General features: G+C 47.8%; 1 protein-coding gene across 1 annotated transcript; it reads right to left on the bottom strand.

Annotated features, from left to right (window-relative positions):
- Nucleotides 1-22,170: 22,170 nt before the first annotated feature.
- On the bottom strand, nt 22,171-40,267 carry NCF4 (neutrophil cytosolic factor 4). The gene is made up of 10 exons (XM_055396087.2): nt 40,068-40,267; nt 33,885-33,969; nt 33,330-33,483; nt 31,075-31,145; nt 27,986-28,113; nt 26,894-26,951; nt 26,120-26,218; nt 24,033-24,163; nt 23,717-23,782; nt 22,171-22,544 (listed from the first exon to the last, which is right to left on the bottom strand). The coding sequence occupies exons 1-10, from the start codon at nt 40,097-40,099 to the stop codon at nt 22,349-22,351; spliced, it is 1,020 nt and encodes a 339-aa protein (XP_055252062.2). The 5' UTR covers nt 40,100-40,267; the 3' UTR covers nt 22,171-22,348.
- Nucleotides 40,268-67,146: the final 26,879 nt, after the last annotated feature.

The raw sequence follows: 67,146 nt of genomic DNA, 5'->3' as shown, positions 1-67,146 counted from the left end.
AATGAGGAGACAGTGGCTAGCCATGGGGAAAGGAGGACCTAGGAACGTCACTGAGAATGCTCTCCTGTGAGACTGAAGACCGTGCTCCAGGCAAGAATTCAGAGACTCCTGGAAGGCATCTTGGGGAGAGGCCTCGACAAACAAACCCTGTGATTGTGACTCTGATCGAAGGAATCTGAAGGCAGATGTCTGATGGAGTAATCAGGAGAAGGGGGTGTGGAGAGCGGGGCTCAGAGAGAGCAGCCTAGTCTGGGATCCTGCACAGTCTTTGGGAACCAGAATCACTAGGTCTGGTTGGGAGATCTGACAGAGAGATGGGAGGGAGCTTAAGACCCTCATGGCCCCTTTTCCCATCCAAAGGATCACCACCTCACCCCACCATTGGCAGGGACCTGCTCAAGACTCAGGGAGTGCTCAGCGTCTGTTCCTAGGTTCAGATGCATTTTCTCAGGGGTACTGCATAAGACCCTGCTTCTCTCTGGACTGTGGTTTTGGTGCTATCTCTAGACTGAGCTCTCTGTTACATAATCTGACTCTTTTCAATTGATAATTTCTTGAGTACAACAGAGGAAGTGTTAAGCATGTGTCTTTAGGGTGACTAGCATGGGAATAGGGAAACTGACTGGACAGGTGTGGTTTCTCACACGAGATGGTCAGGCAATGAGGCCAGGTGGGGGTTGGAATTTGGTGGGAAGGCAGATGAGGAGAGCGGAGTATATTCAGACGCATGGGGTAGTCAGCCCTGGCTAGGGTCCAAGGCTATCAGGGCCTCTCCCATCTGAGTGCTGCCCGAGGACCTGAACCCCAGCACTGCTCTCTCCTCCTAGCCTGGCTGATGGGGTGGCTTTTCCTGCAGCTAGTTCTCCTGTGGGCTTCAGAAATTCTCTGTATCACTATCTCTCTTCAAGGGACCACCCCCTCTGTAGCCTCAATACCTACTAAGGCAAGAGGCCTCAAAAGTGCCATAAGGCATTCCACATTCTTGGGACTTTGTTTCCCTGATGATTACAAGATAAAACTTGACAGAGGTAATAAATCTGGTTAACTGAGGGAAGTCACAAATGTTCTCCCCTTCACGAATCACTGCAGCCATCAAATCAGAAGACGATTGCTTCTTGGCAGGAAAGCTATGACAAACCTAGGCAGTGTATTGAAAATCAGAGACATCACTCTGCCAGCAAAGGTCCATATAGTCACAGCTAAGGTCTTCCCAGTGGTCACATACTGTTGTAAGAGCTGGACCATAAAGAAGGCAGGATTCCAAAGAATTGATGCCTTTGAACTGTGGTGATGGAAAAGACTCCTGAGAGTCCTTGGACAGCAAGGAGATCAAACCAGTCAATGTTAAAGGAAATCAACCCTGAATATTCATTGGAAGGACTGATGTGGAAGCTGAAGCTGATTCGGGGCAACTGACACAAACAGCCAACTCCTCTTGGAAAGTCCCCTTTGCTGGGAAAGATTGAGGACAGAAGGAGAAGAGAGTGTCAGAGGATGAGATGGCTGGATGGCATCACCGATGCAATTGGCATGAACTTGGGCAAGCTCCAGGACATGGTGAGGGACAGGGAGGCCTGGTGTGCAGCAGCCCGTGGGTTCACAAAGAGTCGGATATGACTGAGCAACTGAGCAACAACAATAAAAGTTCTGGAATTTCCATGGACCTTCCTCTGCACAGAATGGGTCAGTGGTGCTCAGTGATGTTATCTTGGCTTCAGTGACCTTGGGGAAGATCACCTGTCCTTTTGTTTCTAGAAGGAAGAACCCCACTAATCCTCAATGCTGCCTGAGGGAGAGGAAGCATTCATTTATGCCTTGGCCCTGAATTATCACGAATGGAAAAGAGGTCAGCTGTCCAATGGCCCCAGGCCAGCTGGACCCGGAAGGGCCATCAGGGCCAAGCCCAGCACATTGACTTCTTCCTGATTTACCCCAGCCACTGCTAGAATTCCAGATGCCCAGGGCTTCCCCCATGACCTAGAACTTCATTCCTGAATTCTCTGTATGCTTCCTAATTGGACCCTTATCTGATCCTTCAGCCTTTCCAAACCCTTCCCTGCAGTTTTGGGAACTCCTGGTCTAACAACAGCTCATGTTCCCTTTTCTGACTCTTCCCTTCATTCCTATTAAGGGTTGAATTGCATCTCCCCTCAACACAGTTCATGGACTTCTCAGATTGCTCAGTGGTAAAGAATCTGCCTGCCAATGCAAGAGAAACAGGAAACTTGGGTTTGATCCCTGGGTCCTAAAGATCCCCTGGAGAAGGAAATGACAACCCACTCCAGTATTCTTGCCTGGGAAATCCCAAGGACTGAGAAGACCAATGGGCTAAAGTTCATGGGATTGCAAAAAGTCAGACACAACTTAATGACTAAGCACACACCTACCTACCCTCCATATGAAAAGGTAAAAAGATAGGACACTGAAAGATGAACTCCCCAGGTCAGTAATGCCCAATATGCTACTGGAGATCAGTGGAGAACTAACTCCAGAAAGAATGAAGAGACAGAGCCAAAGCAAAAACAACACCCAGTTGTGGATGTGACTGGTGATGGAAGTAAAGTCTGATGATGTAAAGAGCAATATGGTACTGGAACCTGGAATGTTAGATCCATGAATCAAGGCACATTGCTGCTGAGGCTGCTGCTGCTGCTGCTAAGTCGCTTCAGTCGTGTCCGACTCTGTGAGACCCCATAGACGGCAGCTCACCAGGCTCCCCCGTCCCTGGGATTCTCCAGGCAAGAACACTGGAGTGGGTTGCCATTTCCTTTTCCAATGCATGAGAGTGAAAAGTGAAAGTGAAGTCGCTCAGTCGTGTCTGACTCTTAGCGACCCCATGGATTGCAGCCCACCAGGCTCCACCGTTCATGGAATTTTCCAGGCAAGAGTACTGGAGTGGGGTGCCATTGCCTTCTCCCAAGGCAAATTGGAAGTGGTCAAATAGGAGATGGCAAGAGTAAACATCAACATTTTAGGAATCAGTGAAAATGGACTGGAATGGGTGAATTTAACTCAGATGACCATTATATCTACTACTGTGGGCAAGAAACCCTCAGAAGAAATGGAGTAGCCATCATGGTCAACAAGAGTCTGAAATGCAGTACTTGGATGAAATCTCAAAAATGACAGAATGATCTCTGTTTCCAAGGCAAACCATTCAATATCACAGTAATCCAAGTCTATGACCCAACCAGTAACGCTGAAGAAGCTGAAGTTGAACGGTTCTATGAAGACCTACAAATTCTTCTAGAACTAACACCCAGAAAAGATGTCCTTTTCATTATAAGGGACCAGAATGCAGAAGTAGAAAGTCAAGAAACACCTGGAGTAACAGGCAAATATGGCCTTGGAGTACAGAATGAAGCAGGGCAAAGGCTAATAGAGTTCTGCCAAGAGAAGGCACTGGTCATAGCAAACACCCTCTTCCAACAACACAAGAGAAGACTCTACACACGGACATCACCATATGGTCAACACTGAAATCAGATTGATTATATTCTTTGCAGCCAAAGATGGAGAAGCTCTATACAGTCAGCAAAAACAAGACCAGGAGCTGACTGTGGCTCAGATCATGAACTCCTTATTGCCAAATTCAGACTTAAATTGAAGAAAGTAGGGAAAACCACTAGACCATTCAGATATGAACTAAATCAAATCCCTTATGATTATACAGTGGAAGTGAGAAATAGATTCAAGGGATTAGATCTGATAGACAGAGTGCCTAAAGAACTGTGGACAGAGGTTCGTGACACTGTACAGGAGACAGGGTTCAAGACCATCCCCAAGAAAACAAAATGCAAAAAGGCAAAATGGTTGTCTGAGGGGGCCTTACAAACAGCTATGAAAAGAAGAGAAGAGAAAGGCAAAGGAGAAAAGGAAAAATATACCCATTTGAATGCAGAGTTCCAAAGAATAGTAAGGAGAGATAAGAAGCCTTCCTCAGAGATCAATGCAAAGAAATATAGGAAAACAATAGAATGCAAAAGACTAGAGATCTCTTCAAGAAAATTAGAGATACCAAGGGAAGTTTTCATGCAAAGATGGGCACAATAAAGGACAGAAATGGTTATGGACCTAACAGAAGCAGAAGATATTAAGAAGAGATGGCAAGAATACACAGAAGAATTATACAAAAAGGTCTTCATGACCCAGATAATCACGATGGTGTGATCACTCACCTAGAATCAGACATCCTGGAATATGAAATCAAGCCAGCCTTAGGAAGCATCACTACGAATAAAGCTAGTGGAGGTGATGGAATTCCAATTGAGCTATTTCAAGTTCTAAAAGATGATGCTCTGAAAGTGCTGCACTCAATATGCCAACAAATTTGGAAAACTCAGCAGTGGCCACTGAACTGGAAAAAGTCAGTTTTCATTCCAATCCCAAAGAAAGGCAATGCCAAAGAATGCTCAAACTACTGCACAATTGTATTCATCTCACACGCCAGCAAAGTAATGCTCAAAATTCTCCAAGCGAGGCTTCAACAGTACATGAACCACGAACTTCCAGATGTTCAGGCTGAATTTAGAAAAGGCAGAGGAACCAGAGATCAAATTGCCAACATCCACTGGATCATCGAAAAAGCAAGGGAGTTCCAGAAAAACATCTAATTCTCCTTTATCGATTCTGCCAAGGCCTTTGACTGTGTGGATCACAACAAACTGTGGGAAATTCTTTGAGAGATGGGAATCCCAGACCACCTGACCTGCCTCCTGAGAAATCTGTATGCAGGTCAAGAAGCAACAGTTAGAACTGGACATGGAACAACAGACTGGTCCCAAATAGGAAAAGGAGGACATCAAGGCTGTATATTGTCACCCTGCTTATTCAACTTATATGCAGAGTACATCATGAGAAACACTGGGTTGGATGAAGCACAAGCTGGAATCAAGATTGCTGGGAGAAATACCAATAACCTCAGATATGCAGATGACACCACCTTCTTGGTAGAAAGCAAAGAGCCTCTTGTTACAAGTGAAAGAGGAGAGTGAAAAAGTTGGCTTAAAACTCATCATTCAGAAAACTAAGATCATGGGATCTGGTCCCATCACTTCATAGCAAATAGATGGGGAAACAGTGGATACAGTGACAGACTTTATTTCCTTGGGCTCTGAATCACCGCAGATGGTGAATTCACCCATGAAATTAAAAGACACTTGCCCCTTGGAAAAAAGGTTATGACAAACCTAGACAGCTTATTAAAAAGCAGAGACATTGCTTTGTCAACAAAGGTCTGCTCAGTCAAAGCTATGGTTTTTCCAGTAGTCATGTATGGATGTGAGAGTTGGACTATAAAGAAAACTGAGTGCCAAAGAATTTGATACTTTTGAACTGTGGGGCTGGAGAAGACTTGAGAGTCCCTTGGACAGCAAAGAGATCCAACCAGTCCATTCTAAAGGAAATCAGTCCTGAATATTCATTGTAATGATTGATGCTGAAGCTGAAACTCCAATACTCTGGCAACCTGATGCAAAGAACTGATTCATTTGAAAAGACCCTGATACTGGGAAAGATTGAAAGCAGGAAGGGAAGGGAACGACAGAGGATGAGATGGTTGGATGGCATCACCAACTCAATGGACATGAGTTTGAGTGCTGCAGTCCACGGGGTCACAAAGACCTTGCTCCAGTCCATGGTCGGACACGATTGAGCGACTAAACTCAACTGACCTATGCTCAATCCATAAGCTGGAGTCCTACCCCCCAGTACCTCAGAATGTGTCCTTATTTGGAGACAGAGGCTTTTTCAGTTCAGTTCAGGTCAGTCGCTTAGTCGTGTCCAACTCTTTGCGACCCCATGAATCACAGCACGCCAGGCCTCCCTGTCCATCACCAACTCCCGGAGTTCACCCAAACTCATGTCCATTGAGTCGGTGATGCCATCCAGCCATCTCATTCTCTGTCGTCCCCTTCTCCTCCCGCCCCCAATCCCTCCCAGCATCAGAGTCTTTTCTAGTGAGTCAACTCGTCGCATGAGGTGGCCAAAGTATTGGAATTTCAGCTTTAGCATCAGTCCTTTCAATGAACAACCAGGACTGATCTCCTTTAGAGGTAATCAATTTAAAATGAGGTCACCATGGGTCAAATGAGGTCAAAATCAACCCCTAATGCAGTATAACTGGTATACTTATAAAAAGAGGAAATTTGAAGACAGGCACATCCTTATAAAAAGAGGAAGCTTGGAGATAGACAAACGTACAGAGAGAACACTCTGTGAATATAAACACCATCTACAAGCCAAGGAGAGAGGCCAGGAACAGACCCTTCCTTCCTGGCACTTGAAGGAAACAGCCCTGCCAACACCTTGGCTTTAGCCTTTGGCCTCCAGAGTTAAGACAGATTTTAGTTGGTTGAGCTACGCAGTCTATGATACGGAGTTAAGGTAGCCCCAGAGAACTGTGATTCCTGTCTAGCTCTGACTCAAACTTGCCCTCCCTGGAGGGTACTTGTTTCCTCTCCAGCTCTCTCTGGTGGAGGATTTTTTTCTCCCAATCCATCCGTTACTCATTTGAAGTTCACAGCATCAGACTCTACAGGAGACATGGGTTCGATCTCTGGGTTGGAAGAATCCCCTGGCAAAGGCAATGGCAACCTACTCCAGTGTTGGAGACCACAACACTGGAGAATCCCATGGACAGAGAAGCCTGGTGGGCTACAGTCCATAGGGTTGCAAAAGAGGTCTACAATACTGAGTGACTAAACAACAACAGAGTTCATTAACAATGTTGTGTTAGTTTCAAGTGTACAGCAAAGTGATTCAGTTATAAATACACGTGCATTTATTCTTTTTCAGATTATTTTCCCATTTAGGTTATTACAGAGTGCTGAGCAGAGTTCCCTGTACTATACAGTAGGTCTTTGTTAGTTATCTATGCCTTTGTTTTTTTTTCTGAGAGCCATTGAGTGACATTCTCCCAGAATTTAGAAAGCAGATCACACCTCCCAGAGCTAAACTGTAATTGCACAGGACTAAGATTTTCACTTTCATGCATTGGAGAAGGAAATGGCAACCCACTCCAGTGTTCTTGCCTGGAGAATCCCAGGGACGGGGGAGCCTGGTGGGCTGCCGTCTATGGGGTCGCACAGAGTTGGACACGACTGAAGCGACTTAGCAGCAGCAGCAGCAGCAAGATATGGTAAGCAACCTTCTAAGACATCAAGAAAGTGACAGGCTGAGGGCAAAATTTTTCTAAATGTGACAGACACAGAGATGATCTCTATAGGAAGAGCGGTATTACAAATACTTAAGAAAAACATGAACATAATAACAACAATTCATAAAGGAAGAAATGTAAATGTCACATAAATGTGAAAAGAAGTTTAACCAAGAAAATGCAACATCATACCGTTTTCTCAGTAAGAATAATAGACTGAAAAAAATACTAATATTCAGCATTGGCAAAAGTTAGTAAAAGAAGAGGGACTCAAATTCTTGCACATTACTGGTGAACTTATTGCAAACTTTCAGTGGGGCTACTTGTTCAGTTCAGTTCAGTCACTCAGTCGTGTCCGACTCTTTGCGACCCCATGAATCACAGCACGCCAGGCCTCCCTGTCCATCACCAACTCCCGGAGTTCACTCAAACTCATGTCCATCGAGTCGGTGATGCCATCCAGCCATCTCATTCTCTGTCGTCCCCTTCTCCTCCTGCCCCCAATCCTTCCCAGCATCAGAGTCTTTTCAAGTGAGTCAACTCTTCACATGAGGTGGCCAAAGTATTGGAGTTTCAGCTTTACCATCAGTCCTTCCAATGAACACCCAGGACTGATCTCCTTTAGAATGGACTGGTTGGATCTCCTTGCAGCTTGTTAACAAGTATCAGTAGCTTTAAGTAAAACTATGTATAACCTTTCACCCAGATATTTCACTTCTGGGAATTAATTTGAAGGAGATACTTAAAGAGAAGTACATGGGTTTGTACCAGGAAGTTTTTTTGTTTTTATTTTTGCCTATGCCATGTGGCATATGAGATCTTAGTTCCCCAATCAGGGATCAAACTTGAGCCCTCTGCGTGAAAAGCATGGACTTTTAACCACCAAATCACCAGAGAAATCCCAGGAAGTTCCTTGAAGTGTTTTTTATAGAAAAAAAGAGAGAAAGAAAATAAACGAGAAAAGGAAACCATCTAAACATTAAATGAGAATGTCAGTTAAATAAATTATGGAACATACACAACCATAAAAAGATGTTTTCCTTGTATTGCTAAGTAAAAATGTTGGTTGAAAAATGACATTTAATCTACTTTTTGTCCCCAAATTATAAATTATGCAGATATAAAAGGAAATTTAAATATAAAAATATAAAAGGAAAAGACAGGAAGAGCATATGCTAAAAAATGTCAAAAGTTTTTCCTCTGGCTTGGACTATGGGTGATTTTTGGTTACTTCTTTGTTTAGTTGTAGTTTCTAATTTTTCAACATGTATTGTTTATGAACAGGGCAAGAAAAGAGAAGCAAAAACTTACTGGTCACTGAAACTGCTAGTATACTTAAAGACAGCTTACCATCAGGAAGGACATGAGGAGCCCTTGGAAGGGCAGATGGACAAGGGTGATGGTTGGTATGGATTGGAAGCCGGTAGCCTCATCTGCCTAACCAAGGAGATTCTGACACTAGACCAGAAGTAAAAATAAAATCTCAAACTTGTTCCAAATACGGCAAACATCCACAATTCAAGAATAGAGGAATTAGAGTGAACCTCTGTCTAACCACATCTTGATGTCAAGAAACCCAGGAATGGTGCAGTCCTTGAGTTCCACAGGAGAAAATATGTCATCTCAAAAATGAAGGGAAAATATTGGAAGGAACTGAAGCGTTCAAATAATTGGATTTCAAAAATAAAGGCAAATGCTCTCATGGTAAGATAAGAAGTATTGAAAAGGCTGAGACAGAACTGCCTGGGTTCAAATCCTACTGTCAGCAGGACTTCAGACAAGTTACTCAGTCTTTCTATACCTCTGTTTCCTCACTTCCAAATGGGATGCTCTGAAGGTTCAGTGGGATGATCCATGGAATGTGCTTATAGCTCGCCCCAGCAAAGTGTGTGTTCAGTATATGCTTCTGCTTCATTATCCTGTATGTTTTTGTTTTATCTTATTTTTGCTTCTCTTTTTTTCCCTTCCTTTCTATAGGTCACATTCTAGAATTTTCCCTAATTAATTTTGATTTGTCTATGCTGTTTTGGCATTGTCTTTCTTTGGGACTGGAATGAAGACTGACCTTTTCCAGTCCTGTGGCCACTGCTGAGTTTTCCAAATTTGCTGGCATATTGAGTGCAGCACTTTCACAGCATCATCTTTCAGGATTTGAAATAGCTCAGTTGGAATTCCATCACCTCCATTAGTTTTGTTCATAGTGATGCTCTCTAAGGCCCACTTGACCTCACATTCCAAGATGTCTGGCTCCAGGTGAGTGATCACGCCATCGTGATTATCTTGGCCGTGAACATCTTTTTTGTACAGTTCTTCTGTGTATTCTTGCCACCTCTTCTTAATATCTTCTGCTTCTGTTAGGTCCATACCATATCTGTCGTTTATCGAGCCCATCTTTCATGAAATGTTCCCTTGATATCTCTAATTTTCTTGAAGAGATCTCTTGTTTTTCCTATTCTGTTGTTTTCCTCTATTTCTTGCATTGATCACTGAGGAAGGCTTTCTTATCTCTCCTTGCTATTCTTTGGAACTCTGCATTCAGATGCTTATATCTTTCCTTTTCTCCTTTGCTTTTCACTTCTCTTCTTTTCACAGCTATTTGTAAGGCCTCCTCAGACAGCCATTTTGCTTTTTTGCATTTCTTTTTCTTGGGGATGGTTTTGGTCCCTGTCTCCTGTACAATGTCACGAACCTCCGTCCATAGTTCATGAGGCACTCTATCTATCAGATCTAAACTCAGCAGTGGCCACAGGACTGGAAAAGGTCAGTCTTCATTCCAATCCCAAAGAAAGGCAATGCCAAAGAATGCTCAAACTACTGCACAATTGCACTCATCTCACACTCTAGTAAAGTAATGCTCAAAATTCTCCAAGCCAGGCTTCAGCAATATGTGAACCGTGAACTTCCAGATGTTCAAGCAGGTTTTAGGAAAGGCAGAGGCACCAGAGATCAAATTGCCAACATCCGCTGGATCATGGAGAAAGCAAGAGAGTTCCAGAAAAACATCTATTTCTGCTTCATTGACTATGCCAAAGCCTTTGACTGTGTGGATCACAATAAACTGTGGAACATTCTGAAAGAGATGGGAATACCAGATCACCTGACCTGTCTCTTGAGAAACCTGTATGCAGGTCAGGAAGCAACAGTCAGAACTGGACATGGAACAACAGACTGGTTCCAAATAGGAAAAGGAGTACGTCAAGGTTGTATATTGTCACCCTGCTTATTTAACTTATATGCAGAGTACATCATGAGGAACGCTGGGCTGGAAGAAGCACAAGCTGGAATCAAGATTGCCTGGAGAAATATCAATCACCTCAGATATGCAGATGACACCACCCTTATGGCAGAAAGTGAAGAGGAACTAAAGAGCCTCTTGATGAAAGTGAAAGAGGAGAGTGAAAAGGTTGGCTTGAAGCTCAACATTCAGAAAACAAAGATCATGGCATCTGGTCCCATCACTTCATGGGAAATAGATGGGGAAACAGTGGAAACAGTGTCAGACTTTATTTTGGGGGGCTCCAAAATCACTGCAGATGCTGATTGCAGCCATGAAATTAAAAGACGCTTACTCCTTGGAAGGAAAGTTATGAGCAACCTAAACAGCATATTAAAAAGCAGAGACATTACTTTGCCAACCAAGGTCCATCTAGTTAAGGCTATGGTTTTTCCTGTGGTCATGTATGGATGTGAGAGTTGGACTGTGAAGAAAGCTGATCGCCGAAGAATTGATGCTTTTGAACTGTGGTGCTGGAGAAGACTCTTGAGAGTCCCTTGGACTGCAAGGAGATCCAGCCAGTCCATTCTAAAGGAGATCAATGCTGGGTGTTCATTAAAAGGACTGATGCTAAAGTTGAAACTCCAATACTTTGGCCACCTCATGTGACAAGTTGACTCACTGGAAGAGACTCTGATGCTGGGAGGGATTGGGGGCGGGAGGAGAAGGGGACGACAGAGAATGAGATGGCTGGATGGCATCACCGACTCTGTGGACATGAGTTAGGGTGAACTCCGGGAGTTGGTGATGGACAGGGAGGCCTGGCGTGCTGTGATTCATGGGGTCTCAAAGAGTCGGACACGACTGAGCGACTGAACTGAACTGATGATGTTTTGAGTGTATATCTTAGCACATCATTTTTAAAACTGAATAGAGTTGATTTACAAGGTTGTGCTAGTTTCTGATGTACAGCAAAATGATTCAGTTGTATATATTAAATGTATGTATACACACATGGGCTTCTCAGGTGGTGCAGTGGTAAAGAATCCTCCTGCCAATGCAGGAGATGCAAGAGACACGAGTTTGATCCCTGGGTCAAGAAGATCCCCTGGAGTAGGATGTGGCAACCCACTCCAGTATTCTTGCCTAGGAAATCCTATGGACAGAGGAGCCTGGTGGGCTATAGTCCACGGGGTCACAAAGGGATGGACACAGCTGAGCAAGTATGCGTATACTTACATATTTGTTCATATTCTGTTCCATTGTGGTTTTCTGTTTAGTTTTTATTTCATAATCATAAACTTAACTTTGCCATCCAGCTATACTTGGAGGGAGATTAGGAAAATGTGGAACCCAAAGAACTGCAGTGAGAGCACAAAGATTATAGGGTATTTTGAGCAAATGAGGGTGTAGGGGTGGTCTCCTGAGCTAGAAAAGAACGGACTGGTGGTTAAGGTAAAACACAAGTCAAGGGCTTCCCTGGTGGCTCAGTGGTAAAGACTCTGCCTGCCAATGGAAGAGACACAGGTCTGATCCCTGGTCCGGGAAGATCCCACATGCCATGGAGCAACGGAGCCCATGGGCCACAACTATTGAGTCTGTGCTGTAGAGCCCAGGAACAGCAACTACTGAGCCCACATGCCACAGCTACCGAAGCCCGCTCACCTAGAGCCTGTGCTCCAAAACAAGAAAAGCCGCCACAGTGAGAAGCTGGCACACTACAACTAGAGAAAAGCCCTCGAAGCAATAAAGACCTAGCACAGCTAAAAATAAATAAACAAACAAACAAAAATCAAGTTTATTTATTAGATCTGTCCACAGTCAGCTATCGTGACCTTCTTGTTGGTCTTGCCATTCCTGCACCCAGAGCGTGTCACGGCTTCCACAATACTCGTGCCTTCTTTCACCTTGCCAAAGATCACATGCTGGCCTTCCAACTACTCAGTCTTGGCACTCCAGATAGAAAACTGAGAACCGTTTGTGCTGGGACCAGCATTTGCCACGGACAAGATGTCAGAACTCATATGCTTCAGGATGAAATTCTCATCATCAGACTTCACACCATACACGGATTTGTCACCAGTGCCTTTATGGCATGTGAAGCCACTACCCTGGCACACAAATCCCGGAATTATTCTCCCCAGTGCTCAGAGCACAGAAGTTTTCTGCTGTTTTTGGAGCTTTGTCTGCAAACAGCTCCAATCTGTTAACAACTTTACTAGATGAGCTGTTGCTTCTTGGTTTCCAGGTCCCTTACCTCAAAGGAGATGCGGCCCAAGGGCTCACCGTCAATGGCAATGTGGAAGAATACAGTGTGGCTGACCATGCCTGGCAGCCCGAGAGGCTCCAGGGTGGCAGCCTCTGCAAGGTCTCCATTGTGGTTTATTACAGGGTATTGAATATAGTTCCCTGGGCCATACAGTAGGACTTTATTGTTTATCTATTTTATGTATAGTAGTGTGAAGAGGAACTAAAGAGCCTCTTGATGAATGTGAAAAAGGAGAGTGAAAAAGTTGGCTTAAAACTCAACATTCAGAAAACTAAGATCATGGCATCCAGTCCCATCGCTTCATGGCAAATAGATGGGGAAACAATGGAAACAGTGACAGACTTTATTTTGGGGGGCTCAACCCAATCCAGTATTCTTGCCTGGAAAATCCCATGGACGAAGGAGCCTGGTAGTCTACTGTCCATGGGGTCGCAAAGAGTCGGACACGACTGAGAGACTTCACTTTCCAAAATCACTGCAGATGGTGACTTCAGCCATGAAATGAAAAGATGCTTGCTCCTTGGAAGAAAACTATGACAAATCTAGACAGAGTATTAAAAAGCAGAAACATTACTTTGGCGACAAAAGTCTGTCTATACAAAGCTATGGTTTTTCCAGTAGTCATGGATGGATATGAGAGTTGGACTATGAAAAAGGCTGAGCACCGAAGAATTGATGCTTTCAAATTGTGGTGCTGGAGAAGACTCTTGAGAGTCCCTTGGACTGCAAGGAGATCAAACCAGTCAAGCCTAAAGGATATCAATCCTGAATATTCATTAGGAGGACTGATATTGACGCTGAAGCTGTAATACTTCGGCCTCCTGATGCAAAGAGCCGACTCATTAGAAAAGACCCTGATGCTGGGAACTATTGAGGGCAAGAGGAGAAGGGGACGACAGAGGACGAGAGGGTTGGATGGCATCACCAACTCAATGGATATAAGTTTGAGCAAGCTCCGGGAGATGGTGAAGGACAGGGAAGCCTGGCGTGCTGCAGTCCATGCGGTCAGAGTCGGACCCAACTTAGCAACTGAACAACAACAACGGAAGTATGTATCTGGGGCTTTCCAGTGGCAATAATGGTAAAGGACCTGTCTGCCAACACAGGTCTGAGCCACTTATTGGGTGCCAAGAGCCTCGACAAGATATTCAGAGGAAAGTTTGGAGGAGGGATGGCGGGCAGGCATCCGGCTTCCTGCTCCCGCCACCCCTTTGCAGAAGGCTGGCAGCAATAGGTCCTACCAGATGACCTCCACTTTCCCTGGGACCAGGGCTTCCCTAGTGGCTCAGGTGGTAAAGAAACTGCCTGCAATATAAGAGACCTGTATTTGATCGCTGGGTAGGGATGATCCCCTGGAAAAGAGAATGGCAACCCACTCTAGTATTCTTGCCTGGAGAATTCAATGGACAGAGGAGCCTGGTGGGCTACAGTCCATAACGTCACAAAGAGTCAGACAAGATTGAGTGAGTAACATTTTCACTTTCTTCCCCTGGGACAAGGGGACAGATAGCACCACTGCTGGGCCGTCACCAGGAGTCTTTCGACTTCAGGTGGCAGAAACGCTTTGTCCTTTTCATACAACTTTGATCTCATCTGTCCCACGTTAGTTTGCTTCTTGGGAAGTCTCTGCCCTGCTCACTATCCCAAACACATGCCCTGATCTTCAGAGATTCTGTGACTCAGACATTGGGGGTTCCAGGATTACAATTGCTCAGGTTTCTGAGGTTATAAGACTTTAGCATCCGCAAGAACTGCTTCTCAAAGGTCCCAGTTTCTGAACGGGAAGGACGCAAGCCCTGGTCCAAAATCACCAAACATCCCAATGGGTCCAAATGCTGTTTATGTCAAAAGGGTGAAAAAATCAACCCAGCCTTATAGGAAATCTCCTGATGAATTCTCGACAGGCATGAGAAAAAAAGGACGTGGCTTATAAAAGCCCACTTAACAATAATAACCACGTCACCAGCACAGTCCCTGGACGGTTTTGTATTTACGGGACCAGATGGGGGTGGGTGGGGTAGGGTAGGAAAGTATGACCAAAGTGTCTGCAAGTCCCTCCAGACTCCAGCCAGCCTGTACTGCGCACCAGTTCCCAGTGGGACCAGGGGCCCCAGTTCAAATGCTCAGAGTTTCTGTTAAAGCTTAGACTTCTTTCCAGGTGGTCTTCTCTTTGTTAAGTCAGTGTTTTGGAGGTGAGTGTTATATGACAGGAATGTACAAGTTAGACATCCTTATTTTCCCAAACTCTGTGACAAAGGAAGGCGCTACTATCACGAGCCCATTTTACACACGCAGAAGCTGAGTCTCTAACCCAAGTTACCCAGCTAGGAAGTGGTGAAGACAGGACCCATGTTTTCACCCATGGAGCCAGATGCCTAGCCTGTTTTCATGCTATTCACAGCCTCCCTCCAACTGGCAACTACATTTCCCTTTCCTCCCCATGCCTTCCAAAACTTGGCCCCACACTTCCTTCCTTTTGTCCATCCCTCAGTGCCCCTAAAAATAAATCTCCAAACCAAGGCTATTGTGAGGGTTTACTGCACCAGCTTCTGGGGAAATGGACTGTGAGCCAGAATTTCAAAGGAGGAAAGTCCCAAAGTTTACAGCCTGGGAAGAGGGCTCCAAGTCTCTCAGCACAACAGTACTTACTTGGATCCCTGCCCTGGCCTCTCTTCTCCAAAGCCAGGCTCATCAATCCACAACCTCATCTGGCCCTATCTTTCAGGAAAACCCCTCTTGTATCACATCCATCAGCCAGAAGAGTCAAGGAAACATATTCAGGTCACGTTCACGGATCTCAGCCTTGAGCACTGCAAAGAATAGAATTCATTCCCTCCCAGAAAAGCGGCATCCTCCGTTTATCACAGAGATGGGAAACGTCAGCTCTCAATCCTGCCACGCCCCTTTTGGAGCCAGGAGAGAAGGACATGATCAGTGTCACTTCATGTCCACGCATGTCCAAAGTGACCCAAGGGAGGGAGACAATGCTTTCATAATATCATAGAGAGAACAATTAGTTCACGCAAAATGAACCTGAAATTGTGAAAACCGGAGAGCATGAACCTCCCATGGAAACTATTAAATTTTTTATAAATTGAAGCTGATTTAAAATGTTGTGTGAGTTTCAGATGTACAGTAAAGGGATTCCATCATATAGGTAGGGTGGGGGGAAATGTTACTAGCTCTTAAAGTAATCATTTGTCAAAAGTCAAAGGACTAGGAGGAAATATTTTCAAATGACAGGAATGAAGGCATGTAGAGTGCGAGGTTATGGGTGATTTTTAGTGTCATTGTCATTCTTTTCTGTATTTTCTAAGAGGAATATATTGTTGTTGTTCTTTAGTCACTAAGTCGTGTCTGACTCTTTTGTGACCCTATGGACCAGAGCCAACCAGGCTCCTCTGTCCATGGGATTTCCCAGGTAAGAATACTGGAGTGGGTTGCCATCTGCTTCACTTGGGGATCTTCCTGACCCAGGGATCGAATTTGTGTCTCCTGCATTGGCAGATGGATTCTTTACTACTGAGATACCAGGAAAGTCCAAAGGGACTAAATGTCATCTCTATAATCAGGAAAAATTACAAAGAATGTTAGTAAAAGCATCATAATGTTTTAAAAAGTCAGGCCAGCTTCTTAACTTAGAAGAACTCATATTCACATGGAAGAATATGACACCTGGTATTGTATAGATCTTAAACTTTTGAAGAACTTCAAAATGTGTAAAGATGTCTAATTAGGAGAGTTGGTGAGAAATGCTTTTGAGTGAAGTATCTACTGAGGCTGTGCTTTCTATGCTGTGCTGTGCTGTGCTTAGTCACTCAGTCGTGTCTGACTCTCTGTGACTCCATGGGCTGTAGCCCACCAGGTTCCTCTGTCCATGGGATTCTCCAGGCAAGAATACTGGAACGGATTGCCATTTCCTTCTCCAGAGCATCTTTCCAACCAGTGGATCAAACCCAGATCTCCCACATTGCAGGAGGATTCTCTACCATCTGAGCCACCAGGAACGTCCATATATATATATGTTCTTTTTCAGATTCTTTTCCCTTAGATGTTATTACAAAATATTGAGTACTGTTCCCCATGCTATACAGTAGGTCCTTGCTGGTTATCTATTTTATATATGTTAGTGTGTATACATTAATCCCAACCTCCTAATTTATCCCTCCCCATCCTAAATTTTTAATCTCTAGGATACCTTTAATGTCTTAGTGATACTTAGAAAAGAATATGTGCAACATGTATGAGAGCTACAAAGTATAACAAACAGTTGTGACCCCACCACTCACACCTGAGTCCTGCAACACATTATCCATCATTTTTACCCAACTGTCTTTCTCCCCTATGTATTCCCTCCTTTCCTCCTGGAAGCAATTCCTATGCAAAATTTTGTGTTTGCTATTTTTTTCTTCATAGTTTTTGTGCTTCGTAAAAATAGAAGCCTATCTTCTGAGACTTAATTTTTTTCAATCGGTTATGTTTCTAAAACTCTCATGTTGCCATATGTGTTTCACCATTGTGTTCAAATCATTGAATGAATCTACAATTCTCTGGGCGAGAGCTCAGGTGGATAACCTTGTTGGGGGTTATTGCAAAGAGAGCTGCTGTATCCCGGTCCCATGCAAGAGTTCACTGTTGGATCATAAACTGCATGAATGTTCAACTTTACAAAACAATGGAAAATGGTTTTCCAAAGAGGGTGAATTAATTTACACCCCTCGTATTATTACTGAGCATCTTTTCATTACTCATTGGCCATTTATTTTCTCCTCCCTGGTGGAAAACATATTCATGTTTGTTGTTCATTTTAAATAGAATTGTTTGTATTTTTCTTTTCTACATGTGGGAATTCTTTATATATTCTAGACTAATCTTTTGTCAGTTATATATCTTGCAAATATATCTTTTAGTTTTTGGCTTATTTGTTCTCTTACATCTTTTGGTAAACAGAACTTTGTATGTTTAACGTAATCAAATGTATTGATATTTATTTTTGTTTTGTTTAAGAATTTCTTCCCTACTCCAAGATTTCAGTTCAGTTCAGTCGCTCAGTCGTGTCCGACTCTCCGCGACCCCATGAATCACAGCACGCCAGGCCTCCCTGTCCATCACCAACTCCTGGAGTTCACTCAAACTCATGTCCACAGAGTCGGTGATGCCATCCAGCCATCTCATTCTCCGTCGTCCCCTTCTCCTCCCGCCCCCAACCTTTCCCAGCATCAGAGTCTTTTCCAGTGAGTCAACTCGTTGCATGAGGTGGTCAAAGTATTGCAGTTTCAGCTTTAGCATCAGTCCCTCCAATGAACATCCAGGATTGATCTCCTTTAGAATGGACTGGTTGGATCTCCTTGCAGTATAAGGGACTCTCAAGAGTCTTCTCCAACACCACTCCAAGATTAGGTAGGGAATATTAGGTATATCTTCTCTAAGTATTGTTTTTCCTTCCTACAACCTAATACATCTAAAACTGCCTTTGGGAATTGTTTGACTTAGGGATTCAGTACATTCGTTTTGAGTTCCATATGGTTGAACAATTTGCCCAGGTACCATTCTTTGATTTTCTTCCTCCTTTCCCATGTGAAAGTGAAAGTCACTCAGTTGTGTCTGACTCTTTGCGACCCCATGGACTATATAGTCCATGAAATTCTCTAGGCCAGAATACTGGAGTGGGTAGTCTTTCCCTTCTCCAGGGGATCTTACCAACCCAGGGATCGAAGCCAGGTCTCCCACATTGCAGGCAGATTCTTTACCAGCTAAGCCACAAGGGAAGCCCAAGAATACTGGAGTAGGTAGCCTATCCCTTCTCCAGGGGATCTTCCTGACCCAGGAATTGAACCGGGGTCTCCTGCATTGCAGGTGGATTCTTTACCAACTGAGCTATCACGGAAGACCACATCTGCAAAACTGTTGCTGTTTAGTCGCTAAGCCATGCCCGACTCTGCAACCCCATGGTCTGTAGCCCTCCAGTCTCCTCTGTCCATGGGATTTCAGGCAAGAATACTGGAGTGGGTTACCATTTCCTTCTCCAGGGGATCTTCCCGGCCCAGGGATCGAACCTGCATCTCCTGCATTTACCACTGAGCCACCTGGGAAGCCCACAGAACTGCAAAGTTACTTCTCTCATATATCAAATACCATGTGTGCATGATGTTCCTAGCTCTCTGTTCTGCTCCACTGCCAGACTGTCAATTCCTGTCCAAATACCACACCATTTTCTTTTCCGTTGTTTTAAAATAAGTCTTGCTATCTGGAGGGCATGCCTCATCACTTTATTGTCTTCAGGAATACTGACTATTCCAAGTCCTTTACTCTTCTCATATCAATTCTAGAATAGGTTTGTGAAACTCTAAACAACAAAAAAAATTATTGGAGTGTATTTTCTAATTGCATTAAACCCATGGATCCCTATGAATCAGGGGGAAGAACTGACATCAACAGACAGAGTCTGCATCAGCATTTGTCAATGCTGATTTATCGGCATCATCTTAAACGTTAGAAGTTCTGTAAATGACATTAAGACTGAACTCTATCAAGAGTGTCAGAATCTTAGGCTCTGTGATTGCAGCAAGCACAGTCAGGAAAAAAATGTGTTTACCCTTGCTCGAAAATTCTTTGTTCGTGGACTGTAATGCATAAATCCCACTAGGGAGAAATAAAAACTGAAACACTGCTTTTCATTAGAAGTTCAGGAAGCGGGTGTGAATAACAGTTTTCCAGGAAGGATGATAACATCTCACCAGTCTGGTTTGTTGTTTTTTCTCTCGTCCAGAATGCCTGCACTGAGTATGCACCTCGGGCACAAAGTGGTTGCTAATCAGTCAGATGATATTTCTCTGGTTACTCATGCTGTCTTCTTTTCACAATAGTGGACAACACTTCTTATCTAAATTAAAAAGAGGTTGGCTGCTGCTTCACAATCGCTTTCTAAATGTCTCTTGCAAAATGTCTCTTTTGGCTCATGCTAACCTGGATTCATGCAGTGAAGGAAATTCTAGGAAATACAGTTGCAGTTTAGCCAAGTGAATACAAGTCCAAAAATTATGGTCACCTTTTTGTTTATCATTTGCTCTTGCATCTCAGACTATCCCTCAAGAGCTATTTTCCGTATTCTTGAAGCCTGTATTTTAAAGATACTTTTAGTTCAGGTATCTTTTTTCTTTGTTGAAGTATAGTTGATTTACACTGTTGGGCTAATTTCTGATATACAGCATAGTTCAGGTATCTTGATGACAGATTTTCCATTTGTATCCATACTTGACTTCACTTCACATTCATTGCCTCCCTGGTGACTCAGACAGTAAAAAACCTGCCTGCCATGCAGGAGACCTGGGTTTGATTCCTAGGTCAGAAAGATCCCCTGGAGGAGGGAATGGCAACTCACTCCAGTATTCTTGCCTGGAGAATTCCATGGACAGAGGAGCTTGGCAGGCTATAGTCCATGGGGTCACAAAGAGTCAGACACGACTGAGCAACTAACACACACACCTTCACTATTTTTATTTATTTTTGGCTGCAGTGGGTCTTTGTTTTCAGAGCATGAGCACTTCATTGCTGCATGGACTTTTCTCTAGTTGTGGCGACTGGTGGCTTCTCTTGCTGTGAAGCAGTCTCCAGAGCGCTTGGACTTCAGTAGTTGTGGCTCACAGGCTTAGTTACCCCTGTTGCATATAGGATCTTAGTTCCCAGACCAGGATTGAACCCATGTCTCCTGCATTGGCCAGCTGATTCTTAACCACTGGACCACCAGGGAAGTCCTTTCACCTTCATTACTGAAAGATGACTTTACTGAGCATAAAGTTCTAGGTTGAAAGTTATTTTCTCTAAAAATCTGAAGGTACAATTATAATGGTTTTGTTTTCCATTGGCACAAGTGAAAAGTCTGCTTCTCATTCTAATTGTTATTTGGTAGTGATCTCCACTTTCTCTAACTGCTTTTAACATATTCTCTTGGGCTTCCATGTTCTGTAGTTTTGATCTATTGTAGCCAGTTATGACCATTTTTTATTCATCCTCCTTATCCATACATGTTTCTTGTATCCATAGATTTAAGTTTTTCATCAGTTTTGAAATACTATATCTGCATCTACTTAAACATCACCTCTTTGCCACTCTATTTTCTCACACTGAGATTCTGATTTTTTAAAAAAATCTCATTCTATTGTTTACATCTCTTAACTCCATCTTTATACTCTCCAACTACTTGTCTCTCTATTATATTCTGGGTAATTTCTGGTTTTATCTTTCAATTCACTAATTTTCTCATCACCTGTGTGTAATGTTTTGATACTATTTAACTCGTCCACTGTCTTTTCTGCCTCAACAGATGTACACACACATACACCTATACATACACCATTTCTCTTTTGCAAATCTGCCTGGTCATTCACTTTAGTTCATTCATTTTTATGATTTCATCCTTTATTTCTTTGAACACTTTAGCCATGCAGTTCAATAATCTGCAGACCCTGGGGGTCTAAAGCTATCATTTATTCTCACTGCTTATTATCACTGACAGAGATTCAGTGATCTTTGACTAGGAGATTTTATTGCATTTTAATTCAAGTGGCTCCAGTCAGCCTAACTGGGAACACTTCACTCCAGAGGGGACTTTCTTCTGCTTAGAGGCAGGGATACCACTCTTTCAGAATCACTTCATCCTTTATCCCTAGGCCTTGATCTAGCACAAGAGCCCCTGGTCCAAGCTCTTTATGCCACAGCCTCCCTGGGCCTCAGCGTTCTAACAGTAGCACTACCTCTACATTCCAGAACAACCTCCCAGAGGTTGACCTGACCCCAGGTCTTATCATGGGATTTTTTTTTTTTCCAGCAGGGGTGGGTAGTGGTATGGGAGGATCATTGGCAAACCCACTGCTTCTTATTAGGCTCATGATTCTTCAAAGAGTGTGTGCTATCTAGGGTCTCATTGTGCTGCAGCAGTAGGGCCTCTCAACTTTCAACGGTTGGTTTTTAGTACTTTTTAATCAGCTAAATGTTTGTTTCACTGAGAAGAGGGGTCTGCCAAGCTCCTCCTGCAGTCTTACTGAAGGTGATACCTATTGATGTTTTGGCTGCTTAGGAGAGAAAAGGCTTCCCCTCACAGAGGGAGATCCTGCCATTCTGCTTCTTTTTCCTCCCCAGAGGGGCCAGAGTCCGCCCTCCCTTCAGCCCTTACTTACAATGAAGACCACCAACACGATGACTCAGTCTCTGCCCTTCTGCAGTGCAGCAGGAATAAGAGCGCAGAGGAAGCCCCTGACCTTGGTCACACAGAGGGCTTGGTGTTGGCCTGACCCAGAGGGTACCCAGGGAAAGATGACTTCCATGAGGCAAGTGGTTACTCCTAGGAAAGGGTTTAAAAGGGAGTGACCAGAAGGGACAGGTTTCCCCACACAAGGGGACAAGTGGGTGGCTGGATTAGAGGCTCAAAGCCAGGCCCTCTTCTGTATATAGATGATCCCTCAGTGATACTCATGAATGGGTTTTTACTTCCTCTCCTCTCTTTCCTCCAAAGACATTCTCTTCCTCAGCCTGCCCCTTTGAGATGAAATGGTTTATTTAATTCAGAGACTAAATGTACAAGCCAAGGTCAGCAGGTCTGTCCAACTCAGAACCAGGAAGTCTGTTCCACACGCCCAGCCTTTCTTGGTCCTAATCCCCTCGGAGGGCTCTTTGCCAGGAGTCCCCTCACTTCCCCAGGGACACCACTGGCTCAGGGGACCGTGTTGTAGACCTTGTAGTTGTCCTCCTGGGTGACGTGCAGCTTCCAGGGGAAGAGACGCTTCTGGGAGGGGAGACCTCGGGCCCGCTTCACCATGAGCCTCACGTCCTCATCCGACAGCAGCCGAACCAGGTCCCCCTCAGCATCCTGGTAGTTGAGGGCGATGTCCTCTCTCTGGAACTCCCGCCTGGGTGGGAGAGATCAGGGTTTGGGAAAGGTCCAGCAGCCTTTAGGCCTAGGTGTGGAAGCAGGGAGAGGGGATGGAGGGAGATTTAGGGACAGATCTAAGAACTGGAAGAGGTCAGAGCTGGACAGTGGTTCTATCATCCGAGTGGTCCAATCTCCCATTGTACAGATGGGGAAACTGAGACCACCAGGGGAAAATGGGACTTCCACAATAAATTCATGGAACAGCTTGAAATGTCTTATAATGTGCTGAAGACTTAAGAACTGTCATGGGGAAGAGAAGTGGGTTTTATTGAGCACAGAGTAGAGGAGGCTAAAGCCCCTGAGACAGCCCTGAGTGTGACCACAAAGAACTCAGGAAGGACTGGAAGCGTCTGATCTGGGTGCAGGTAGACAGGTGAACAGCCATTCAAACTTTCCACAGGTAACTCTGACAAAATGGGTCAGAAGCTCTCTCTGACTTACGAACTTGATCCCCAAACCTCACTTCTAGAAAATCATCCTAAGGAAATAGTCAGGCAAGACATCAAATAGGCGAATCACAGCACTGTTCACAGTAGTATAATAAAAAAGTGGAAGATAACTTAAATGCCAACAAAAGGGGATGGCTGCATTAGATAACGGTGCAGCCACAGAACAATGCTCTGTAGCCAACTAGATAATGAAATTACGGGGAGTGGGGTGTAGGTGGGGTGTGAGCTGAAGAGATCTGAATGCACAGCAGATACTAACAGGAGGGAAATATGAGGTGATCTCATGTCTTTATACTTTTCCACAACTTCTGACATTCTTTTTAAAAAAATAATGAATAGATATTACTTTTACAGTCAGGACTATAACAATGCCATTTCCATTCTGTAAAGCAACTGTTCATAACTGGGTCTTGGGAGGTGGTGGTTCCCTGATGGAGGAGGGTCCAAGTCCAAGGTTTTGACTTAGAAAAACTTCAGCAAATCCAAGCCCACAAACTGCAAGGCCCTTTACCTCTCTGCAGCCTCCCAACTCATCTCTAATGTGGTAAGCTGATACCCACCCTGCAGGGCTGGGCTGTGGATAAAACAAGAAGGTGAAATAGATACAAAACACCCAGCCCTTGAATGTGCTGTGTTCCTCCCTCTGTTCTCTCCTGCAGGGTGTCTGACACGCCTCGAACCTCCCACCCTAGCCCCTCACCTCATGAGCTCCAGCAAGTCCTTGAAGAGTGGGGTGCTGCTGAGGTCCTCCTCCACTGCAATGTCCCTAAGGAGAGAGTGGGCAGGGGTAAGGAGGCAGCCAGCCAGGAGGGGGACACGGGAATGAGGCTAGCCCTTGAAGTCTTGTGACGGGGTATGGCTTATCTGGAGGATGGTGGGAGCCACTGCAGGCTTTCAGGTGTGTGTGTTTGGTCGGGGGACACGTGATCTGATTTGGGTCTGGGAGCCCAGAGGGGGGTGGGGTTGGGAGGGGCAGGGAGGCTGGACAGGTCCCGCCCTCTCAGCAGGCCACCAACTTGATGGTGCTGATGGTGTCCTCGTAGAAGTAGCAGCGGAGCCAGTTGGTGGGGTCTTCCTCCTCTGGGAAGTCCTTGAGGATCTTCACAAAGGACACTGGGAAGATGCCTGTGGTTCCCCGGACAGTGCCCTGAGGGAAGAAAGAAAACACTGCCCTGTGCAGCAGGGCCATGTCTTGGGGTCCTGCCCATTTATAATGACGGGGAAAGGCAGACAAGGTCTGGGTCCCCTTATGCAGAGGAAAGAGAAAAAGTGGGCAAGGTCACCAAGCTGTTCAGCCCAAGACACCCATTTCTGAACAGGTCAAGACCTGGATTTATCAGGAAATCTCTTTCATCTCATTCACTTATTCACTCACTCAGCCCTTCATCTGACTACTTCTTGAGTGCCAGCTACGGGGTAGGCTCCGGGCACTCAGAAGGGGTGGAAATCCCTGCCTTCCCCCTGGAGCTTCCACTGTGCTCCAGACAAGGCACAGGTAAACAGACAAACTTTATGGGCAGTCATATGGTGGTAGGTGTCCAGGGGGAAAACAGGAGAGGGGAGGAAGAGGGTTAGAGGCGGGGCCCATTCATGCATTCGTTCATCTGTGGACACCACCTGCTCTAGAGCAAACAACCAGAAATCTCCCTCCAGCCAGGCCTCTCTCCTAAACTCCAGCCAAGACCTAGCCATCGCTGTGCTTTGTCACCCGTTCTCTTAATCTTCATAACCCTGTGGAAGACATACTGTTCCAGCCTCTTTTACAGACATATAAACTGAGGCTGAGGTAGTACTCTGGCTCCTTTCCTAACCCTCCCGCCGTCCATCTGAAGCCAGAAGTCAGTTAGCATACTGACCCACGGAACCCTCTAGAAAATAAGAAGTCAACAAACATTTCCTGTTTCTGGAGAATGACCCAGCAATACCCTTCGGCTGTCAGAGCTCGTGAGTACCCGAGACAGAGCTGCGGGACTGGGGTGAAAATCAAACCAAATTGTGAGATGAACGGTTGGCCCATACTCCTCTCCAGCCCCTGGGCGCCAGGGACCCTCCCCTTCCCTCAGTGGTTCCCGGACCCCTGGCGGCTGACCCTGCCTCAGGACCTGTTCCATAAGCTCCTTCACACAGCGCTTCAGGAACCCCAAGAAAAGGGCATCTTTCATAACAAGAGGACTTAATCCAAAAGGCTGCATGAGGCCAGGACTTCCACCCGGTGATACCCCCTCCATCTCCAGCTGTGCTCTGAGCCTCTGTAAGGACCATGCTTGCTGCTGGCAGGGACAAAGCATGGCCAAGATGCCACACACCCAGGCCCTATATGGGCTTAGCCCCGAACAGCTGCGTCTCCTTCAACCCTTCCCAGAAACCTATGAAGAAACGGCCAGGGTTATCTCCATTTACGGGAGAGGAAACCACAGGGTTGAGTAAGTTTCCCAAAGTCACAAAGCTAGTTAAAAACAGCTAGGATGTGACGTCAGACACTAAGGTTCAAGTGAGTCTCCCTCCTCACTTTCACTCACTCCCTGCGTGGTGAGTAACTTTACCCGATTACAAACAGCACGTCTCCGCTGGGCCTGATTCTGCCTTCTGGGGCCAGAGGTCTGGGGACTCTCTTGATTGCTGCAGCTGGAGGGGTGCTACTGGCATCTAACAGACGGATGCCAAGGTGACCACTAAACACCCCGCAGTGCTCAGGGCATCCCCCAACAGAGAACTGCCTGCTCCCAAATGGCAGAGTGAGCAGGCTGAGAGACCCTGTTACAGAACAAGAAATGAAACTCAGAGGGTTAACTGACTTTAATGTGACCACTGATGGGGTCAGAGGCAAGTGTAGGTGCCAGAATCTTCTGCTCCAGTCACATACACAATATTTCCTCAGGCTTCCCAGATCTACCTGCCCAGATCTCCAGGACCACCTTTGGACAGCATTTTTTTCCCTAGGGCCTTCTCAGATCCCTCCTCTTTCTCTGATCCCTCAAAGAATCAAAATGACTTCACCTCCAACTCACCTGCAACCTCACTTCCTCCTCACCTTCAGTCTTACCTCCATGCTCACCTCCAAACTCACCTCCAACAAAATCTCCATGTTCACCTCCAAACTTACCTCCAGCCAGTCTTTATTGATCCGACTGAGAAGGAAGATCACATCTCCAACTTTGAAATTCAGCTCATGTTTGCTGTTCCCAGTGAAATCAAACAGGGCCTGGGAGAAGAATATGGTAAGGAAGGAGGGAGGAAACATTCACCAAGTTCCTACTACATTGCTTTACAAACTCCAGTGTCCCATTTAACAGATGAGGAACCTGAGGCTCAGGGAGGATGAGTGACTTTCTGATGCTCCACTCTATTTGTTAGGGAGAAGCCAGGTTTAGAACCCAGGTCTCCCTGACTCCAGAGCAGGTGCTCTTTCCAAGCCTGGGGGCATGAGCAAGAGAGGGAAGGGCTCAAACTCCCCGGACTTGGTAACTTCCCCATCCCCCAGGCCTCAATGGGGACTCCTGTGCCCCCATAGTCCCCAGGACATTGACCACATTGGTTTTGAAATTCCCATTTTTAAGAGTGTGTCCCTGGGGAGCTGTGAACCCTTGAGGACAGGGCCTGGTCTAAATCACCTCTGAAGCTTTGGTACCCAAGGCGGGGCTGAGCTTGCTGAATGAATGCTGGCTGGTGCCCTCTGCCTCTGAGTGCTCATCACAGGCCCCCTCCTCTGGCTGGCAGTTCTCAGGTGTCTGAAGCTGAGGCTGTGGGCCCTTCCCTCCGCCCCCTGCCCCGCCCTGTGCCCAGCCCCCACCCTAGACACACAGCGGGCACCAGCAGGATGGGCTCAGGGGCTGGAGGTGGAGCCGGACTGCTGCCCAGTGGTGAGGTGGGAAGGTACCTCCGCTCGTGGAGCTGCCATGCGGTCAATTCCAGCAGCTTGTGGCGAGTCACTCTTTCTGTGGAGAGAGAAGAGGGGTTTGTCATCCCTCCTGCTTCTGTGCCCAGAGGAGGGCTTCAGCAGAGGAGTTAAAGATGCAGCTACAATTGCTCCTCTGTGCCAGCACGCTACCCCCAGCTTTCATCGCCCTGGAGGAGGGACTGCACCCCACTCTGTGGACCAGAAAGCAGAGGTTCAGATTAACATTTGCTTAGGGCCATAGCTTGCCAACTCTTTCCCGTTACTCCCCACACTCAACCCCTAATCTCCCGACTGAGGAATTGGGCTTCAGAAAGTGCTGGGCTCCACTCCAGGACCCAGGGCTGCTGTGGGACACAGCTGGAATTCGGGCCACACCTGCCTGGGTGCCTGCGGGAAATGGCCAGGCACGACTTGGAAAGGACACTCAGAGGTACTGGCCGGAACGGAGGGAGGAGCTGGATGGGCAGGCGGGGCTCAGGAGCCTTGTCCCGGGATTCTTAGCTGCAGCAGCTCTATTTCATCGGCTTGAATTTTCGGTGATTTTCCCCCCTGCTTAGAAGGGGCCAGAGGGCGCTGTGGGCCCTTTAGAATAAGGGAGTGAGCAGCAGCGTCCCCTGGTGGCCAGTATGATACGCCAGGAGCCACAGTCGGCCCTATGGAACTGAAACTAACCAGGGACAGGCGTGCCAGGCGATGACGGGAAGAATGTTTGCACACAGAACCATTCCTCCTCCCTTCCCCACTCTCCCCGCCCCAAGCACCCACCGCCCTCGGGCCAACGCCAGTGGTTGCCATGGCAACAAGCTCTTCCGTCACAGCCCCTGTCCTCTGGCCAGGCGTGTCACACATCAAAACACACCCACTTTCTGTCCATCCAGGCCCTACACTTGATTTTCCAAGCTTACCTAACAACCCAAACCACCCTGGAGGACTCAGACAAGAGAACCAATTTCTATGCCTTGCCTTCTTTCGGGGGAAACAGTGCCTCCGCGGCAGGGGCCTCCAGGACAGCCCACCCGGTCAGCAGCAAGCGGCCCAGGGCCGCTGGGAGCACGGGGGCCCATCGCTTACACTCTCCGGGTGCGCGGGCGGAGCCGCCGGAGCGCCTGAGGCACCTGCTCCGCGTCGTAGGACGACTGGTAGAAGAAGATGCGAACGTCCTCGTCCATCAGCACCCAGATGGGCAGGCTGAGGAGGTGCTGCGGTTGCGGAGAAGGCAGGACAGGTCGGGGGTCCGCAGTCTTGGCATCCCAGCCCAGTCGCTCCATCCCCACTCCCCCCGCCACACACTATTCCCCGGCCATTAATGCATTCTCTACCTAATAAAGAAACAAGATGTGTTTTGAAATTTCAACAGGGTGAATGAAACATGTCACAAGATCTACCCCCAGGTTCAAGGTGAGGAGGGACCACCTAACTTGAGAAGAGCTCGTTTGGAAAAGACCCAAAGGCCTCCAGACACAAGAGATGACACGATGCAGTGGTGACTCTTAAGGCGCTGCACAGACTGCCACACTGTGCAACCTCGCCGCCTCTCACAGTAACCTGGGAGTGAGGGTCAGAGAGGTGAAGGGACCTGCCCAGGGCCACACAGCCTAGTGAGCGACAGAGCTGGTCACCCAGAGCCGTCTGTCACCACAGCTCATCCCTTAGGTCAGAAGGAGACAATGTGGAGACAATGAGACAATGTACCTGCCAGATAAACCACATTAACAACACCTGGTGGTAATACCACCTAAACAGTGCTTCATGACACTGTATGTCATATTATAGGATCGGAGTGGGAAAGTGCCCAGGCCAGTGAGCAGAGCTAGGAAGTGGCAGGGCTGAGATTGATTATCTGATGCTGGTTGCAACACCCACGATGCAATGACCCTCAAGCTGTGAAGATGCAGAGCACCCAGAACCTGAAAGGGTCATCCTTCCAAGCTGTTCACTGCACAGGGCCCCAGGAGCACTGCAGTTGGCTTTTGGTGCTACAGCTCCAGAGGCACCCAGAACCCCCCCAGAAAACCCCATGGGGACAGCAGGATGGGAGGAGGCCAGGAACTCCATCCCAGAGGAACTGCAAACTCAGAGTCCAGGTAAGGGCCGGTTGTTCTATGGGAAGGATGGGAGAGGGCAACCCAGAGATGAGCTCAAGGGCACAGATAGAGCCAGGCTGTGCCTGGGGCAGAATCTGCCACTCATCTAGGTGACCTTGGGCAAGGAGGCCTCTGTGTGTTCATTAATACAAGGGGGTGAGGGTACCTCGCTTGTAGGACTGTGGAAGGACTAAATAAGTGAATTCGTGCAAAACACTTAGAACAGGCATCTGGCAAGGGCCCCATCCAAGCTGAATGTTATCATTGTTGCTATTGCTTTTATTCCAGCATGGTACAGTGGATAAGAGCAAACTCCTGAGATATGTGTTCAAACCCCATCCTACTTACTAAATGCTCTGTGACACCAAGGGAGTGACAACTCGACCTCTCTGTGCCTCCATTTCCTCACTTTAAAATAGGGATAAGAGTACTGAACTCACAGGTTATTGAGAGAATTAAATAAGCCATTTATCCAACAAATGCATGGATATATCAAGAACTTCCTAGTTGTACTCCACTTGGTTCCAGGCAATTGTCATTATCACATGAACCCTATTCTTAATGAGGACAGAGGTGAGACCAGTGAGTAGAAGCCACAGGAAGCCGGGCTTTTCTAACAGCTGTCCAACAATGGATGAGCAGCCTGGGTCAGGGACAGCGGTAATGAGCTCCCCGTCTCTGGATGTTCCAAGCCCAGGGTGCGGTTACCATAGCACCGATTGACCTCTTGGCTTCAAGGAACCCACTCAGACACAGACAGGTAGAGATGAGATTCTCCAGGCTGCTGGTTGCCAAGACCAGGTGAAGAGTGAAGAGCTCCAGCTCCACACCCTTCCTCGCTCTGGCTCCTTCCAGCCCTGCTGAGGAGAGGAGGAGCCAGCCACCCTGAAGGAGCAGCTGTCACAGCGCCCCCTGGAGGGGAGACACCTCCAGTGCTGGAGCCCAGGTGCCTTCCTACCCTACCTGTTCTCCACCCAGAGCCCAGGATTCCTGCAGCCGCTGGGGGAGGGGGGGGGCAAGCCAGCCACCTTCCGCTTCTGCATGCCTCCTGCCCCCTCACTCCATTAGGAGTCATGCTGTCTCACATTCTGGAGGCAGGTTCACAATTTACAAAGCACTTTTATGCCGTTTTCTCAACATCAGTCCCCTCCCGTGAAACCAGAAAGTTGGGGGCACCACCTCATTTCATAGGCAAGAAAACTGAGACCTCGACAGGATGAGCAATTAACCCTAAATCACCCAGGGAATGACAGAGCAAAGACCAAAGAGACTCCTAGCTCGGCGCTCTTTTCCCGTAAGAGCAGGAGAGGAAGGGGCCATCTCACTGTCTCTGAGGATGCCTCTTGACTCTGAAGAGGGCTGCCTTCTCCAGTTTCTTAAGGTTGCCATCAAGCCATGTCTTTCATACCTCTAGTGATGGGGTGCTCACTACCCTAGGAACGCTATCCATTTCTTGCACAGCTTTAATTGGTGTAAGGCTTTCCTAACCAGCCTTGTGTCTGTCTGTAAGATGCTCCTTCCTCTGTGCTCCCATCTCCTGAGGACGCAGACAGTTTACAGGTTGGGGAATACATAAGGGCATCCATCCAAGGCCCATGGATGCCACTAAAATCCAGCCTGTGTCCTGTTCATATGTAAGTGCTATGTGAGAAAGCTGGGGCCCTGGTTAGCCATGCCCCTGTTATACAAGCTGTTCTTCTTGGCCCTGGTTTGCCATGCCCCTGTTATACAGGCCATTCTTCATCTGTCTGTATTCCCATGAGACAGTGGGGACCTCGGGGCAGGCATTGGATCCTATTCTTCTCTTCTGTACCAGGAGGCTCGGCACAGCCATTAGTCAGTTCAAGGTGTGGCTTCCTGAATCTTCTCCATTGCTTCTGCCCCATTCCCCAGAACCCTGAGAACATGTTATGTTTCTCTCCCCAGGCCTGGCCTTTAAGGATTGAAGATGAAGGCCATCAGAGCAGGAGAGCCAGCCCCAGTTCCCAAAGCCACTCTCAGGGATCGTACCTGGGCCCCTCCCTGTGCTCAGCACCCTGTCCCCTCCCAGGAGCCACGTGACCTAGCCCGCCTTACCTTCATGTAGGCATTGAGGGCAGGTATTCGCATCTCGGCAATCTCCTGTTTCACACCCACATAGACTTTGGCTGAGGAAACACAAAGAGCTGTCCTGGGAATCTGGCCCAAGAGCATTGTCTTCGGGCCCAGATCTGTCCACCAGAGGCAGGAACTCTTCCCACTAGCTCAGCGCTCCTCCCGCTCATCAGCCCACGGCACTCTGGGGGCCACCATCCAATGTGCATTCTCTGTTGTACTATCATCAGCTGATACTTTTCTTAACTGTTTATCTATTGCCTTTTCCTACACACGCACACAGACACACACACATACACACAATTCTTAGCTCCATGAGAACAGGATCTTTGCATTGCTCACAGCTACAGTCTTATCACCTAGAACAGTGGTCCTCAAGTCTGGCTGTACATTCATGTCGCCTAAGGAGTGTGTAAAATCTCATTGTGTAGGACTCACCCCAGAAGAATTTAAATCAGAATCTCTGGGGGTAGAACACGGGCATCAAGAATCTTTTAACCTCAAGGTACTTCTAATATGCTGCCCAGGTTAAAGAACCATGGTGTAGAACAAGGGCCAAACCAGTAAATATTTGAGGAGTGGATGGGTGAATCCTTCCTCGAAAGCAAGACAGAGTGATTGTAGGGAAAGGGAAACTGATGATGCTGATCAAAGACAAATGTTCTCTCTGGGAACTTCAGGGGGCTCTGAATCACCCGCTCAGAGAGCCCTCCAGAAGGCAAACGTGAGATAGGTCTGGCTCCTGCTGTCCACTGCCCATGAGGCACACTGGTGTCTAGGAGTGGCAGGAGGGTAGCATCTGAGGTCTGGGGTAGTGAGAAACTGGGGGATTAGTAGCAAGTAAAGGGCAACTAATGTCATAGGCATGCAGGTCAAACTGCCTGTGCGGGGTGGCAGAGAGGAGGAAGGGAGGGGAGTGAGAAGACGAAAGTGAGGACAATGGGTGCCCACCTTCCCAGGAGCACCAGAGGAGGCGGCTCTGTAAGGAGATGGAGGAGCCACGGGAGACAGGAAGGGGATTGGGAGAGGCTGGCACCACAGAAGTTTGGAGAGAGCATCCCAGAGGAAGAAGTGGGACGGGGAAGATGAGGCCTGAGTTGTACCCATGGATCAGGTCATGGGCCACTGTCCCCAGAGGAACTCACAGAGCAGGAAGAGCTGAACCCGGCTGGCGGGTTGAGCAGAGGATAGAAGATGGGAAGGTCAGACAGCAAGTCAAGATTTATCGTGGAAGGAAGGAGAGATCTTTGAGGGCCCTTTGGGCTCACAGAGGCTTCTGGCCAGAATGCTCCCTTAGGATACATTTTTGCTTAAAGATGCTTCACCTGTGGTGAAGCTAGGCAGACAGCCAGCAGATGAAGGAGAAGGTGAATCTACAGGGGTCATGAGGGACAAGCTGTCAGGGAGGAGAGGTCAGCTGAGAGCAGGAGGGACCCTTCCTCCCTGCCGCCCAGAGATGGGGAAAGGCTGGGGTGAGGGAACGGGTGAGTTTCCTCCCTGGGGCTGGCCGCTGGCTGGGACCCTCAGGCACTGGCTGAGGCAGAGGAACCCCAGCTGGAGGCGGGGTTTGAAGCTTGAAGAAGGGAAGGTCAGGGAGTATTTTGCAGCCTGTGGGGTGGGGCAGGCATAGCCAAGACCACCCCATGAAGCCTACACCCCACTCCGGCAGGGTTCTCTCCTGCTGGGCTCACAAAGGCTGGCCTTGAGAAGCCGAGAAGTTTGCACCTTTCCAAGACGCGTGTTGGGACCGAGTAGGGGTGGAAGGCCAGGAGGCAGGGGGTGAGAGGCCCGTCCAAAAGCAGCAGTGAGAGCACCCCCACAGTGTCCCAGCAGAGCAGGGGAGGAGGAGCACCCACGGGGGACTGAGGATTAGTTACAGGGCAGTTCCCCTCGAGGGGCTGGAGGATGAGTCTGTGTTTAACATGGGGAACACGGGGATTCCTGCCTCCAGGAGGAGAGGCCGGGGCTAATGCGCTCAAACCTGGTGGTGGATGGCTAAAGCGGAGCACCTGGGAAGGTCGTACAGCACAGGAGGTCGGGGGCTCAGAGGTCAAGGGTTCCGAGGCCAGAGAGCTAGAGGTGGCTGCCTGGGACTGGCAGGAGGGGGCCATCGATTAAACAGTTTTCACTAAAATAGAACGGTTTATGCTAAAACAGAAGCACCGAACAGCACCCACAGAGCTGGGAGGAGAGGCGAGCCGGCAGGCTCCGACCTGGGGCAGCCAGTTGCTGCCTACCTGGGAGCGTGGGGAGGATACAGGTGAGGGGGCTGGTCTTGCTCTCCCGCCCGAAGCGCTCCTCCAGCTTGCTCTGTAAGGCGTAGAACTGGCGGTAGCGGCGGTAGATGAGGTACTTGGACCCCCCTTTTGTCTTCACCTCGATGACAAAAACCTGAGGAGGACACAGGCCATAGGCTCAGCTTGCAAGCCAGGAATTGGGGCTTTGCTGACCGGTGCGGGAGGGGGAGGCCTCACAGGCCAGAGGTAGAGGAGGGTGGAGGTCCAGAGGTCCTAGGGTTAGATCAGAATTTCTCGACCTCAGTATCCTTTGGGGATGAGGTATTTCCCTATCGTGGGCCCTGCATGACATGAACCAGAATCCCTGGATGCCACACAGTAGATGCCCCACCCCGGGTTGTGGTCATTAAAACTGTCCCCAGATATTTACTGCAAAGCGTCCCCTGGAGGGTAGGATTGCCCTGGTGAGAACCAGCAGGATAGAACTTAGGGGAGGAAAGCACTGGAGGTCAGAGGTCAAGGGTCAGAGGGTGAGGGCGTAGGGGCCTCTCTTACAAAGTGGCTGGTGAAGCCTCTCTTTTCCTCTATGTCAGCTATGTTGGCTGAGATGGCAATGTCGTCAGGAAGCTGGTCGAAGTCGCTGAGGGAGGTGGGAGGAGAAGAAATGCTGGTTATCATCCTGAAGTATTGAGGGGCTGGTAGATGCAAGGCCTTGTGCCAAGCGAACCCATGTACCCAGCATTCTCCGTTCAACATGCCAGGCTGTGACACAGACCAGGCATCTGGAATCGGAGCCACATGTCAACAACCATACTCGAATCTAGCAAATCACTTTGGGCTGCATTATTCATTCAGGAATCAAGCACCCCTGCCTATCACACCCTGTTCTAGGCCCTGGGTCGCCTACTTCCCAGAGAGGATGGTTCATCATACCCAGGTTGGGAAAATCCTCACAGAGGAGGTGACATTTGAGCCAGGTCTAGAAGGATGAATAGGAGTCCACCTGTTAGGACCAGGGCGGGGGAATGCCTGCCCTCCCTCCTGGCAGAGTGAACGCAGGTGCTAAGGCCCTGAGGAACAAGTCTATTGTGGTTGCAGTCTGGTGTGATCAGAGTCTGAACAGGCAGATGAGGCCAGGTTGAGGAGGGTCTCCTGCACAGAGCTAAGGAATTTTATAAGCAGCAGGGAGCCACAGACAGCTTCCGAAGAAAGCGAAAGCACAACAGGGTTCTGGCTAAAGCCAGAACCAACTGGGGCAACTGGAGGCCAACTCGGGCAGCTGCGTGGAGAGAAAAAGGAGGGCAGAGACTGGGGGACAGAGCACTACAGGGAGGGCCTGACGTGGTCCAGCTGAGAGACGAGGTGGGCCTGAGCCAGACATAATAATCCCATTGCTGTTTCCCAGACCCACTTGCAGCTAGGAGCAGCCAGGTGACCTGTTCTGACCAAAAAGACCTAAGAGGAAATCTGCTGTAGGAGCCTCTGGGAGAGGGTTTTTGTCAAGATCCAGAGAGACAGACAAAGTTAGTAGGGTCTCCTCCTCTTTCCCCAACTGCCTGCCTGGAAAGCAGATGTGACTTCTGGACTTGCAGCAGCCACATGGCATTCATGAGGCAAAAACGTGAGAATGATCACAGGAATCTCTGAGACTCTGGTCCTGAAGTCACTGAGTGGCAGAACCAGTTGTGGCCTACCTCTGAACTTCTTATTATGTGAAAGCATAAACCTCTGTTTCAGCCACTATCAGTTCCTCTGTTCTCCGCAGCCTTCTGCATTTCCAACAGACATACTGCTAATTTGTGAGTCATTCCAGAGTTACGACCAGCAGGGTTTGGGGACTGTTTGGATATAGAGGTGAAAGAAAAGGCAGTGTCAAGAGTGACACCCACATATTACCCGTATTGTGACCAGGATGGGTGGAAGGGGAACAGGGTTGATGGACACATTTTGGGATGTGCTAATCTGAGAGGCCCTGGGGGCACCAAGGTCATGGTCCCGCAAAAGTTGGTGTGTGGCTCTGGAGTCCTGCAGGGAGTGGAGTTGAAGGGGGTCCCAGCTGGAGTGGGAGTGGTAAGAACCTTCTGCCCTGTGACTAGTGGTTAAAACCTCCAGGGAAGAGCAATCCGTGAGCAGAGGAGGGGACTGAGAGGGACGGATGGAGGAAGAGAAAACGGAACACCAAGGCAAGGGAGGAGGAGCAGCTAGGGGTCACCCAGTCCAGCTGCTTGTAGACAGATGAGGAAATTAGAAGCCATCAGCAATCGTGTTCCTGTTGCGACAGTTGGGAAACAGGGTGGGAGTGGAGAGTGGGGCTGCCTGAACCTCAGAGCCAGCAGAGACCAGTCCCAGCCCCTGCTGGGCCCCACGTGACCTGGACTGCAGGGATCTAACTCAGGACTCTGGAGGCTGGCACAGGAGGTCACTCAGGCTGGCAGTGGGCAGGCACAGGAAATCCCCACCACTCCCAGGTTAGCAGCCTCCCCACTCACTTTCCACACAGGGTCCTGTGGTAACACCCTTGGGAGAAGCTTCCTTGTCCACTTTCTCCCCTGAGACCGTGAATTTCCTGACTATTTCACCTTCAATAGGAGGCCAATGGGGCAGGAAGGAACTGGAGAGGCAGCAACAGCCCTTTGCAGGGAAACCGGTAATATAACTACAGCTGATGATGTCCTAAGCACACGGAGCACCAGGGCCCTTCTAAGACAGTGTCACCTTTTTCCAGACAGAGGCACAGAGGTTAACGAACTTGTTCAAAAAAGTAAAAAACTGGGATTTGGCTCCAGAAGTTTGTTCCTAGTCACTGCTACACTGGCCCTGGTTTCAAGCTCCCAACAGCTGGCTGTGTTAAACTCAGATAAATTCCAGCCCCTCACAGCATCAGTCCCCCATCTAAAATAATAACAACAGTAATAATATTGTTAGCAGCTACTGTAGCTCAGACACTGTCCTAAGAACTCTAGGATGTGGCCTCTGCCTTCCTGGATTTCATGGTTGATTGGAGGAGTTAGATAAATAATTACATACTTTCAGTGATCATAGAAGCTGTGAAGGAAAAGCCCGCAATGTTTCAAGCTACAGCAGGAGCCCAGCCATTACTAAAGCCCCTCGAAGAATCAGCAGTGCAGCAGGCAAGAAAACTCAGCAAGCCGACACTTCTAAGATGGGGGTGACGTTTATCAGAGAGAGAAGCAAGGATGCCGTACCTGCAAGGAGGGCAAGGTGTGCTCAGGCTGAGGATGATCAGGGAGGGCTTCCCAGAAGAGGTGGCACCAGGTAAAGAGGAGTCGACCCAGGACAACAGGCAAGAGAAAGAGTGGGTGCAGAGGCCTCAACTGTGCAAGAAGGGCAAGTTACAAGGGATGAAGCCAGCGAGACCGGCAGAGCCTGCTCAGGAAGGACGCTTGTGCACCGCCTTGGGGTGGTGGGGCGAGGAAGGGGTTATGTTGGGATACCTGTGTGTCACAGAAGGGAGGGCACAGGTGAAAGATGAAGACCTGAATTCCTGCTCTGACACTGCCAAGGTCAGCAGACTTGGGAAGACTCCTCTCTGAGCTCTGACCCCTCCACCACTCCGAGACGGAGCCCAAGGAGGTATTTACATCCCGGGAGGGTTTGGAGGTCACATCTGTAACAAGCACAGCTGGAGATGCCCCACAAGAGCAGGGATCCTGCTCACTGCTGTATCCCCAGTACCCAGAACAGCACTGGCACAAAGTAGGTGCCCAGGGAGATGCAAGCCCACTCCCTGTGTCTGTTTTACAGCAAGTCCACTGTGGCCTGACGCTGTGGCTCAGAGGTAAAGAATTCACCTGCAGTGTAGGAGAATTGAAGGAGACAAGGGAAATGTGGGTTAGATCCCTGGGTTGGAAAGACCCACTGGAGGAGGAAATGGCAACCTACTCCAGTATTCTTGCCTGACATCCCATGGACAGAGGAGCCTGACAGACTACAGTCCTTGGGGTTGCAAAGAGTCGGACATGACTTAGCAACTAAACAACAACAAAAACAACCACTGTGGGCCATGTGGGAACAGCCTGGCTGCCTGCGGGGCGCGGCCAGGGAGCTGAACCAAGAAGTTGTTGCACTGGGCAAAAGCAGGGGTGCAAAAAAATGGGCAGCAAGTCCCCCTAGAAGAGTTGGCCCTGGAGACCTCAGCCAGAACCCCTCTGAACTGAAGTCCACTCAGGGCCCATAGACTGATATTTTTCATGACAAGTGCATTTGGGAAGCCTGGACAGGAGGGGATGGGTGACGGGTGGAAAGACCCTGGGGCAGCAGCTAGTTCAGGGTTCCTGCCTCCCACACACAGTAGGTGCTCAAAACATGCTTGTGGGAAGTGCACTAAATGCCCCCACAGCAGGCCTTTCCACCTTCAGATGTCTCAGGCCTTAGAAAGTCCTGCTACCGGAAATCTACCCTCCCATTACATCCTCCACTTTGGCCTCAGGCATGCAGACCTCACTTTCAAATAGGCATCCAGGTGCAGGGAGACTGAGAGACCCCAGGCCCGGCTCCATAGCCCCATGAAAGAGCGGGGAAGGGCACCTTTCCTCCACAGAGGGCAAGCACAGCTTTCAGGACTAGGAGGGAGGGCTCGGCTCTGGGCATCATCTCTCTGACCCACGTGCCCTGAGAAACAGGAGGTGCCGTCAGCCTCGAACAGCAGCTATTTCCTGAAGGTTCAGGTTTACTTACATGCCAGGCCCAGTCTCCACTGAGGACTTGGGGGCTGGAGGAGCTGGTATCTGTGGGGCGACCTGAGGACATAGGGCTTGGCTCCTGCCTTCCTGAACCTCACCCCAGCCCCCAGCACCACCCTCTGTGGCTCTTGAAGACCATTCTTTTTCTTTTTTTGGCCACACCGTGCGGCATGTGGGATCTTAGCTCTCCGAGCAGAGATCAAACCCATACCCCCTGCAGTGGAAGTGCAGAGTCTTAACCACTGAAATGCTAGGAAAATCCCTGGAAGGGCATTCCTGAATCACCCTCCAAGCATTTGCATTTATACCCCTCCTGCAACGCATATACATATACGTGCGTGTGTGTGCACACATATACGTGCGTGTGTGTGCACGCATATACGTGCGTGTGTGTGCACGCATATACGTGTGTGTGTGCACGCACATACGTGTGTGTGCATGCATATACATATGTGCATGTGTGTGCACGCACGTACCTTCCTTCTGACATTTGACATTCAGGAATTCCATCCCAGCTCCCACTTCTAGCCGCAGAGTCCACCAGGGGCCCTCTGCTGCCCACTTTGTCAGACCAGCCTGACCCATCCCTGGTGACCCTCTGAGCCACTTCCACGCTTTTACCACACTCTTTCTGATGTCATCTGCAGCTCTGATCCAGAAAGGCAGGAGCCAAGCCCTGTGTCCTCAGGTCCCCCCACAGCTCGGAGCACAGGCCAGCCTACTGAGGAAACTCAGAGAATGTCTCCTGAGAAACGAGGTGAGGCCCTGGCAAGGCTATGCTCGGAGCCCCAGCCTTGCCACTCACTCCACGTGACCCTGAGTGAAGATTTTATCCCCCTTGGAGCTCAGTTTTCTCCCCCATACAATGACAGGATTGGGCCAGAATGATCGAGAGACGTTTTCCAGCTCAAAGACCCATCCACCCACCCGTCATCCATTCATCCCCTCTCTGGCGCAGCAGCGTTTACTAAGCACTTGCGCTGGCATTGTTCACATCGTGGGATATTTGCTCTTCAGTTGCTAAGTCATGTTGACTCTTTGAGACCCCTTGGGCTGCAGCACACCAGGCTTCCCTGTCCTCCACTATCTCCCAGAGTTTGCTCAAGTTCATGTCCATTGAGTCGGTGATGCTATCGAACCATCTCATCTGCCACTCCTTTCTTCTCCTGCCCTTAAACTTTCCCAGCATCAGGGGCTTTTCCAATCAGTTGGCTCTTCGCATCAGATGGCCAAAGTAGTGGATTCAGCTTCAGCATCAGTCCTTCCAGTAAATATTCAGGGTTGATTTCCTCTAGGATTGACTGTTTCGATCTCCTTGCTGTCTATGGGACTCCCAAAGCACCACAGTGAAAAAGCATCAATTCTTCGGCACTCAGCACTTTTTACAGTCCAACTCTTACATCTGTACATGACTACTGAAAAAAACCATAGCTTTGACTAGATGGACCTGGGATATAGCAATGATCAAAAGAGATAAATACCCTACGGGACTTCCTTCTAATTGCGGAGCGAGTGACAAAGAAAACAGATGAGTGCGTACAGGCTATTATGCCAGAGAAGTAAGGACACAGAAGAAGGAAACAGGGCAGGTGTTCAGAGGGGGCTGTTAAGGAAGGTTTCTCGAAGGAGCTGACATTTAAGCCAAGCCCTGGAGAAGAGCCAGATTCTGTGCCTCCACCTGAACAGAGATGAAAAGCTGTTACTGAACTGTGTGGAGTAGCGAGGCCCAGCCTGGGCCCCAGACACCTGAGTTCCCGTCCAGACTCCACCACCCACTCCTGCGTGACCCTGGGAAAGTCACCCTCCCTCTCTGAGCCTCAGGCTCTTCATCCGTGCCTGGGGGAAGTGAGCCACTACTAGGAGTTTCCTTGAAAAAGTTCTCAGAGTCTGTATTTCTGAGTATTTGGGGTCTGACTCAACTCCAGCCTCTCAACTTTTGACATTGATAAGCAGCTGCAGGAGGGTAGGCCTCTGCCCTGCAAGACCTGCCAGGAACAGTGAAGAAGCTCCAGGCGGGCAGCGCCCCTGCACTCACCTCTCAGCCCGAAGCTGCTGTGCCCTGGCCATGGCTGTCAGTCCAGAGGAGGGGTGGCGGAGGGTCTCACGACCAGGCCCAGGCCGAGGTCACCTCTCACTTCCCTCCAGCTAGCCTGTGTCTCGGCTATGGTCCCAAGAGTCCCCAGGAGCTGCCTCTGGGGAGGCCCCCAGCCAAGCTTCTCTCAGCTCTAGAAGAGGCTCCTCCTCCAGGCCCTCTGGGGCTGGCCTGCGGCCCATACTTCCTCTTCCCCACCACGCAGCTGTACCACAACTGGGGAAGTACACACTCTCTGACGCTGGGTATGTGGGGTACAATGATTTTTTGGTGGGGGGGCATCGGGGACTTCCTCGATGTCTGTTCTTGGTGCCAGATCTTGGCTGGGCATCAGAGACCTGCTCTCCATTAGAGACTGGGCCTCAGTGCTGACTCAGCCACCAGGAGGGGTTTACATCCTTGGGGAGTCACTTCACATCCACTGACTCATCACACCCAACCTGTACCCTCTCACTGTCAAGACTTTACCCAACCTATTCCCTAGGCTGGAAGTGCGGGCCTCCACCTCACCTTCCTTCCCAAAATCCTCACTCAGATGCCACCTCCTCCAGGAAGCCTTCCTAGCACCCCCAACAAATTTAGTGCTCACAGGTACTTGTGTCATATTAGAATGTGAGGGTTAGTTTATTCTTCCCTATTCCCCCTTTCCTGGAATTCTGGGCTGCACTTCTCTCATGCCTAGATCCCCAAGCCTACTTGGGCCTGGCACAGCCATTTCTCCCTACAGGGCTGCCAACCAGAGTGAGCATCACATTACAAATCCGAGCATACTCTTCCCTGCTTAAACTTTAACTGCTCCACCCTGCACTTAGGAGAAAATCCAAACTTCTAGTCCTGTCTGCCTCCAAAGCTCTGAACATCCTACTCGTTTCCCCAGCCCCCTCTCTCGGGCTGTTTCCTTCCCACACTGGCCTCTAGTCCATTTCTAGAATGCTCCAAGATGTCTTCCCCTCTTAGCCTTCACGCAGGCTGTTTCTGTTGGAATGCTCTTCCCTGTCTCCTTTAGGGCTCATCTTGGAAGTAACCTCTTCAGGGAGACCTTCCAGGAACCTGAACTCTAAATATGTCACCCTCTCTCTGCTATTTTCTCCCAGATCCCTGTACTTTTGCTTTAGAGCATTGAGAACCATTGTAACTCCATCTTTGTTTGTATTTTAATATGTCTGACAACTGTCTTCCCAGCTAGTGCAGTGCCTAGCACGTTGCAAATGCTCACCCAATCTTCAGGGAATGAGCATGATTTTGTGGCCCCTCTAACATGTATGGCTATAGAATTCTGAAGGGAGCTCTCCCAAGAGAGACACACCCACTTGTCACACACACAAACACACACACTCACATTCACTCAAGCATCACAGACGCAAAGTAGAAGGCAGCAGGAAGAGGACATGGATGATGGAGAAGACATGCCTTCCGGCATCACAGAATGGGCCCCTCTGGCCCTCTGGCCCAAACTCAAGCTGAATTAGGACCCCCAGGGCTGGGACAAGGCTCTGTAGGGACAGAGCCAGCCTGGTGGAGCCGGGAACCAGGATCTCCCACTGTAGTTCTTTTGTTGTTTCCCAGACACAGAGACTGAGGATAAGAGTCATTCTTAGGATCCCAAGGGCTGTCTGGCTCACAAATGAAGGGCAGCTGGCAGCCTCAAGCTCTTCCTGTGAACCTCGTCCCCACTCCACTCAGCCACCCCAAGGGACCTTCTACCCCAAATAGAGTTCAGGGCAGAGCCCAAATCCCCAGGAGGCGATATGCTCTGGGCCCAGCACTACAGCCCTGACCCAATGAGGATCTGCCTCCCTTCCTGCAGCCTGGCCAGGGTCAAGGGCTCTTCAGAAACCAAGATTCTTTGTGGACTCCTTGGGAAGCAGGAACAATGTTGGAGGACAGAAGAGAAGACAAGCAAGGAGAAAAATGGAGGGATATACCCAATCAACTATTTATCAAACAGGGCATTTGGAATACAGAGATAAACATGGCAGGGTGAACACAAGTCAAAATTTCCCATCCTACTCCAGGCATAGAAAAGCTACGAGATAATATATTTTTAAATATTTTAAACATATCAAGTCCAGATCAAAAGCAAGAAAGTGTAATTTTCAGATTCTAAGAGAAGGGAACCTATACCAGTGAGAGGTACCCCACACCCAGTGGGAAAACCAGGTGTAGAAATGGGCTCATAGGGCTAAGATCTTAATGCCTAATCAGGGACTGAAAGTGTGAAAGGTTAGTCACTCAGTCATGTCCGACTCTTTGTGACCCCATGGACTGTAGCCTGCCAGGCTCCTCTGGCCATGAAATTCTCCAAGCAAAAGTACTGGAGTGGGTTGCCATTCCCTTCTCCAGGAGTTTTTCCCGACCCAGGCAACAAACCCAGTTCTCCTGCATTGCAGGCAGATTCTTTACTGTCTGAGCCCTCAGGGACAGGTTCAGGCTCTAAGTCCTGCTCTGTCGGCAGGAAATCAAATCTGCACTCCCAGTGTGAAGCTGGTGTCAGAACTGACTAAAGGAACAGAACATCTCCACTATCAGCCTGGGTTCACTGTAGGAGCTGAGATTCTCTCCCAGGGCATTCTCTCCCATGGGCAGAATGAGAGATACATAAACAAGATCAGAGCCTCAAACCTAAAATGCGCACTGGTATCAGACCCAGATCTAAGCTACCCGTGCAGTATAGACATCCCAAGATGAAGTATTAACATCAAAATACTTTGGATGCCATGAGCTTGCAAGGCAATAACAAAACTTCCCTGTAGACTCATAGACCAAAATTGCAAATTGTGGAAAGAACCTCTCCGCTACAAAAAATAGCTTATAGACTCAGCGTGCTGAAGAATTCACACCCAAAGAACTAGAAATAATACAATGACTCTTTCCAGTCATGGTGACTCAGGGTTCCCCATCTGGAGGATGAAACTAAATGAGCAGTAACAGGACAGGGTTATGTGTGGCAGGCGTCTGTGAGTTCCTAGAGCTGCAAGCACCTAGCTGTGGCTGGGGACCAGGAGGACGCTGGCCTGCAGCTGGTCAGGAAAAACAGAAGTGACAGTGATTTTAGCAAGAAAGTATGATCTAGCACTGGCATGCGATCGTATCATCTTATGTGCTTAGTTGAAAACATATATTATATATAAACATGTTTATAAACATGTATGAGTCTGTGCAGACAAGTGTGGGGGTATTCATATTGTATATATTAAGAATATGCAATGTGTACAGTAGTGACATTGTAAGTTTGAGAGGATATATTTATTTATTATTGAAGCATGATTTGTTTACAATATTGTGCTAGTTTCTGGTATAGAAAGTGATCCAGATATATTATATATATGTGTGTAAATATCCATATATATGTATTCTTTTTCAGGCTTTTTCCACTATAGATTATTACAAGGTATTGAATACAGTTTCCCGTGTTATAGTAGGTCCTTGTTCTTGATCTGATTTGTATACAGCAGTGTGTATCTCCTGGGCTTCCCAGGTGGTACTAGTGGTAAAGAACCCACCTGCCAATACAGGAGACATAAGACACTTGGGTTTGATCCCTGCGTCGGGAAGTTCCCCTGAAGGAGGGCAAGGAAACCCACTCTAGTATTCTTGCTGGAGAATCCCACAGACAGAGGAGCCCAGCAGCATACAGCCCACAGGGCCACAGAGTCAGACGTGACTGAAGGGACTTGGCACACACGCACGTGTGTCTGTTGATCCCAATCTCCTAGTTTACACCCCTTCCCCGCTTTGGTAACAACCATAAACGTGTTTTCTGTGTCTGTAAGTCTGTTTCCGTTTTGTAAATAAGGTCATTGTATCGTTATTTTAGATTCCACACATAAGCCATTATCACGTGGTGTTTGTCTTTGTCTGTCTAACTTACTTCACTTAATATAATAATCTCTAGGTCCATCCATGTTGCTGAAAATGGCATTATTTCTTTATTTTTATCACTGAGCAATAATATTCCATTGTGTTCCCCCAGGTAGCTCAGTGGTAAAGAATCTGCCTGCCAATGAAGGAGATGCAGAAGACATAGGTTTGATCTCTGGGTCAGGAAGATCCTCTGGAGAAGGAAATATCCTTGCTTGGAGATTCTCATGGACAGAGGAGCCTGGGGGACTACAGTCCATAGTGTTGCAAAGAGTCACACACAACTGAGCAGCTGAGCATGCAGGCGATACTCCATTGTGTGTGTGTGCCTCACATCTTTATCCATTCGTCAGTAGACGTTCAGGTTGCTTTCATATCTGGCTATTGTAAATACTGTCGCTATGAATATTGGGGTGATTGTGCTTTTTCCAGTTAGAGTTTTCATCTTTTCCGGATATACGCCCAGGAATGGGGTTGCTGGACCACATGGTAACTCCATCCTCTTCTCCACAGTGGCTGCAGAGAGGCTATATTGAAATGCTGGAATCTGAGTGGGCACAAACTGAGCATTAACATGAATATATCCATAGCATGTGAACTTGGGCATCCTTTTATCTGTGAAACAGGCTTACCAAATAGGGTTCTAGTAAAACTTAATGAGAAAAAGTGCATGAAAAGTGCCTTCAGTTCAGTTCAGTTCAGTCGCTCAGTTGTGTCCGACTCTCCGCGACCCCATGAATCACAGCACGCCAGGCCTCCCTGTCCATCACCAACCCCCAGAGTTCACTCAAACTCATGTCCATCAAGTCGGTGATGCCATCCAGCCATCTCATTCTCTGTCATCCCCGTCTCCTCCCGCCCCCAATCCCTCCCAACATCAGAGTCTTTTCCAGTGTGTCAACTAGTCGCATGAGGTGGCCAAAGTATTGGACTTTCAGCTTTAGCATCAGTCCTTCCAATGAACACCCAGGATTGATCTCCTCTAGAATGGACTGGTTGGATCTCCTCGCAGTCTAAGGGACTCTCAAGAGTCTTCTCCACCACCACAGGTCAAAAGCATCAATTCTTCAGTGCTCAGCTCTCTTCACAGTCCAATTCTCACATCCATACATGACCACGGGAAAAACCATAGCCTTGACTAGACGGACCTTGGTTGGCAAAGTAATGTCTCTGCTTTTTAACATGCTATCTAGGTTGGTTATAACTTTCCTTCCAAGGAGTAAGCATCTTTTAATTTCATGGCTGCAATCAGCATCTGCAGTGATTTTGGAGCCCAAAAAAATAAAGTCTGACACGGTTTCCACTGTTTCCCCATCTATTTCCCATGAAGTGATGGGACCAGATGCCATGATCTTTGTTTTCTGAATGTTGAGCTTCAAGCCAACCTTTTCACTCTCCTCTTTCACCCTCATCAAGAGGCCTTTGAGTTCCTCTTCACTTTCTGCCATAAGGGTGGTGTCATCTGCATATCTGAGGTTATTGATATTTCTCCCAGCAATCTTGATTCCAGCTTGTGCTTCTTCCAGCCCAGCGTTCCTCATGATGTACTCTGCATATACGTTAAATAAGCAGGGTGACAATATACAGCCTTGATGTACTCCTTTTCCTATTTGGAACCAGTCTGTTGTTCCATGTCCAGTTCTAACTGTTGCTTCCTGACCTGCATACAGGTTTCTCAAGAGGTAGGTCAGGTTGTCTGGTATTCCCGTCTCTTTCAGAATGTTCCACAGTTTATTGTGATCCACACAGTCAAAGGCTTTGGCATAGTCAATGAAGCAGAAATAGATGTTTTTCTGGAACTCTCTTGCTTTCTCCATGATCCAGCGGATGTTGGCAATTTGATCTCTGGTTCCTCTGCCTTTTCTAAAACCTGCTTGAACATCTGGAAGTTCACGGTTCACATATTGCTGAATGGGAATATCTAAATCTTGTGCCAAGTTTTCAGTGTGTATGTGCATGTGTGTGTGTTGTGTTTTGTGTGTGTTTATCTGTGTATGTGTTTGTGTGTGTGTGTGTGTGTGTGTAGGGTAGGATAAACCCTCAATTTCACCTTCCTGGGTTTCTCAAGATCTTCCTTTCCTATCTCCAGCCCCCTCCACCCCCAAAAGCCTCCTGGGGACCTGACTCAGCCACTGGGCAGCTGCCTCTGCCTCGGGGCAGCGGTCCAGGATTGTCCAGGGAAGGGCTGAAGGCCTGCAGTGGGCCAGCTCTTCCCCTCCCCAACTCCTTCTCTCCCTTTCTTCTGCCCATAATTCTGCTGAATCTGGCTATTTTCTCTGGCTCCTCATACACAGAACACTGCTGCTAATTTTGGGCCCGAGCTCTGATACAGTGTAATTTGAGGCCAGACACTGTCAGCAGTGGGCCCCGGTCCTGCTGCTGCTGTGATTCCTGTGCCCCTCACCCCCACTAGTGGTCTCCTGCTGCTGCTGCTGCTGCTCCTGTGGTAAGAGAATGAGGCAGAGGAATTGCAGGAAGAGAAGCCAAACCCTTCACACGTTCCAAGCAGCAAATGTGTATTGAGTCTTTCTGAGTAGGTACAAAGAAATGCCTGAAGTGACCTCTTGCATCTTGAGAACTGACTCGTGATAACCTCCCCTCTCCACAGCCTGTGGGAAAAACTCACACACAAGTTATTCAACTGTTCGAACTGGTAGCTCCCAGTCCAGGCAGTAACACTCACATGTTTTATTCACAGAAGCAAGTTTGCAGGCCCTCCTTTCCCACCAGGTTACTTTGAATGTACACCCAAACCTAACAGCTCAGAGGTTTGAAGCCAAGAGGTCAGGAGGAAGAAAACTGCGAGTGTCAGTAGGAAGCAAATGACAGTAAAGTGTCATTCTGACAGTAAAGTGCCAAAGAGAATGCTGAAAAATAGAGGCTCAAGGACTCAAAAACAAATGCTAGGGTCTTTTCTGGTGGTCCAGTGGTTAGGAATCCAACCTCCGATGCAGGGGACACGTGTCCAGGAAGATCCCACGTGGTGTGAGGCATCTAAGCCTGGGTGTGGCAACTACTGAGCCTGCATCCTAGAGCCACAACTACTGAAGCCCCCACCCCCTAGAGCCCATGCTCTGCAACAAGAGAAGCCTCCGCAAAGAGAAGCCCAAGCACTCCAAGGAAGAACAGCCCCTCTTTGCTGCAACTAGACAAAGCCCTCGCACAGCAATGAAGACCCAGCACAGTTGTAAATAAATAAATAAGAAAGAAAATGGAAGACACCAAAGCTATATATTAAACAAACAAACAAACCAGGGGCCACCCAGTGAAGGGGCATTGCTGCATTATGAAGGTTTACTAATACCCATCCAATAGGCTTCCCCAGAGGCTCAGCGGTAAAGAATCTGCCTGCAATTCGGAAGGTTCCATCTTTGGGTCAGGAAGATCCCCTGGAGGAGGAAATGGCAACCCACTCCAGTATTCTTGCTTGAAGAATTCCATGGACAAAGGAGCCTGGTGGGCTACGGTCCCTAGGGTTGCAAAGAGTAGGACACGACTGAAGCGACTTAGCATGCACGCATGCACTAATACCCATTCATAACAACGTCTCCAAGGAAAGGTTCAATACTCTCAGAACATACCCGAGGGCTGCCAGTCCTGAATGAGGACTAGATCTTAATGTCACAAAATGCACAGCAGTTTTCAAACCTTTCTCATTCAAGTGCTGCAGGTCTGCAAGATAAAATGAAGAAACCCACCTCTGAGTAGCTGTTTATCAGGGCTAAGAGCTCCAGTGGCAGAAACAGGAGCATGATGATGGTCAGGGGCTGGGGCAGGACTGGAAGATGGCCCTGGAATTCATCTTACACGAAGTCAGCAAATGTCCACTGCCTGAAATAATGACTCTCCTAAGGAAAAGAAGGAAAATCCCAGGTTAGACTGAGCAAGGTTCCTGGGGATCCCTCACGTACTGAATTCCCCAATCCTGACCCACATGTGTCTCTCCTTGTAATTTATGAGGGGAACCTCACTGACCTCCTCCCTGAGCCATAAATAGCCACCTGGCAGGCCCCAGGAAGCAGCATTTGAAGACAAGGAGGGTGTGGATGAAGCCAACTAGAGAGCAAGCTCCCTGAAGGCAGAAGGGCCCTGCCCTCCTCTGCGATGTCTCAGCACACAGCAGAGCTGAATCTGGAACTTAGGTGCCCTGGCTCTGACACACCTGAGTTATGTAACCTCTCTGACCATCAGTTTCCTTGCTCATTTTTCTAAATGGAGATGATTATATTTGCTTCATAGGATTATTGCCTTATTCATTTCTCAAAATGTAGTGAACACTTACTATGTCCCAGACACCTACTCCGTGCCCAGCTTCAATGAAAGCCATTGTTCTCATGAAACCTTCTGTAGATGGGTTAAATAAGTTGCTGAATGCCAAGTACTCAGTATAATGCCTGGCACATGGAAGATGAACAGTAATTGATGGACATCACTGATGTTAATGTTGATAATTTCCTTGATTTGGCTTGGTCCCTTCTTGATCTGTCTCCCCCTGCACACTTCACTCTCCTCTGACTTAAAACTTATTACATCAAATTCTATTTTTCCCCCATATATGTCATCCACTGACACTGCACTTGAGTTGTGGAAACCGCTCTGTGCCTAATCAAAAATCATTGATGGAAATTGACCACCAGGGGACGCTGAGACCTAGAGGTCCAGTTCCCACTCTGCAGCGCCACCTGGAGGAAGAAATATCACAAGTCACAAGGAAAGGACCGGTCCAACAAGAGGGTCAAATAGAGACAGCTAGCACCAGTGTTCTTGCCTGGAGAATCCCAGGGAAGGGGGAGCCTGGTGGGCTTCCGTCTATGGGGTCACACAGAGTCGTACACGACTGAAGTGACTTAGCAGCAGCAGCACCGGAGAAGGCAATGGCAAGCCACTCCAGTACTCTTGCCTAGAAAATCCCATGGATGGAGGAGCCTGGTAGGCTGCAGTCCGTGGGGTCGCTAAGAGTCGGACACGACTGAGCAACTTCACTTTCACTTTTCACTTTCACACATTGGAGAAGGAAATGGCAACCCACTCCAGTGTTCTTGCCTGGAGAATCCCAGGGACGGGGGAGCCTGGTGGGCTTCCGTCTATGGGATCACACAGAGTCGGACACGACTGAAGTGACTTAGCAGCAGCAGCAGCAGCTTGGCAAAGCGCTGCTTGCTGAACTCCACAGCCAAATCTCCAGACGGCCTCTTCAACCAGAATCTGAGCAGGATTCATGAGAAGAAGCCCCCTGAGGCTTAAGGATCCGGAATCTCCTCTCCTTTGATCACAAATATGATAATGGCTAAGATACTCAGACTTTACTGTTCAACCAACCCTCCACCACAAAATTGCAAGAGTATGTGAGTTAGCACTTTCAATGCCCTAACTACAGTGTTTGGCTCAAAGTCCAGCTCAATACATGTCGGCTCTGATTATTGTTACTTAATCCTCATTCCAACCCCTATAATATGTCATTATTTTCCCCCTGCTCTTGAGATAAGGAAACCGAGGCTCTATGGGATTAGGAGACTGAACCAAAGTGTCTTAGTGGATGAGTGATGAAGTAAGATTTTTACCTTAAATCTGGCTGATTTCAAACCCACACTGTCAATAAATGTGCTGGACTGGCTCATTCATTCATATATTCACTTCAGAAGCATTTAGCATCTCTTCTGTACAGGCGGAAAGGATACGGAGATGAATCTGGCACAGTGGTTGCCTTCAGGGAACTCACACCGCTGTTGAAGTACACATATATCCATGTGTGCACACACATAAGCACACACATGCATGCATATGCAGTTGCACACAAGTGAACATACACAGGTGTACCCATGCACGCATGGAGACCTGCACACACATGCATGCATGCCCACATATACACTCAGGCATTCACAGCAAAGCACAGTTTGGGAAGAAATCAGGAGATACATGCTAGGGATCCAGTTTCCCTGATTCTATACCAAATGCTGTCTTCAGCCTCCAGGGAATTTCAAACACAGATGTCTCCAGGGGCCTGGCAGGAATCTTCAATGTTGGCTGGAGCCTGGATGGAAAGCTCAAGGGAGTGGGGCAAACTGTGGCTTAGGGTCTGCCTTCCATGACATCACCTCTGGCATGGAACTGCAAGGACTCTGAGAATTCTGTGAACCTGGCTTTCCAGCTCCCCATAAAGGTATACTAGTCAAGGCAGAACAGACTGTCTTATTAGCAGTTTGTTGGCTCGCTCTGTAGTCATAAGAATTTCAAGGCAGAAGAACAGAACTGTCTTATTAGCAGTCGTAAGAATTTAAACACACAGTGCATGGGCTTCCATTTGTCCTACTGCTCCAGTCCCCGTAGTGTTCGTGTCAGTAAGCAAGGCATAGGGACTTGTAGGCCCCAGTAATCCTCTGGATTTCATTCAAAGAGGAAAGAGAATCCATTAGAGTGTTTAAATAAAGAGTGATGTAATCTGATTAATGTTTTAAAAAGATCCCTTTGTCTGCTACTCAAACGGAGGCTCCCAGGAGGTGGTATTAGAAGTAAATAGACTATGTGCCCCATTCTAACAGCATTTTAAGAATTGGCTTTATTGAGGTATAATTTACATATGATAAAACTCACCAACTTAGGGACTTGCCTGGTGGTCCAGTAGTTAAGAATCTGCCTTATAATGCAGGGGACTCAGTTTTGATCCCTGGTCAGGGAACTAAGATCACACATGCCAAGCAGCAACTAAACCTATGTGCTTCAACTAGAGAGCCCTTGAGTTGCAGCGAAGACCCAGCAAAACCAAACAAACAAAACACTCACCAGGTTCGAGTGTATAATTCAATGAGTTTTGACAATTATGTAGCCACTGCATCATAATACAGGAGATTTTCATTATCCCTGAAAAACTCCCAAAGGATCATGCCCCTTTGCCATCAATCTCCTCCCTTCCCCACCCCAGGCCCTGGCAACCACTGATCTGTGTGCTGTCATTCCACTTTGCCATTTCTCAAATTTCATATGAATGGAATTAATTATAGAGTATGCAGTCTTCTATGCTTGGCTCCTTTCACAGGGTATAATTCATCAGTGTTGACGTGTACATCAGTAATTATTCTTCTTCCCATGAAGTAGCAGTCTATAGTAGGAACATACCATAATTTGGCATCTATTTACAAGTTGATGGACATCGGGGCTGTTTCCAAGTCTGGGGTTATTAAAACAAAGTTGCTACAAACATTTAAGTGGACATGAGTTTTCATTTCTCTTGGGTAAATATTTAAGAGGGGAATGCTGGGTCATTTAATACTTGCATATTTAACTTTATAAGAAAACCTCCAACGTGGTTGCACCATTTTGCATTCCCAGCAGCCAGTGTATTAAGAGGCAGATGTTCGAGGTTCCAGGTCCATGCTGGCTCAGAGATGGGGGCTCCATCTGTAAAGACCAGGGGTCTAAGTGCAGCTATAGCCTCTGGATCAGTTATTATCTCCTCTCAGCTCCAAACTTACCCTTCTGAGGACTTCCCTGGTGGTTCAGAGGTTAAGACTCCACACTTCCACTGCAGGGGGCACAGGTTTGACTCCTGGTCAGGGAACCAAGATCCTGCATGGTGCACAGCCAAAAAACAAAACAAACAAATCTACCCTTCTATGCTCAGGTTTCTGGAGCTGGGGTTGGGTCTCCAAACCACTTTTCTGCTTTGCCAGCTGCAATAGCTTCTGCCAATAGGGGCTACTAGAGGGAGAGGAGGAAGGCATTCACTTCTTCATATGTCTTCACTGTACCCAGCAGTCTTGCTGCCCTGGAAGCCATAGCTGGTCCCAGTAACCACTGACTCCAATTTCTAGTTCTTTCCACATTCCCAGGATGAAGTTCCCCACTCCCTCCTCAGAGGTCTGAAGTTCTGAGTCCCAGCTTCCTGAGGACCCTTCTCCAAGTTTCTAAGACACCAGCCCCAGCTGGGCACCAACACTCCCTCCACCAGCTCCCTCTTCTAGGCTTCTAAGTCATGACACCCCCACCCTCTTCCTCCTATTCCCACTGCTATAGGAAGCAGTTATTATCTGGTTACCTCAGTGTCTCCTTTTGCCTTTTCAGTCTTCTGAGATCCATTCCACCAATATCTTATATTAAATTCTGACTGTTAAAATAATTTGTCTGCTCTTCCCGCAATACTCAGGCAGCCTCACAGGCCACAAGTCTAGCTCCCAGCTAGAATGTCTCCAGGGAAGCAGGATGGTCAGGCAGGAGAAGTCTCATGCCTGGAGCAAAAGGATAGGCCCTCAGACAACTCACCTAACCACTCTGACCATCGGCTTCCTTATCTGTATAAAAAAATAAAAACAAAAACCACCCATCTGGAGCCTGATCTAAGCAAGGGTTCAATAAATATTTGAGGAAGAAAATGGGGGAAGGAGACATTTTATATTACGGACACCTGCTCAAGTTGAGCATGTTAAAAATTTTATTCCAAGACCCTCCAGGGAATGCAAATTCCTCTCCCTCCTCACTCTGCTCTTGACTAGAGAAGGCTCTAGAATCCATTTTCCTCTTCTTCTTTGGTAATGAAGTCCATAAGAATTTGGACTGGACTCATGGCCCTCTGGTAAAGGCACCATTTCCCAATTTATCTTGCAGCTACATGTGACTATGTGACCAACAGCTCGTCAGCGGGACGGGAGGGGAAGCTATGGGCACAATTTCCGGGCTGTACCCTCAAAGGAAGAAGGCGTGTCCTCCACCTCCCTCCTCCGTTCCTGCTGGAGAGGCCCACGGTGGAGAGCAAATGGCTGAGGAGCAAAGGCGAGGGAGTCTGGGTCTCTGACCAGACTGCACAGCAGACAGGCTGTTCATGACGTTCGGATTGTTCATGGGAAAGAAGGAAACCTCTGCTGTGTTCAAGCCACTAAGATCTTGACCTTCGTTGCAGCAACGAAGCCTGTGTCCTACTATATCCGCTAGAGCAGTGTTGGCAAGCATGTTTTGTGAAGGGCCAGATAGTAAATATTTTAAGCTTTGCAGGGCGCCGGTCTCGGGCAGTCACAACCACTGGATTCTGCTGTCACAGCATGAAAGCAGTCATAAACAATAAATAATTGAATGGGTGTGGCTGACTTCCAATACAACTTCATTTACAAAAATAGGTCGCAGACGTGGCCCTCGGCCCATACTTTGCAGATCCCTGCACCAGACTTAGGAGCCCAGAGTCTCCCTGGTAACAGTTCACAGAGAGCTGAGGAGAACTCAGGTGGAGATGAGGCTGAGCAGCTGCCCAGGTGCCTGCCCTCCCCGACTCAGGGCCTCCTCCTCCCTGGGGGGTCTCCTGCTGTTTCTTGGTGCCACCATGGTGTCATTGCCTCTAATGGAACTCTGCCCCAGGAAGGAAGGGCTCCTCTGATGGTGGTTTGTACAGCCTGGCCATGTTGGAAATTGACATTTCTTTTTAATGATTCCATTTCTTTTCACATTTTTTTCATTGAAGTAGAATTGATTTATGACATTATATAAGTTTCAGGTGTGCAACATAGTGATTCATGATTTTTAAAAGCTATCTTCCATTTATAGTTATTATAAGTTATGGACTATATTCCCTGTGTTGTACAATATATTCTTGTTATTGTTGTTTAGTCACTAATTTGTGTCCGACCCTTTGCAACCCCATGGACTGTCTGCCAGGCTCGTCTGTCCATGGGATTTTCCAGGCAAGAATACACTAGTGGGTTGCCATTTCCTCTTCCAGGGGATCTTCCTGACCCAGAGATCGAACCCAAGTCTCTAGCATTGGCAGCAGACTCTTTATAGTATCTTCTACTCTTCATACCCTCCCTCTACCTTGCCCCTCCCTCTCCCCTCGAACTTGACTTTCTTGAAGGCACCAAAAGGGGAGCCTCCCTCACCCAGGCTCTCCCTCACCCAGGCTCTCCCTCACCCAGGCTCTCCCTCCTGCCCAAGCACCCACAGCATGTTTCCTTTATGTTTCCTACAGATCCACTTGGCCTCTCCATGCCTTCTCCCCATTTTCCTCCCACCGCTGTGATTCTATGGCTTTTCCTCATTCTTGTAATTCTTTGCATCACCTAAGCTGGTCAAAGACTTTCTCTGAAGCCTGGGCAGCCTCTCTCCCAGCTCCTGGGAGTTGCGGGTCTCTGTGAGAGCGCCTTCTAGGCTTCCATCTCTTCCTGCTGAGCATTATGTACCATGAACACATTTAGGTCAAGGACTGTGTCATACTCATCTATGAGTTCCCAAAGTCCAATGTCCAAAGCAGGACCAACAGGAGCTTGTGGGAGGAAGGACGTGAAGAAGGGGGCAATCAGATGCAGGCCAAGGAGACCACTGGGACTGGGAACTCCCCTCTCCCTGGGCCAGGCTGGGACCCTGGTGACTGAGGTAATGCATTTCCTCCACCTCACGGCTCCACCTTCTGTGCTAAAGGAAGCACTTTGTCTCTCCCAGCCCACAATGTGCAAGAGCTTCCCAGAGCACCCCAGCACCCGGAAACGCAACCCAGGAACCGGACCACTTTGCAGCATGAGGTCTGAGAAATTCCATAGCCGCCCTTCCACCCTCTTACTCTCTGGTGTATCTGCTCCCATCCCTGATGGGAGCTCCTGCCAGGGTGACCAGTGGTCCCCTTGGCGCGTCCACTCCATGCCTTACGTGGCGCCCATTCTCCAGCCTTGGCCTCTTCTGATGCCCACGAAGTTGCCTTTGTTCCCCGGCACCACCTGTCTGGTGTCTCCTCCTATGAGTGTGGGGGCTGCATCCCAGGCTCCTTGCCATCTGCTTCCTCAGCCCCCTTCTCACCCTGATGCTCTCTGGTTGGGGGTTTCATCTCCTTCCTGCCTCCAGGACCATGGGCACATTGGCGGTTCCCCCGACTCTCCCCAGAGTTTCAGGCCTGCGTGTCCCAGTGCCTCCTGGGCATTCCATCTAGGTGCCCGCATCTCCTCAAAGGTGGCCTCCCTCTCTCTTCAGAGTGGATCTTCCTCACACATTCTGCCTCCGAATTCACCAAAGCCAGAAACTTGGGAGTCACCGTGGCCTTCTCATCCCCCTCTAGCTGCTATATCTTGCTGGATGGGAATGTATTGCACTGTTCAAATTCCCTCCAACTTCCCCCACCTCTCTACCCCTGCAGCCTGGACTTTACTATAGTTTTAAATTTTTACTTATTTTTGACAGTGCTGGGTCTTCATTGCTGCGTGCAGGCTTTCTCTAGTCGCAGAGAGCGAGGCTACTCTCTAGTAGTGCTGCGTGGGGCTTCTCTTGTTGAAGCACAAACTCTAGGGCATCCAGGCTTCAGTAGTTGCAGCTTCTGGACCCTAGAGCATGGGCCCTGTATTTGTGGCACACCTGCTTAGCTGTCCCCGCAGCATGTGGAATCTTCCCGGGTCAGGGATTGAACCTGTGTCCCCTGCATTGGCGGGCAAAATCTTAACCACTGGACCATCAGGGAAGTCCCCAGTCTGGTCTTAATTCAGACTTCCCTCCTGTCTGGCCTGAGTTATTTCAACAGCTGCCTAACTACTCTTCCTCCATCTCAGCCCTGCAGTTTATCATGCACACTGGCTCCAGGGAGGCCTTCCCTAAATATATCTGACTCTCAGCCTTCCAATCCTTCTGGCTCTTAGGACACCGAGCCCAGATCGCTTCCATTCAAGCCAGGCTCCATCCAGCCCAACTCAGGCCTCATTCCCCTCCTCGCCTAACTCCCGTTCATGTTGCAGGTCAGTCCCCAGTCATGTCCACAGCTTCTCTGCTTGACCAACTCCTATTTCTACTGACTCTATGTACCACCTGAGGAAAGGTGCTTCAAGGATGAGAAATGTCTCCCCTACTCTTCTGCAGCCACACCTTTCCATCCCAACCCCAGCCCCGCTGGGCCCTGCGGTGTCCCATACAGGGCAGGCTCTGCCCCTCGTTCCACTCAGACCACAGTGACAGTCTTCCAGGGAAGGTTGGAAGGCATGGGCAAGACTAGAGGGGGTAGGGGGCTCCTCGCCAGCTCTCTGTCTTGGGCTGGGTGCATGGCCCCCTGCAGGACTCTTCTCCCATACGTGAGCCCTCTTTTCCAACTCTGCTCCCTACCCAGCGACTCTGACTGCACCTGTTACTTCTTCTCGTCCCTCTGTCACCATGTGAACAAAAGATGTAGACATTTATTTCACAACAAAAAAGAAAATCATGAAGCCCTTGCCCCGTCTTTCTCATCCCCAAAGGAACTATTTAAACCCTTTTCAGTATTTCCTTTAAGTGTCTTTATATTTCTAAATAAAAAGCTTATATTTCTATTTTTGATGGACCTAGTAATTATTATACTAACTGAAGGAAGTCAGAGAAAGACAAATATCATATGATATCACTTATAGGTGGAATCTAAAAAGGTGATACAAATGAACTTATTTGTAAAACAAAAACAGACCCCAGACTTAGAAAACAAACTTATTGTTACCAAAGGGAAAGGCAGAGGGGAGGGATAAACTAGGAGATTTGGATTAACACACTACTGTACATAAAATAGTCAGCAATGACTTCAGTTCAGTTCAGTCGCTCAGTCGTCTCCGACTCTTTGCGACCCCATGAACCACAGCACGCCAGGCCTCCCTGTCCATCACCAACTCCCAGAGTCCACCCAAACCCATGTCCATCGAGTCAGTGATACCATCCAGTCATCTCATCCTCTGTCGTCCCCTTCTCCTCCTGCCCTCAATCTTTCTCAGCATCAGGGTCTTTTCAAATGAGTCAGCTCTTCGCATCAGGTGGCCAAAGTATTGGAATTTCAGCTTCAACATCAATCCTTCCAGTGAACACCCAGGATTGATTTCCCTTAGGATGGACTGGCTGGATCTCCTTGCAGTCCAAGGGACTCTCAAGAGTCTTCTCCAACACCACAGTTCAAAAGCATCAGTTCTTCAGCACTCAGCTTTCTTGACAGTCCAACTCTCACATCCATACATGACCACTGGAAAAACCATAGCCTTGACTAGACGGACCTTTGTTGACAAAGTAATGTCTCTGCTTTTTAATATGCTGTCTAGGTTGGTCATAACTTTCCTTCCAAGGAGTAAGTGACTTTCAATGTATTAAAACATTTTTTAAGCTTGCAAGCTTTTGGGACCTTCTCTTTGTCACTGGTCTTCTGAGGTATATGATGATGTTTGTGGTATGGATTATTTCTTGTTCACTTTAAAGTTCCACATAAACTGACTCAATCTGGAGACTCACGATCTTTGGTTTGTGGAAACTTTCTTTAATTATTTCTTTGATAATTTTCTCTGCTCTCTCTCTCTTTAATTCCTCTAAGTCAAATGTTAGACCTTCTGGATTGTTTTTCTAAGTCTGTTTTTCCCTCTCATATGTTCCATCTTTAGTTCTTCCTATTATACCCTAGAGATATTTCTGTGACTTATTTTCCAAAACTACTACTAAAATTCTTATTTTGGCTACCTTTGGTTAAATTTCAAGTTTTCTCTGTTGTCCTCTGACTGTTCAGTAGCCACAGCTTCCTATTCTGGTTTTATGAATTGTATCTGTCAGCTTTTGCTGTGTAACAGCCACAAAAATTGCAGTGGTACACAACAATAAGCTATTTATTTATTTATTTGACTGCTTCTGGTCTTACTTGTGGTACATGGGATCTTCACTGTGGCATATGGGATTTAGTTTCCTGACCAGGGATTGAACCCTGGTCCCCTGCTTTGAAAGCGTAGAGAATTAGCCACTGGACCACCAGTGAAGTTCAGCAATTTATTTTTGCTCTTGCACCTATGGCTTGACTGGAGTCATTCTGATACAATGATTCCTTTTTTTTTTTTCTGGGAACACCACGCGGCTTGTGGGATCTTGGTTCCCCAATCAGAGATCAAATAGGGGTCCTTGGCTGTGAAAGTGCAGAGTCCTAACCACTGGAATGCCAGGGATTCCCCAGTGATTCATTCTGGAATCCAATCTGGTGGGACAATATTTCTTTCAGTTTCTTTTATCATTTTAGTTTGATGGCTCTGTTTCACATGGGTGGCTTTCTTCAATTGTCTGATGCTCTTTGGTTGTTATTAGCATTTAAGACAAACATGCTGATAAGGCTGATCAGGCCCTGCAAGGGTGGGAGATGGCATGTGGACTGACAGGTGTCATTTGGGTGTTGGGGCAGGGAGGCAGCTATCTTGTTGGGAATACTCACAAAGATAGCATGCATAAGTCATTTTCTCTAGTAAATTTTCCAGTAACTTGCCTTGCAGCTGACCTTCTATGCTTAGAATGTAGGAGTGGGCAAGGGTGAATTGGGGGTGGTAGGATCAGGAAGACGTTCTGACCATTTGGAAAGCAAATTTCCAATTAATACCATTTTCAGCCCCAAGTCTTGTCCCTGTCCTGGGTCATGCTGGTGGCCTTGGTGCCCCAAGAGTCTCCCCTTCATGGTCTCCAGAGAATAAACATCTTTCATGAGGCTCAAGGGTAAGTCCTTGCCTGCTGGCTTTTAACTTACCCCATCATCCCCTCCACCTGTACCCCTTAAGTCCTGGACTTTATTGGGGTTCTGGAGGCTCACTCATTTTCTTCTCACTGGAGTCCCCTTCTGTGTACTCTGGTTTCTGCTGCCTTCTAAATATGTTGCCATCATTCCAAACAAATCCCTCTTCTAAAGTGTGTTGCAATCTCTTGACTCCTGATGCTCCCTTTCTAGTCCCTTTGTCCTTGTGGGATTATACTGTTTATATTTTTTCTCTATAATGACAGCTTGTGCTCAGGAGGGAGGAGAATCCAATGCTGCTACCCTTTTTTCTACAAAGTGGTTTATTGCTTTTTGTGTGTATAAGCATCTTTTACACAGCCTATGCCCAGGGGACTTCTTTCTAACAACAACACAAAAATTAATCAAAGTATTCCCCTGAACTAAGAGGTCACCTGCTACCAACTCCTCCAGGAATGAAGCACAGCATATCAGCCACTTTACAAAAATTTGCAATATATATATTTTTTCTTTCCTTTGCAGTATTCCTTTCATTTCATAGATGAGGAAACTCCAGCTTGGAGAGGGGGATGAACTGCCCCCAGTAACAGAGCTGAGCTGGGACTGGAGTTCCATTCTTCTCATTTCAGAGTGCCTGTGGCTTCATCACCCAACATGGGGCTCGGAGCGCCCTCTGATGAAGAACACAGGTGCAGGAGCCATGAGTTGGCCAGGTGCTTTACCTGGCTCCTTCAGCACTGCAGGCTGCAACAGCCCCCATTTTATACAAGGCAACTAAGACTCCCCAGATTGACACGCCGGCTTCCCTCGTGGCTCAGTGGTAAAGAATCTGGGAGACATGGGTTCAATCCCTGGATCGGGAACATCCCCTGTTAAGGAAATGGCAACCCACTCCAGTATTCTTGCCTGGAAAGTCCCATGGACAGAGGAGCCTGGTGGGCTACATTTCATGGGGTCACAAGAGTCAGACACAACTGAGCTACAAAACCACTGCCACCACCAGAGTGACACACTCCATGTTCTCAAGGGGCAATGCCCCGTCCACAGAGGGCTGACCTCAGCCATCTCTTGATGATTCTCCTGCAGACATTTCTAACTTTCACAAATTTAAAGATGGTTTTCCGATGGACCCAACTTGAGCAGCCAATAAGCACCCAGCACCATGGAGACCATGAAGCAATCGACCCATGGGAGGGGATTTTCCTTTGGGAGACTCATCTGCCCTGGCCCAAGGGGACCCAGAGGCCTGGAGAGGCCAAGTACCTGGTCCAAGGTCACAGGCTCCCATAAATCAAGGACATCTCAATTCGCATCCTTCATTCTTAAATGAGGTGACTAAACTGTGTCTCAAAGGCTAATCCAGCTTGCAGACCTATTTGGATGGAGGTCTCAGGTGGCAAATCACGAGCTTGCATGCCCCCCTGCTGTCTGTGTAGTGTGTGCTGGGGAAGGGGGAGGGGAGCAGGCAGGCTAGGAGCTCCCTGGCCCCCATCCTGGGTGTGTGACCTCAGGGCTGAGGGACTTGTAGGCTAAAGAAACCAGGCCAGATGGGTGTCCACAGTGCCATGTGGTGAAGGAGGATTTCCAAGCCCTGTGGCCAAACTCTGGGGAAGAAAAAAATGGGTCACCCTAGTGCCATACAGTCTTCAAAATAAAAGTCCCCAGCTAGTAAGGGGCTGGAGGTGTCCACAGAGCAACAGGGCTGGGGAGCTGGGGAGGGGGAGGGAGCAGGCGCCAGGGAGGGAGGAGGAGCTTTCCAGAGAAGCAGGCACAGCTGTGCCATCATCAAAACATTGATATGCTTCTTTTGTTATTCAGTTGCTCAGCCATGTCCGACTCCTTGCGACCCCATGGACTGTGGCACACCAGGCTTCCCTGACCTTCACTATCTTCTGGAGTTGGCTCAAACTCATGTCCATTGAGTCATGGACATTGACTCATGTCATCCAACCATCTCATCCTCTGTCATCCCCTTCTCCTGCCCTCAACCTTTCCAGCATCAGGGTCTTTTCCAATGACTTGGTTGTTCTCCTCAGGTGGTCAAAGTATTGGAGCTTCAGCTTCAGCATCAGTCCTTCCAAAGAATATTCAGGATTGATTTCCTTTAGGATTGACTGGTTGGATCTCCTTGCCATCTAAGAGACTCTCAAGAGTCTTCTCCAGTGCCACAGTTCCAAAACATCAATTCTTTGGCACTTCTATACCAGTTTGGTGCCTGTGCATCGCCACCCCCACCCCCAACTCTCCCCATGGACCTCTGAAGCTTCTTCATAATCCAGGGACTAAAAGGTTAATGCCTGGACCATCAGGCAGCCTCCAGGACACTGCTGTGGACCAGACAATTGTGGTGACAGATCTTGAATGGGACCTCCCCAAAAATAATGACATTAACTGACACGAATGTCACACTGGCTTAGAGCATTCACTCTGTGTTAGCCCCCGGGCGCCTCTGTAAACTGAGAGCCTCTCCCGTGCACCAGGCCCTGCACGGGGCCCTGGGGGATCAGGCAGGATGCAGGAGCAGCTCAAAGTCAGGTGAGGCTCAGAGACTCGGGAGCTGGGTCATTTGGCTGAAAATGGAACAAGAGGGCAGAGAGAGGAGAGGCGAGATGGAGAGGTCAGCAAGGGACAGACCAAGGAGGGCTTTAAAAGTCAAACGAAGGAGACTGAACTGTTTCTGGAAGCCCAGGAACAGCTGGGAAGGGATCTGAGCAGGGACGGGACTGAATGGGATTTACGTTTTACCTCGAGCATCAAGAAAGCCAAGGGAAAGATGGGTGGGAGCAGGACAAGACCAAAGCTGGAAGATCAGGTAGGAGGCTGACTGTGCATCCAAGGGAGGGTCTGAAGAGAGGGACAGAGAGAAGGCAGGATCACAAAATCCCTGGCTGACTCCATGTAGCCACACTGTATGGAGCAAGATTAAATACCATCCCCATTTGAAGTGGGAAAGTTGAGGCTGTAGAACAATAAAAACAGTCTATCTACATCAAGCACTTACTCTGTGTTCAGCACTGCTCCAGGGACTGTATGTGTAAAGTACCCAATAAGATACCTATTCCAGTGTTCCCATTTTACAGATGAGGAAACTGAGGCAAAGAGTGAGTAACTGGTTCAAGGTCATACTGCTAAGAGGCAGTATGAACTCCAGCAGTATGAGAAGGGGAGAAAACTCAGACAGAGACTCATGCTGGCTTTGAAGAAACATAGATTCATTCTGTGTGTCTTTAAAAGGAAATTCCAGGTATAGGGTTAGAAGGAAATGCCAGGTCAATATAAAGAATTTTCTATCAATGGCAGTATGTTAGTGAGGTGGGGCCCCTGTAGGGTGACATCCTTAGAAGGGGTTATGGAACCAGATGGATTGGGTTCAAATCCTAGCATGCTACCTTTCAGCTGAGTGACTTTGGAAATTAAGTAACCTCATTGTGACTCAGTTTTGTTATCTATAGAATGGGGCTAAGAATAGTGTTTCATGGGGTGGTTGAGTTAATACATGAATTAACTCATCATTATCAGCACCTCCATCACCTGGAATTGTCCCCTCTAAAACCAAGTTCCTTTTTCAAGTTCATGATTACGCTTTCTCTCCAAACCCTTTCTTATTCCCTCCGACCTCAATCTTATGCTAAATGAAAACTAATCAATCAGAGTCAGATAATTCAAACTGCTGTTGAATTATGAAGATGGTCAATGACTAAAATTGCTGTTGTTGATGAAGTTGTCTTTGAGGTATAAAATTGTTGTTTGTTGGTTTCATTATTAACATACAAATTCAGGTTGTTTGTCCAGGTAAGATGGGCTAACAGGTCCCCAAGCCATGGACCACCTGGCCAGAGAATCATAACCTGAAGACACCTTGACACCCAAAACTAAGATTAAGAAATGTCACAAGAAGATGATTCATCCCAGTTTCTTTGTTCTTCTCCTTTAAAAACACCCCAACTCATAAACCAAGTTGGAGTGGATCTGAGGTTTGTCTCCTACTCCCTTGCTTGGAGACCTGAAATAATCTCTTCCTTTGCTGCAAACATCCACTGACAGTGTTTGGTTTTCTGCATCTTGGACACAAGAGCCCTTGCTTGGGATCAACACCCCAGGGTGGGGGATGGCAAATGGCACTGGGCCCAGGGAAGTAGGCCAAGGGCTAGTTAGTGAGGGACCAAGTAAAGCAAACTTTCTCTGGATTCTCTTGAGTGACAGGCTGCTGTGTCTGTGTGTAAGTCGCTTAGTTGTGTCAACTTTTTGCAACCCCGTGGACTGTAGCCCACAAGGTTCCTCTGTTCATGGAATTTTCCAGGCAAGAGTACTGGAGTGGGCTCTATTTCCTTCTCCAGGGAATCTTCCCTGACCCAGGGATCAAATCCATGTCTCCCGCATTGCAGGCAGAATTCTTTACCCTCTGAGCTACCAGGGTACTTAGTGAGGGACACAAGAAAAGCAAGCTTTCTGTGGATTCTCTTCAGTGACAGGCTGCAAGCAGGTTCCAAACACCAGGTGATGAGCTGAGCAAGACATGCCTGAATTCATGTCCTCTTTGTGTTCACTTCTCCGCTGCCCTCCCTTAGGGTTTAGTGAGGTCTTTGACAGTTTCAAACTGATTCTGCCTGAATTCCAAGGATAAATGTAGGAAGGAGTCTGTGGGCCTGGTTGGGTCGGAACATTCAAAGGATCATCGCACCTGCTTCCCAGCCCCTTAGGACACATTGAAGGCAATGACAGATCCAGACCCCAGGGAAGGCGCTATTCATTGTCCAGGAGGAAATGAAATTTCTGTGGACTTTCCGTGCTCCACCTTCATCTCCTTGTGTTCACACCCTTCCTATCAGGGTTGTAAAGGTAGAAATCTCAAACCAGGAGGAAGGAGATAGCTCAGTAAGTCATGTGAGAAAATGTGTCTCATTTCTTCATGGTCAAGAGTTACTTCTGATGCAAAATGGACAAAAATGCAAAAAAGACAGCCTGATCCTCTTCCTCCTCCTCTTCCTTCTTCTTTTTTCCCCCAAGACTGGGGTCTAAAGAATAGTTACTTCCCCAAATCAAATCTACCTTGTACATTACAGGGACTTCCTTGGTGGTCCAGTGGTAAAGAATCTGCCTGCCAATGCAAAGAATGCAGGTTCAATCCTTGGTCAGGGAACTAAGATCCCATATGTCATGGGGCAACTAAGCCTGCACCCCATGACTAGAGAAGCCTGCACACCACAAGAAAGAGTCTGCACCACCACCACCAAAAAAAAAAAAAGTGTATACCTTTGACTGGAGCCGTCAACCAGGGTCCAGCCAAAAATGAGAAAGCACACAAGTTATTTTAACAGAGAGAATTTACGAGAGGGAATTGTTTCGACAGGTCTGAGAACCTAGCAATTCAGATGAGGGACTCTGGAGAGCTGAGATTTGGACTGCTGAGAAGGGGATAATACCCAGTTGCCTCTGGAATCTGAAGGAATGCAATAAGGTTGGTTTTGGGAGCTGGGAAAAACTGGAGATGGTAATAAGTGCTGCCATGAAGATGAAGGGCCATTGCTAGGGTGCAGACGTGAGGCTGGGTGATGCTCAGGGGAAAGGCAAGGAGGAGGGAAAACCCCAGGCCCTCCTTCCCCCACAAGCCTGAGGCCTCCCTCTGCACCCACTAGTGGCAGAGCCCTACAAGAGCCAGCTGGCAGCACAGAAATGGGTTTGCAGAATCTCAGCTCCAGCACCACAGAGGTGGGATGTAGAAAAGTGTGGGTCTGGGGCTGAGTTGACAGCTTAATAATCAGACTACCTTCACCACTGGGGACTTCCTAAGAAATGGACCACAGGTCTTAGAGCAACTCCTAAAGCATCATTTAGAGGGATTAAAAACTCTCTTAGAAATAAATTCTGATTTATCATATTAATCACCTACTATGTGCCAAGCATGTTGTTGGGTGCTATGGGGAGGCTTGGAACCAAAAACATCTTCAGGGTTGAATGTTCAAATGCTGGCTCTACTGGGAGCTTCTGGGTGACCTCAGATTGGTCACAACATTGACCTTTATTTCCTTGATCATCCAAGGCAGATGAGGTGGTCACCTTCCTCATCTACAACATGTAGACTTCATGGAGTAATTAGAAGAATTGCATCAGCTAAGACAGGAGTCCCCAAACCCCGGACCACGGCCTGGTACCAGTCTGCACAGTAGGAGGTGAGCAGCAGGTGACGAGTGAAGCCTCATCATATTTACAGGTGCTCCCCATCACTTGCATTACCACCTGAGCTCTGCCTTTTATCAGATCATCAGTGGCATTAGATTCTCATAAGGATGAGAACCCTATTGTGAAACTGTGCATGCAAGGGATCTAGGTTCCATGCTCCTTTTAAGAATCATGCCAAAACCATCCCCTCCCAACCCCCTTCCAACCCTCCATTCATGCAAAAATCATCTTCCATAAAACTGGTCTCTGGTGCCAAAAAGGCTGCAGACTGCTGACCTGAGGCATGTAAAGTGCCTGCACTCAGGAGCCTCCAACTGGCCTTCTTAGTTTCCCTGTTCCATTTTACCCACCTCATCTTGGTCCCTCCTGCTTTTCTACCATCATCAGCATTATCATCATCAGTCATCATCAGTGTTAAATGTTGACACGAGTTATTTTATTTACTCCTCACAACCATCCCAAGAGTACCTATTATTATCTATAGTTTATAGACAAAGAGCTCAAGTCCCCAAGAAGTAAAGTCACTTGCCTAAAGTCACAATACAAAATAAGGATTATTCTTCCCCTTTAACAAAACCAGTGAGGTTCAAAAAGAAAGAAAGAAACAACTTACCCAGAGTCATCCTATAGTTTAACAAATGGCAAAGTCATTCAGATGCAATTTTCAGACTGCATGTCTGGGGTCCAGCTTGCTGAAAACAAGTTGCAGGCTTTTCTATTTCATCTTATATTGTACATAATAGGGCTTTTTTTAAGTCAGAAAACAAAAATGGGTTCATCACCCCAGGATTCGGGTTATACCCAATGACGCTTTTAAAATAAAAATGATGTACATGGTAAAAACAAAATCAAACCTCCATAGTATATTTCATTATTAACCCATAGGTATGGCTAACCCACAGGTATGGCTAACCCATAGGGATCTTCCATTAATGAAAATTTAAATTGCTTATAGTTTATTTTTGCCAAAAACCTTCAGAAACAAACATTTTGTTGAGAGAACCATCATAAGTATCCATAGGGTAGCTACCTAATGGTGGAATTTCTGGGTCAAAGGGCTTGTGCATTTCTAATTTGGATAGAAATCACCAAATTTCCCTCCCACAGGGAAAATTTACGTTTCCTTTCCTCGCTGCCATCTTGCTTGATAGGATCATACTTTAAAATTCTTGCCAATCCAATAAAAAGAAAAAAGCATTTCATTTTGATTTGTGTTTACTTGATGGCTGACGAGTCTGAGCAGATTTTTATACATTTATTATCCATCTGTATTTCTTTCCTTTTTATCCTTCTCTTTAAGTCCGGGACCCTTTTCCCTATCGAATTGTTCATCATTTTCTCATGGGTTATGAACTCTGTAAATCAGCATCCATCAGCCCCTATTTTACATGTGGGTTGTAAATATCTTTTTGTCCATCTTGTTGCTTGCTTTTGCCTTTGTGACGGCTTTTTTTCTTTTGCATCTTCCTCCAGTCACATTTGTCCATCCATTTATTTATGGTTTCTGGGCCGCCTGGTGGCTTTAGAGCTCTCTGTCTCCTTTTCAGCAGGTTGTTCTGGGTTGCTCAGTGACTGGGTGACTGCCCCCACCATCCCCACTCAGAAATGTTGCCCCCTCAAAAGACACAGGAAACATGGCCCCTTGGCCTGCTCTGCTCTGGAAGGCCTCCTGCCTCCACTTTCACGGCCAACTTTGACATGCATTGGCTTTGCTTTTCCCCTGACATCCAGCACCTTTTAAGGAGCTATGCATCTTATACGTTCCTTAATCCTCCAACTAAATTTACCAGCTCTAGCTTGCAGCCAAGGCATCAGCTAAATTAAACTTTGGAGTCGTGAACACAGTGTATCAGATGCACCCCATAGAGGAGTGGTGGGAGTAGCCACTCCCTGTCTGTCCTGAGGGCTGGGGGTCAAAGCCCTGCTTTTCCCTCCCGGCATCTCCCTCCACTTAGAAACACCATTGTCTCGCAGCCAGGACACTACATATACTGAGTTACCTCCTCTTGTTCAAGGATCCATCCATTCATTCAGTAACTATTTATTGAGTGGTTTGTTTTGCTAGGTACCGGTTCTGGGGATGGGGAAAACGCTGAGGTTTCTCTTTCTAATGGGGGAGACAAATGTTGGAGATATGAATAAGCAATTCCTAGGCAAGCAGCGGAAGAGCCTTAAAGAAACAAAAAAAAAAAAAAAAAATGAGGAGAGAGAGAAGCAGGGGGGCTACTGGATGCCTCCCTACATGTGGCGGCCAGGGATGGCTTCTCCCATGAGGCAACAGTTGTGCAGAGACCCTGATGAAGCTCTAGAGAGTGCTGTGAAAGTAGAATATCTGGGGAAAATGATTCCAGATTGAGGGAGGAGCAGGAGGCCTGGCAGTAAGAACACGTGGCGTCACTATCTAGGACCAGCAGGGTTCCTAAGGTTCCTGGAGCACACAGTCAAGGAGGAAGAGCAAGGTGGGAGGTGAGGTCAGAGGCGGGGCAGTGGAGAACCAGAGATTCTAGGTCCTGAGTCCTGGGAAGAGTTGGGATTTCTTTCCACATG

This window comes from Moschus berezovskii, chromosome 6 (assembly GCF_049115385.1).
Source record: "Moschus berezovskii isolate FMDL1 chromosome 6, NW_MosBer_1.0, whole genome shotgun sequence".
Lineage (NCBI taxonomy): Eukaryota > Metazoa > Chordata > Mammalia > Artiodactyla > Moschidae > Moschus > Moschus berezovskii.
Note: the sequence above shows the minus strand (reverse complement) of the source record. Positions and strands in the feature narration are given on the sequence as shown.

What these genes read in the sequence shown, in the direction of transcription:
- NCF4 (XM_055396087.2), bottom strand. Translation starts at nt 40,099, where the DNA reads ATGGCCAGGGCACAGCAGCTTCGGGCTGAGAG. An exon ending in TATCCTCCCCACGCTCCCAG is followed by an intron (nt 31,146 to 33,329) that starts GTAGGCAGCAAC and finishes GTGTTTCCTCAG; the next exon opens with CCAAAGTCTATGTGGGTGTG. An exon ending in GACACCATCAGCACCATCAA is followed by an intron (nt 23,783 to 24,032) that starts GTTGGTGGCCTG and finishes CTCTCTCCTTAG; the next exon opens with GGACATTGCAGTGGAGGAGG.